Source organism: Oncorhynchus clarkii, chromosome 4, assembly GCF_045791955.1.
Source record: "Oncorhynchus clarkii lewisi isolate Uvic-CL-2024 chromosome 4, UVic_Ocla_1.0, whole genome shotgun sequence".
In the NCBI taxonomy this organism is placed as follows: Eukaryota; Metazoa; Chordata; class Actinopteri; order Salmoniformes; family Salmonidae; genus Oncorhynchus; species Oncorhynchus clarkii.
The window spans coordinates 68,864,636-68,936,470 of NC_092150.1; the positions used below are offsets into that span (position 1 = coordinate 68,864,636).

The 71,835-nt window shown below is 41.7% G+C and overlaps 4 protein-coding genes and 1 non-coding gene across 7 annotated transcripts; 1 reads left to right on the forward strand and 4 right to left on the reverse strand.

The window, feature by feature from the left end:
* Window positions 1-6,536: 6,536 nt before the first annotated feature.
* On the reverse strand, window positions 6,537-9,503 carry LOC139407806 (uncharacterized). 2 transcript variants are annotated; one of them, XM_071151669.1, is made up of 2 exons: window positions 9,056-9,436; window positions 6,537-8,659 (listed from the first exon to the last, which is right to left on the reverse strand). In XM_071151669.1, exons 1-2 carry the CDS (start codon window positions 9,243-9,245, stop codon window positions 8,154-8,156), a joined length of 696 nt encoding a protein of 231 aa, XP_071007770.1. In that variant the 5' UTR covers window positions 9,246-9,436; the 3' UTR covers window positions 6,537-8,153. The 2 variants fall into 2 exon arrangements, 1 of the variants encoding a protein (XP_071007770.1); XR_011634128.1 differs by having other exon boundaries at window positions 8,441-8,659; window positions 8,835-9,503.
* Window positions 9,504-9,711: 208 nt separating this feature from the next.
* On the reverse strand, window positions 9,712-12,119 carry LOC139407807 (protein FAM177A1-like). Of its 2 annotated transcripts, none has more exons than XM_071151670.1 (6): window positions 11,986-12,119; window positions 11,767-11,830; window positions 11,304-11,441; window positions 11,146-11,200; window positions 10,970-11,064; window positions 9,712-10,613 (listed from the first exon to the last, which is right to left on the reverse strand). In XM_071151670.1, exons 2-6 carry the CDS (start codon window positions 11,785-11,787, stop codon window positions 10,428-10,430), a joined length of 495 nt encoding a protein of 164 aa, XP_071007771.1. In that variant the 5' UTR covers window positions 11,788-11,830; window positions 11,986-12,119; the 3' UTR covers window positions 9,712-10,427. The 2 variants fall into 2 exon arrangements, with proteins under 2 accessions (XP_071007771.1, XP_071007772.1); XM_071151671.1 differs by having other exon boundaries at window positions 11,971-12,019.
* Window positions 9,895-9,976, forward strand: trnas-gcu (transfer RNA serine (anticodon GCU)). The gene has a single exon. It is a non-coding gene; the product is annotated as a tRNA-Ser (tRNA).
* Window positions 12,120-15,012: 2,893 nt separating the features above from the next.
* Window positions 15,013-27,982, reverse strand: LOC139407176 (BRO1 domain-containing protein BROX-like). The gene is made up of 13 exons (XM_071150707.1): window positions 27,335-27,982; window positions 27,100-27,230; window positions 20,581-20,687; window positions 20,315-20,411; window positions 17,819-17,914; window positions 17,589-17,661; window positions 17,182-17,287; window positions 16,885-16,974; window positions 16,662-16,747; window positions 16,478-16,559; window positions 16,220-16,370; window positions 15,966-16,125; window positions 15,013-15,782 (listed from the first exon to the last, which is right to left on the reverse strand). The coding sequence occupies exons 2-13, from the start codon at window positions 27,198-27,200 to the stop codon at window positions 15,696-15,698; spliced, it is 1,236 nt and encodes a 411-aa protein (XP_071006808.1). The 5' UTR covers window positions 27,201-27,230; window positions 27,335-27,982; the 3' UTR covers window positions 15,013-15,695.
* A 132-nt stretch (window positions 27,983-28,114) lies between these two features.
* LOC139407177 (alpha-1,6-mannosyl-glycoprotein 2-beta-N-acetylglucosaminyltransferase-like) lies at window positions 28,115-32,492 on the reverse strand. Its single transcript, XM_071150709.1, has 2 exons — window positions 32,378-32,492; window positions 28,115-32,271 (listed from the first exon to the last, which is right to left on the reverse strand). The coding sequence occupies exon 2, from the start codon at window positions 32,008-32,010 to the stop codon at window positions 30,766-30,768; it is 1,245 nt and encodes a 414-aa protein (XP_071006810.1). The 5' UTR covers window positions 32,011-32,271; window positions 32,378-32,492; the 3' UTR covers window positions 28,115-30,765.
* Window positions 32,493-71,835: the final 39,343 nt, after the last annotated feature.

Genomic DNA, 71,835 nt, shown 5'->3' on the forward strand with positions numbered 1-71,835 from the left:
AATGTATCTGACATGTAGCCGTACACATCAACAACCAATGCTTTATAGAATAACACAAAACATTTACCTGGAGTTAACTCTGCAAATGGCACTGCTGGGTGATCTGAAAGTCATAGTCAATCAATCAAAAATATAATAATACTTAGCAAAAATGTTTATCTTTAATTAATATTCTGTAGAAACTATGAGAATAGAAAGGGTCCGAACTTGTGTGAAACATCACAGCGAAGTTAAAAAATATATATTGCAAAAAGAACTGGATGGTTTATGAGATAGATGGGAGGGCTTGAGGGTAGTTGAACGATGGGACTAAAAACAAATAAAAGATAACTATTGTCAACTATACTGTGTCCTGAAAATGTAGATAGTATGTACAGAATAAAATGGAAGTAGAAGCCTTAGTGTTGTTGTCCATTAGTTTACTCCAATTATGGGAAGGGTGGTAGGGTTAGGGGAAAATAAAAAAGTTAAATATATTTAAAATATATATATACTGTCAAAAGTCAAAAGTTTGGACACACCTACTCATTCCAGGGTTTTTCTTTATTTTACATTTTTCTGCATTGTAGAATAATTGTGAAGACATCAAAACTATGAAATTGCACATAGGGAATCATGAAGTGACCAAAAAAGTGTTAAACAAATCAAAATAGATTTTATGTTTGAGATTCCTCACTTGGCATTCAGGCTAAAGACTTCAAACATGGTTTCATCAGACCAGATAATCATGTTTCTCATGGTCTGAGAGTCTTTAGGTGGATTATGGCAAGCTCCAAGTGTGTTGTCATGTTCCTTTTACTGAGGAGTGGCTTCCGTCTGGCCACTCTACCATAAAGGCCTGATTAATGTTGTGCTACAGAGATGGTTGTCCTTCTGGAAGGTTCTCCCATCTCCACAGAGGAACTCTGGAGCTCTGTCAGAGTGACCAGAGTGCTCACCTCCCTGACCAAGGCCCTTCTCCCCCGTTTGCTCAGTTTGGATGGGCGGCCAGCTCTAGGAAGAGTCTAGGTGGTTCCAAACGTCTTCCATTTAAGAATGATGGAGGCCACTGTTCATGGGGATGCTGCATAAATATTTTTGTCCCCTTCCCCAGATCTATGCCTCGACACAATCCCGTCTCGGAGCTCTACAGACAATTAATTTTGACATCATGGCTTGGTTTTTGCTGTGACATGCACTGTCAACTGTGGGACCTTATATAGACAGGTGTGTGCCTTTCCAAATCATATCCAATCAATAGAATTTACAACAGGTGGACGCCAATAAAGTTGTAGAAACATCTCAAGGATGATCAGTGGAAACAGGATGTACCTAAGCTCAATTTCGAGTCTCATAGCAAAGGGTCTGAATACTTCAATAAATAATGTATCTGTTTTTTCTTTGACTAAATTTGCAAAAAACTCTGAAAAACTGTTTTTGCTTTTTCATTATAGGGTATTGTGTGTATACTGATGAGGGGGAAAAAACTATTTAATGCATTTTAGAATAAGTCTAACGTAGCAAAATGTGTAAAAAGTCAAGGGGTCTGAATACTGTAGTTGAGAACTTTGGGACTGAAACTATGTGTACCCAGTCGAACAGCAGCCATGGAGGTCAGCCAATCATGTGTTATTGAGGTTGAAGCACCTGAAAAATGGATCAAAAGGTCTGGTCTACCTAGTACCATAAAGGGTGTACAATCGAATGATGAAGACACGATGAAAGTGTCAGCGCCCAAGAAACCAGTTCCAAATTTGCCACGAGTTCCTCAGATACATCCAGACATGTTGGGGCACGAGGGGAAAAATTCAGACGGGCGAGTATCTGTGTTTTTTCTTTTTCCATGCTGACGTGTGTGTGTGTGGGACTTCTTGTGATCTTCGGGGTAGTGTATTGGACTAAATGTAAGACAGAAGACTTGGTGATTTTCATTCATTAAAGTCCTTGGTCAATTGTGGGACAAAGATGCTATTATGCCCTTAATCAGTGGTAGTGTATGAGGCTATTTGGGGAGCCAAAGGTCTATTGTGACTTTTGATCAAGTTTGTGGGTGGAGAAGAGGGGGGTTTGGTTGGGCATGTTGAAACCTTTTGGTTTTGAGGATAGGGTATGTTTGGGGGCCTGTTGAAAGTGTTTTGAATGGGGTGTGTTTTGGGGGTCTGGGTAGAAATCCAACAATGTAAACAAACTGTGTGGGAATAGAATTAGGTCTCCCAGAGCATTCACTCCTGGCCCAATTGGGAATCAACAAGCAGTTGTCTGTTATTTTTGTATCCCTTTGGTGTAATCTTTAAAAGTATGTGGAACATTTTCACAACTCAAAGCACATAAATAAAATCAGATCATTGAAATGTCTCATGCTTCAAAACTGTACGTACATGTTCAATTGACTGAGTACATCAAACCCAGTGATTAAAACTTTACACTGTACATGACATGAGTTTTATGATATGGAAATGTGAAGTGCACATTTGGAATCACAGGGTACCGTACATCACCCCCAGAAGCCTTTGCAAGTGTTAAACCTGCATAAACATTAGTGATTCTCTTTCACCCTAAAACAAGACGGCCCCTCTCTATAGCCTTTGTAATTGGGGGTGGTGTGTCTGGACTTGTAGACGTAGCCTGGTTTTGATTACTATGAACACATCAGATGTAATTATTACATTTGATTTTTAAGATCAATAAGGATCTCTCTCTCTCACACACACACACACATACACATACTTATATTCACTTATGCTGCAGACATCAGTTTTCTGAAATTAAGGATGACATTTTACATCCCAGATATTAGTGGTGGGACCCAATAATGCTATTTCAATATTTTGATATCAATATGAACCAGGTATATTATTATCTGGAAATTCTCTGATCTCAATACAGCATTGGTAATTTAAACATAGAATGATATTTATCTGCTACAATTCCCCATTCAATACTGTTGTTTGAAAAACAAGCACTCAAGCTAAACACAAAGCTAAACATACAAGCATGTGATGATAAATATAATTACTTCTCAATGTGCACATTTTAGGTGCGGGCACCAGTATAGCTATTTCAATATAATGTTGATATATTTTTATTGATAAGAGCAAGGCGTATTATGATTTCAGTTTATCTATGCTGTTAACCTACAGTATACAGTGCATTCAGAAAGTATTCAGACCACTTTAATTTTTCCACATATTGTTGTATTACAGCCTTATTACCCCCTAATCACTCTACACACAATATTCTATAGTGACCAAGAACCCGATGGTTACTCTGACAGAGCTCCAGAGATCCTCTGTGGAGATAGGAGAACCTTCTAGAAGGACAACCATCTCTGCAGCACTCCACCAATCAGACCTTTATGGTCGAGTAGCCAGACAGATGCCACTTCTCAGTAAAAGGCACATGGCAGCCCACTTGGAGTCTGTCAAAAAGGCACCTAAAGGACTCAGACTATGAGAAACATGATTCTCTGGTCTGATGAAACCAAGATTGAACTTTTTGGCCTGAATGCCAAGTGCCACGTCTGGAGGAAACCTGGCACCATCCCTACGGTGAAGCGTGGTGGTGTCAGCATCATGTTGTGGGCATGTTTTTCAGTGGCAGAGACTGAGAGACTAGTCAGGATCGAGGGAAAGATGAACGGATCAAAGTACAGAGAAATCCTTCATGAAGACCTGCTCCAGAGAGCTAAGCACACAGCCAAGAAAACGCAGGCGGAGCTTCAGGACAAGTCACTGAATGTCCTTGAGTGGCCCAGCCAGAGCCCAGACTTGAACCCGATCTAACATCTTTAGAGAGACCTGACAATAATTGTGCAGCGACGCTCCCCATCCAACCTGACAGAGCTTGAGAGGATCTGCAGAAAAGAATGGGAGAAACTCCCCAAATACAGGTATGCTTAACTTGTAGCGTCATACCCTAGAAGACTTCAGGGTGTAATCGCTGACAAAGGTGCTGAAGTACTGAGTAAATCGTCTGAATACTTGTGTAAATGTAATATTTAAAAAATGTAATGTCTGAACCTGTTTTTCCTTTTCATCATAGGGTATTGTGTGTAGATTGATGAGGGGAAAAACAATTGAATCTATTTTAGAGGCTGTAACTTGGAAAGTGTCTGAATACTTTCCAACTGCACTGTAAATTTGTCTGAATACTTTCCAACTGCACTGTAAATTTGTCTGAATACTTTCCAACTGCACTGTATATTACATGACTGTTCCTGTAGGCAGAAATCTATGTCACAGACCTTCACAAAGGCTCTCAAGTTAGCATACTTAATTGGCTGGTGATGTTTGATGGGATCCTCAGTGTATTCAAACAGGTTAGGGGTCTTGGAAGTCACATTTCTTTTTCAATTATTTTTGTGCAATTTTCACAAGTGTGTGGTACATTTTCATATTTCAAAGCACAAAATCAAGAGATAATAAAAACGGCTCATGTTTCAAAACTCTAAGGATATTTTCAATTGACTGAGTACAACAAACAAATTCAGAACATCATTTGTTCGACGTCACCGGCTTTCTAGCCATCGCTGCTCCATTTTCTCATTGTTTTGTCTTGTTCCCTGCACACCTGGTTTTCATTCCCTGATCACACTGCATGTATTTATTCCTCTGTCCCCCCCCCCCCATTAAGTAATTAATTTGCATTAAAGTGAAGTGTACCTGTGATAAAAATTACAGACATCTACATGCTTTGTAAGTAGGAAACACTGCCGATTTGGCAGGTTATCAAATACTTGTTCTCCCCACTGTATGACAATATATTCCACTCATTATGTGAATTTCATTAATACACTGTAAGCAGAGTGACAGGCACCCCTGTATAAGATGACAAGTCACATAAAAAAGGTGATTGTGTACAATGTTGCAAGGAGCAGAAATCAAATCAATTGAAATTGTATTTGTCACATTGTAGACCTTACCGTGAAATGCTTACAAGCCCCTAACCAACAATGCAGTTTTAAGAAAAATAAGAGTTCAGAAAAATATTTACTTAATAAACTTAAGTGAAAAATAAAAGAGCAACAATAATGAAGCTATATACAGGGGGTACCGGTACCGAGTCAATTTGCAGGGGTACAGGTTAGTCTAGGTAATTGAGGTAATATGTACAGTACATGTAAGTAGGGGTACAGTGACTATACGTAGATAATAAACAGCGAGTAGCACATGCGTAAGGTAAGGGTGGGTCAAAGCAATTAGTCCGGGGAGTCATTTGATTAGCTGTTCAGCAGTCTTATGGCTTGGGGGTAGAAGCTGTTAAGAAGCCTTTTGGACCTAGACTTGGCGCTCCGGTGCCACTAGCAGAGAGAACAGTCTATGACTAGGTTGTCTAGAGTCTTTGTCAATTTTTAGGGCCTTCTTCTGACACCGCCTGGAATAGAGGCCCTGGATCCCACATGCTTCAAGAGGGCCACCATTGTTCCTGTTCCCAAGAAAGCTAAGGTAACTGAGCTAAAAAAGGCTTCACAGGCAAGGATATTGCTGCCAGTAAGATTGCACCTAAATCAACCATTTATCAGACCATCAAGAACTTCAAGGAGAGGGGTTGAATTGTTGTGAAGAAGGCTTCAGGGCGCCCAAGAAAGTCAAGCAAGCGCCAGGACCATCTCCTAAAGTTGATTCAGCTGCGGGATCGGGGCACCACCAGTACAGAGATTGCTCAGGAATGGCAGCAGGCAGGTGTGAGTGCATCTGCATGCACAGTGAGGCGAAGACTTTTGGAGGATGGCCTGGTGTCAAGAAGGGCAGCAAAGAAGCCACTTCTCTCCAGGAAAAACATCAGGGACAGACTGATATTCTGCAAAAGGTACAGGGATTGGACTGCTGAGGACTGGGGTAAAGTCATTTTCTCTGATGAATCCCGTTTCCGATTGTTTGGGGTATCTGGAAAAAAAGCTTGTCCAGAGAAGACAAGGTGAGCGCTACCATCAGTCCTATGTCATGCCAACAGTAAAGCATCCTGAGACCATTCATGTATGGGGTTGCTTCTCAGCCAAGGGAGTGGGCTCACTCACAATTTTGCCTAAGAACACAGCCATGAATAAAGAATGGTACCAACACATCCTTCAAGAGCAACTTCTCCCAACCATCCAGGAACAGTTTGGTGATGAACAATGCCTTTTCCAGCATGATGGAGCACCTTGCCATAAGGCAAAAGTGATAACTAAGTGTCTCGGGGAACAAAATATCGATATTTTGGGTCCATGGCCAGGAAACTCCCCGACCTTAATTCCATTGAGAACTTGTGGTCAATCCTCAAGAGGCGGGTGGGCAAACAAAACCCCACACATTCTGACAAACTCCAAGCATTGATTATGCAAGAATAGGTTGCCATCAGTCAGGATGTGGCCCAGAAGTTAATTGACAGCATGCCAGGGTGGATTGCAGAGGTCTTGAAAAAGAAGGGTCAACACTGCAAATATTAACTCTTTGCATCAACTTCATGTAATTGTCAATAAAAGCCTTTGACACTTATGAAATGCTTGTAATTATACTTCAGTATTCCATAGTAACACATGACAAAAATATCTGAAGACACTGAAGCAGCAAACATTGTGGAAATTAATATTTGTGTAATTCTCAAAACTTTTGGCCACGACTGTACATGTGAGAAGGGAGAGACTCTTCATTAAAAAACAATAGAATGGATTGAGTGGGCTTCCACACTCCATCTCTAGCCCATTATTAGCTGTAGTTGTCTGCAAAAGTGAACCTTTTTCCCCCTTCTCTGTGAGCAAAAACCCCCTCGCCCTGGGATTCAATGAGATTCCTAAACAAGTTAATGAATGCGGTACCTTATGGCAATTCATGGTTAAGTGCCCAATCAGAATGCATTTTTGGATTTTAACTACCATGAAATTATTACATCCCCCTCCCCAGATCATGAGAGCACACTGTCCCGGTCTGTGCTACTTGCAGCACTACACTGGCAAACCCAAACAGGGTAATTCATATACCATTTGTTATGTTTATGGGGAAACAAAACTAAAACTGGGGGGGTAAAAATTCTATCTGGGCGGGTCCATGCCCAGCTTAGCCAACCCGTAGAGCCGGCCCTGGTTGCTAGAATTTTGGAGAGTGAAATGGTCTGTCTGAAAAGTCCACATTCTGATAGTCTACAACTGTCTAAAAATGTGGCCACAATCAAAATACACACTGATTGTGATCAGATCATCCTGCCCACCTCCAGAGGTAGTCAGACACACATTGTCTGAATATCTTACAAGTGCAGACTGATCTGGACAGAGAAGCCATTTAAATCAAAATTATTCCACCCTCATTGACAGGTGGCACCATTGATTGGTTACATCAATATTTGTCTTACATTAAATAAACCATATTTTGAAAGAATAGCTGTGAAATAATTTGCATAAAGAAGGGACCAGGAAATCTGGTCACAATGCAGACAGTGGATGGATAACAGAATGGAGACAATATCAGGACAGAGAACCCATGTTAGCACCAGGTATAAATGGAGCTATAGAGAGGCATTGGGATTGAGCTGGTACATACCGAAGCAGTGCCGTAGATTGGTTTAAGTGTCCAAGTGAACCAGAGAGGCCCTTTAGCACTTGATAGTTTTTCTGCTATGGTGTGGACTACAGTGCTGCTGACACGTGGGATGTTACATAACAGGTTCAGAGTGCCTTCCCATGCAAACCAGTGTTAGTTAACAATAACAGGTTAAGCTCAGTCCAAAAAGGAAACTGATGGTGGACAACACTCCTTGGCTGGAGAAATAACTTCTTTTCTTTGACAGTGACTGCCCCCACCTGGTAAGTATTGAAAAGTACCCCTCTCTGCATTCAAAACAAATACGACTTGTGTTGGCACTTCTTCCCTCACCTCCTGGATTTCCAATGATTCTTATAATGTTTAACCTTGCTCAACTGGTAGCATCACATTTGCTAACGGTTTCCAATCGCATCAGCCCAGGGTGAAGAGTTTCTTTTATTATTTTGAACATGTGGGAGAATTGCTCACAGACAAAGTAAGCAATTCAGGCCCTCAAATGTTGAAAGCGTTTATTTGTTAACAATTGACTTTGCAATAACCATAATCAGGCATAGTATCAAACTGAATATAGAACAATAGTTGATAACAGGACAAAATGAAGGCTTGTGCTTTACAAAACCTTGGAAACAGAATTGAGGGCGGGGGCTGGGCAGTGGGTTATTGGAATGCTGCTTCATGTAGAAGTTGGTGTATTTTCAATTTTACAGCACTCTTCTTTCTATGGGGGAGCTTTCTAAGATACGGGAGCAAACTAAAGAAGAACATCTCATCCTCTATGTCCTCCAGTCCGTCCATCCCATCCATCTGCCACCTCCTCTTCCGGCTGGGCCCATTGGATCCCAACACAGTGTCAGGAGAGGGAGCATCCTCATCGTCTGCCTGGCCCCCCTCGATCTCATGGATAATGTAGGCTGATTTATCGTCCACACCTTCTGTGGCACTTTCCCTGTTCCTCTCCCTTTCCTCCTCCTCCAAGTCATCTGTGGTGTCTCCTTGCAAGCCCTTGGGCTGGATGAAGGGGGTAAGGAAGGACATGCTTCTGCTGTGCATCCAGGTCTTCTTGTGAATGTCCAGCTCCCCAGATGCTCTCCTCTGCTGCTCAGCCCGCTTGAATTTGACAAAAGTGTCCCTCAGGTTCTTCCATTTATTCCGACAGTCATCCACTAAACACCCCAAATGACACGTAACACAAAAAGAAGAGGGGAGTGGGGTCAGGATATCTGCATCGAACACAAATAGAGCAATCTCAATCTGACCTATGGATAGTCTGATCATGATTAAAATACACACATGACATTTCTTGAATGTTATGTAAACATGTATTTATTCCTAATTTACCTTAATGCAGGGATCACATTGTTGTTTTATTTGAGGGATAACAATTTGCAGGTAGCTAGCTAGCTAAGGATGTAGCTAGGTACGTAGCTACATAGGTGAGAGAAAGTTTGGTCAACAACAGTTCAAGTAGCTAGGTAGCGATAGTTAGCTAGTTGGCTAGCTTACTAGCTAACGTTAACTGGGTAGTTAGCAAGCTATTGCTAGCAGCAAGCTGACCTTACCAGGCATTTCCACTTGCAGACTTACAGCCCTCCATGCCCTTGCCTTTCTCTGTGAGTCCCTGTATGAGTTTAAAGTTACGTTATACAACTCAGGGTAATCCGAAACAGCCGAAATGATTCTGCCAGCCATTTGCATGTTAGCTTTCAAAGCACTCGCTGATGCTACTACTCGCTTTGAATTCAAAGACATTGCGCATGCGTATCAAATGTTTTCCAAACGCTGATAGGTTAAACTTGAAACGCTTGCTTGCTGGCTAAAAGCCTTTACATGGTCTGTCTGATCTCTGCATTGGCTGTGCAGGATTTACGAAGATATGGCCTCTGCTGAAGTCAGAGCATTCACACTTCTTGCGTTCCGCTGGGCAGCCGTGAAGGAAGTTGACAAGGAAGTGAATTTGTGTTTATACAGGACCTCCCGCACTCACCTACCGTCAACCAATCATGTCAATGCAGAGCTATACGTAGCCCTCCACATTGTTACAACATTTGAGAGGCGCACAGCGATGCGGTACAGAGCTAAATTTGGCCTCTGCATTCCTCCAGAGGCTCTATAATTGCGTCACACCATCCATACGGTGCCTCCACCACATTTCAGATCAAGCATAAATTGACTAAATTAGCTACCACAATGCTTGAGACAGATGTAACTAACTAGCTAAAACAAATAGATTTTATTTATGAAAATCAAAACAGAACAATTCTAAAATGCAACGTTAAATGTTGCGAAAAATACAAAACAAACAAACAAACACAACAACAAGTAGCATTTGCAGCCGGATAAAAATGATGTAGTTCATGTGGTTCGATAAAGCTAACTGTTTTACGACAGGAAACACTACGACGAGGTGGCCGAGTGGTTAAGGCGATGGACTGCTAATCCATTGTGCTCTGCACGCGTGGGTTCGAATCCCATCCTCGTCGATTATTTTTTATCCCTTGCCAAAGTGTACCGAAGTGTATCAGTAATACACAGCAATTATGTATGTTCTGTGCTATCCAGAATATTTTGTCGATATTTGCACGCATAATGTACAAAACACATTTAGTCAGAAATTCATTTAAATTGAAGGCATGCATGGATAATTAACATTTCAGAATGGTATTAATATAGTCAGATAAAGTGCAATACAATATAAATCACAGAGGAACACCAACAAATACACACAGCAATATAAATATTTGCTCTCTTAGTTTGTTAGCACAACAAGTTCAATGCCTACTATTGTTTTACTATTTTTCCTTTAGTTTATTTAGCTTTTTTCTTTTACTTACAACTCAACAAACAATGCAAAAAAAATGTAAGTAAGCATTTCACGGTAATTCAGTGCATATGGCAAATAACATTTGATTTGTTTATTAGCCTAGTTCTTTTTCAGTGCTCATTATCATCTTGATAACCCATGTTGTGGGATCCTGTCGTTCTGTGCTCAGTGGCTTGAGAACCAGCTGGGACTCCTTGGGAGCATGTGGCACCATATTCACTGCTCATCCTCAAAGAAAGGTGACTTCTCTCCCTTCTTTTCTCATAGGAGCATTCGGTGTCTTTACTGCCTGTGTTCTAGAAGGGAACAAAACCGCTAGCTTAAACATTTTTCAATTCGGTTCAGAAAAATAGTTCTGTTTGAGTGTGACTGCTAAATTATTAAAGTTAGTGTATGTTTAACCAAAAATTTGACTGAAGATTGGAAACAAATGCATATGTGGTCTACATTTCTGACTATGTTGTGCAGGCTTTATGTGTCGGTCCAGAAACTTTTCCTGACCACTTTACCTGACCAGAAAACAACTCCGGGGCTTAGTGCCTATCACCAGGTTGTACCTAGTCAACTCACATGGTTAGGAAAAACTCATGACTCTTATGTGATCAAGAAAGACTCCTGGCCGTATGTGTGTGTAATGTTTTATGTACCTTACCTTGTTATCACGCTGATGTTCATCTACAGCATACTGGTATTTGGCAGTGTTGAGACCAAGTAGACCAGCCAGTTTTTCCCCAAGAAAATCACAAGCTGAAGGAAAAAACATGTTATGTAAGACAATGCTTTCAAAAAAATTGTTTCAAGAGCACACATGAATGGAATGCAACTTACTGCGCAATGACTTCCTGCCCAGAGACCAAGTAAAAGCTCTCCATGGGAGTTTGGGCTAAAACACACACACAGATTAGTGCTGCATTCCAACTGTGCTCATGGACTAAACATTATTTATACTAAGAATCAAAATCTTAACTGTTTGAACACTTCCCTACCATGTCTTCAGGCTCCCTAAACACCTCCTCTTGTAATGTATCCTCCTCCTCACTGTCATCTTCCTCCAGAGTCTCACCGCTGGCGAAATGGATGACCCTCCTCTGCAGGGATAGTGAAAGACCTCCGAACTGTCTCTCCTGAATGTCAGGACCCCGAGAGACACACACTGTTAATAACCCCATATCCTCTCATACCTGTCCTGCATAAACAATTCATAAAACATAAGGTCTGTGGTTGTGCTTGATAATGGTGTGTGTGCGTACTACATTAGCTTATGATAAGCAATTTCTACTGACGCCATCTATTTGCCAAGGGATAGTCTTAAAGGGCTATTAGTATGTTCCATACAGGAAGCAATCATACAAGTAGCTCTGAATTGGGATACTGAAGACGTATTTATAAAGAAATGTCTGTAACCTTATGACAGGTAAGCCCTTTAGCCTACATATGAACAGCACTTACTTCCTTGAAACTGTCCCTCATTCTTCACACTGAATAAATGATTTTCCTTTCCTTGTGCTGCTGCCTGTAGAGCAAAAAAAATGTCTCAGCTCAGAGTACATACATTTCCTCCACTCTGATGGCACTGGAATGGTCAATCAAGGCAACAGAAAAAAAGCAAGATACTCGGTCCTACATTAGTTTGAAACCTGATACTCAACACACCAGAAACATGCTTACTGTGTTCACCAGTCAGAGACTGCGGTCATTGGATGACAGGCTACTAATTTCAGTTTTCTTGTAAGGCTGAGGGTTGGGCTTGTTCCACTGTGTAGAATTTCAAGGTTTATTGTTAACTGCTATATGCAGTGATGTTGTTCCTCTGGCTAATGATACTTGAGTGCAGCACACACACACACCCTGTTCTTACATCAGAAAATAAGTGTTTGATTGCAACATAAAATAGTAACCCAAGGTTTCTTGACATTTTATTTTAAACATTTTCCATGAAGGGCACCATTAGATGAAGAGTAATGACCTTCAGGTTGACTTGTGTAAACATTGTTATGATACAGCAAACTGTTTTCATAAATGTGTTAATTAAAAATAAATCTAATTGGTCCTTAAATGTGAAAATGAATTGTTCCAATAATAAAAAGTTATTGTAGAGAACATACATGTTGTATATGTCTTAATTTCTGTGTGACTATTAAGATTTAAAGTGCAAAGGCAGTATAATGTGCTTTGAGGTTGAACAGAAAGATTGCACAATTTTCTTAATTGATTGGCAAGTTAGTATACCATACTGGAGGTTACGTTTTCCCCTATTGTACCTCCTCAGTAGATGCTAGCTGTCATTAACATATTTTCAAAAACAACTCTTAGGCAATTACAGCAAATCAGAACTCTAAAAACTACAGTAATATGTATATCATTGTCATTTACAGATAAAACAAACATTTGTAATTCATTTGATTAATTTACATACATAGTAGGCTACTTCAACAATTTTCCATATGTAAAATAATGTGCCATAGTACAACATTACTCCCTTCACTGAAATGGTTTAAGCGGGTTATGATTGACATCATATTTGAATGACATCAGATTGTCAAGTCCATTTCTTTCTTCATTAACCATTACTCGTGTTCCTGCACTTGTCGATCACTAATAAATCCAGTCTTAATTAGGGATAGGCCCATTTTTTCTCCACTTCCTGTCTGAATGACATGCCCAAAGTAAACTGCCTGTAGCTTAGGCCCTGAAGCCAGGATATGCATATACTTGGTACCATTGGAAAGAAAACATTTGAAGTCTGTAGAAATGTTAAAATAATGTAGGAGAATATAACAAAAGATATGGTAGGAGAAAATCCAAAGAAAAACCAAACTGATTTTTTTTTTGAGAGAGACCATCTTCGTAGAAATGCAAGAGAAAGGTCATATTGAATATTAGCTCCCTGTATGCAATTCCTATGGCTTCCACAGGGTGTCAGCAGTTTACGTTCAAGGTTTCAGGCTTGTAACTAAAAACAAATGAGAAATATCAGTTTTAGAAGGACACGTCTTGGAAATTTGTGTTTGGGCGCACCATGAAGACATTACACACCTGCTAAAACCGGTTTCCTATTGAACACTTCTTTCCGAAATAAATATTATAGTTTGATTACTGAGGAGTAAATAGAAACGTATTTTGACTCGTTGAAACAAAGTTTAGGGGTAGATTTTCAGATTTTTTTCTCTGCAAGTTGAACGAGTGGATTACTCAAATCGATGGCGCCAACTAAACTGACTTTTTGGGATATAAAGAAGGATATCATCTAACAAAATGACACTACATGTTATAGCTGGGACCCTTTAGATGACAAATCAGAGGATGATTTTCAAAAAGTAAGAGAATATTTAATCGTTATATGTGAACATATGAAACCTGTGCCGGTGGAAAAATATTTTGAATTGCGCGCCCTCCAGTTTCACCGGAAGTTGATCCTTTAGACCAGCAACCATGGCCACTAGTCAGAGTTTTTTTTACAACACATTTCTGAGCGTCAGGAAGACCTACATCACCTTCCATAGGGCACAATGTTATGGAACGTTCAAAGGTTTCGTGTAAAACAGGCCTGCTCCTCTCTCATGTAGAGTCGTCATTATATTTAGAACATCGAGCTTTCCTGAGAACTTCCAAGATGATGTTCCATGTTCCTACTGAACAGCCAGCCTTGTTCAGGTTATTTTGACCCAATACAAGCACCTCAAGTCTCCAATAAAGAGGGGAATATTAAACAATGGTTATTATCATAAATACAGGCCATACCCAGCAATGACTAGCCTTGGGCATGAATAATGTGATCCTGTGTGTACAGTGTCCTTTCAGTTGCAAAAAAACTGTAATTCAATTAGAGAATCTCAGCGATTGAAAAATAAAATTGAAAACATACAAATGATTGGATAATCATCGTGGAGTGTTATAAGTTCTTACTACAGTGCCTTGCGAAAGTATTCGGCCCCTTGAACTTTGCGACCTTTTGCCACATTTCAAGCTTCAAACATAAAGATATAAAACTATTTTTTTGTGAAGAATCAACAACAAGTGGGACACAATCATGAAGTGGAATGACATTTATTGGATATTTCAAACTTTTTTAACAATTCAAAAACTGAAAAATTGAGCGTGCAAAATTATTATCTTCCAGAATGGTCCTGTATTTGGCTCCATCCATCTTCCCATCAATTTTAACCATCTTCCCTGTCCCTGCTGAAGAAAAGCAGGCCCAAACCATGATGCTGCCACCACCATGTTTGACAGTGGGGATGGTGTGTTCATGGTGATGAGCTGTGTTGCTTTTACGCCAAACATAACATTTTGCATTGTTTCTTTTTGCATCTACGTTTTGCATCTTTAAATGACACTTTTTATGGATATCTTTAAGAAATGGCTTTCTTCTTGCCACTCTTCCATAAAGGCCAGATTTGTGCAATATACGACTGATTGTTGTCCTATGGACAGAGTCTCCCACCTCAGCTGTAGATCTCTGCAGTTCATCCAGTGATCATGGGCCTCTTGGCTGCATCTCTGATCAGTCTTCTCCTTGTATGAGCTGAAAGTTTAGAGGGACGGCCAGGTCTTGGTAGATTTGCAGTGGTCTGATACTCCTTCCATTTCAATATTATCGCTTGCACAGTGCTCCTTGGGATGTTTAAAGCTTGGGAAATCTTTTTGTATCCAAATCCGGCTTTAAACTTCTTCACAACAGTATCTCGGACCTGCCTGGTGTGTTCCTTGTTCTTCATGATGCTCTCTGCGCTTTTAACGGACCTCTGAGACTATCACAGTGCAGGTGCATTTATACGGAGACTTGATTACACACAGGTGGATTGTATTTATCATCATTAGTCATTTAGGTCAACATTGGATCATTCAGAGATCCTCACTGAACTTCTGGAGAGAGTTTGCTGCACTGAAAGTAAAGGGGCTGAATAATTTTGCACGCCCAATTTTTCAGTTTTTGTTTTGTTAAAAAAGTTTGAAATATCCAATAAATGTCGTTCCACTTCATGATTGTGTCCCACTTGTTGTTGATTCTTCACAAAAAAAAATACAGTTTTATATCTTTATGTTTGAAGCCTGAAATGTGGCAAAAGGTCGCAAAGTTCAAGGGGGCCGAATACTTTTGCAAGGCACTGTATATTAAATTGTCCGTTTCTTAAAGGGCAGCAAAAAATAAATATCCAAAATCCCCAACAGGACTAGTGAGAGAACATATAAAGTCTGACCCAATAATATTTGATCATGAACATAAAAAAAACAACTATGTATAAAATGAACTACAACAGATGGTCATGCTACTGTAAATCACTGATCATAAAACACTACAGATAAAACAAACCAATGCATCAATAAATCCATGCAGTCATGTTTTTCTTGTCACACCCCCCCCCCCCCCCCCCAGTTTATGATATGACGCAGCCTGTATCTTTCTGAGGCTTCAAATCTGGTTCCTTCATTGGCTTAACCTCTTCTTCCTGCTTGGGTTTGGCCTGCAATCAAAATGGCCAGAGAGAAAAATGTGAAACCATTTGTTCCAGAACCAGACAAGCAAATTAACAAAATCCTTTGTGTTTTTACATGATTATTATCAGTAACATGACAAAATATGTGAAGACAAAGCTATAGTAACCAAATTATATCTGTTGCAGTGCCAAATGTCTGAGCAGCATTACCTTCTCAGCTTTGGCCCCCTTGGTGAGGTCAAAAGTGGTGTAGACTTCAGGGGTGCACTGCTCGCTGACGGCTGGGAACTCAAAGGATATTGGCTCAGCCAGGCCATAGCTAGCCTTCAGCTCTAGCTGGGGCACCTCAGCTGGGACCTTGTGAAAGTATCTGGAGCAATGAAATTTGTGTATAAATGCTACAACTACTTACTGTTATTTACTATACACACATAAATGTTATTCTGGATGTGTGTGTGACTCACATGAATCCATTTTCTCTCTCGCACTTTTGCAATGTATTTTTGATCAGGCCACCCAGCGTGGTGAAGAAGAGCTGCTCAGAGGGCTTGGCTGTGCTACCCGGCCCTTTGGTCTGACGGTACTCTTTGCACAGAGCCTCGGCTCTGGAGTAGCCTAAACACAGCAAGCATGCGGTATAAGTGTTTACAATTGTTAAGATGAAGAGACATCTGTGTAGTGCTTCAAAAATGCAAAACACAATCTAGCACAGAAATACCAACACTTTTCTGCTTCTTGGAGAGATTTTATTGACTCGCCACACTTGTCGCTCGCGAGGAGAGTTTGTCCATGGTAGCAATATGCCTGGAAGTGACAAATAATAGCATCATTAGAATTAGTATCTTAGCATTTACAGAACAATCAAAAACAAACAAACTCAACTGTCTAGACTGCTCAAGGACATACATAGGCCATGTAGAAGTGCTGTTTCAGCTGGAGGTAATTCCTCCACTTACTGCTGCACTCTGGTTCCAGGGTGTTCAGTGTGTGGTCTGTGAAGACCGAGAGGATAACATTATTTTGAGTGATCAGCAGGACAAACAGAGGTTAGATCAAGACATTCCATTATAAGATCATTACAAAAAATGAAACAAAGTCAGGATGTGACAGGAAACCCCTAAATACTTACCAGCTTTCTGGTAGAAGTTTGCGGTCTCGAAGGCCAAGGCTGCAATGAGAGTGGCGTTATGCTTGAGTTCAATCGCTCTGGCAATCGTCACTGCAAACATCAAAAATTAAGTTAACAACTGCTGATATAATTTTACAGCATTATGATATCGTAAGTCCTGTTCTCACTCAGTGTAATCCCACATACACACTGCCATGAGATTGTCATAAGACTCCAGAGTTTTCCCTGCCAAGACACGTTGTCTGCTCCTGACCCTAATAATTATGCAGAGAAGTGGACTGAGTCCAGTGTAGCTACCTTCCTGTGCCTCTGCTTTGCACTGGACCATGTAGGTGTCCATGACTCTGGGGTCTAGGTCCCGGCCCTTCTCCGCTGGGGTGATGAGGCGGGGGATGTGGACCTCCTACAGGAGAGAGACCAGAGAGGAGGACGGGTCTGCTGCCAGACACAACCATGCACCAACAACCAGCAACTTGGGTTCAGGTTGATGATACTGTAATGTATTCACATGTTCACCATGTGTTGAGGTTAATGTAAAGTGGGCAATATGGGAACCATAGTTGATGGGTTTATCAGTGTGTTTTTTTTTTTTAACTTGCTGATTATCTCACTATGCAAAGTGACTTTAGGTGTCTTGAAAAGCATTTAAAATAAAACATTAATATAATTATTGTCATTATACAGAGACAAAATAAGCTAATCACCTTGAGGTGCTTGAAAATCCCAGCAGCAAATTTCAGGCTCCTGTGGACATCTTTTGCTTCTACCTCAGTTATACTGAAAAGGGGTGAAAATTAGAATGTTAATATGTTCCCTTTACAATATTGATGTCAATGGAACAAGTGTGAAATGACATCAAGGTCATAAATTACCTTTCTTGCATAATGAGATATATTGTATGAGAATAAATTAGTAAAGCAGAAAATAAACATACTTTTCCTTTCCTGCAAGTCTTGAGGCAAACTTGGCGTGCCAAATTGCAACATTAAAGGCCATGGAGACCAGTTCAAAAACAGCATCTTGTTGGGCACTAAAGGGACAATGGGACAGGATGTTAATAACAATAATAGTATTGGAGAGAGACCGTGTATTTCAATAATGGACGGAAACATCTGTTTGAGGTGAGAGAACTAAATAAAATATTGAGCCTGAGTAATGAAGTAATAACACATTTATAAAATGTCAGCTGGAAATACAAAAGAACCAAGACAAGGCTATAGGTAGTTCTCAATTAAACGTCACAATACAGTGAAGAGCATTTGATTTAGTTGCTGGGTGGCAAGGACAACCCGAGCATAGTCAGAACTACACATTTACAATTATTCTACATTTAGCTCTATCAGAGCATGCAACTGCCAGCTTTTCATGTTCAGTAAACATGAATTTATCTTGTAAACTTTGATTTGTGAGGATAGCCTATCCATTGCATTCGGAAAGTATTCAGACCCCTTGACTTTTTCCACTTTGTTACGTTAGTCTTATTCTAAAAAATGCTAAATAATTTTTTCCTCAATCTACACACAATACCTATAATGACAAAACAAAACAGGTTCAGACATTTTTGCAAATGTAATAAAAAAGTTACATATCACATTTACATAAGAAGAACTCAGACCATTTACTCAGTACTTTGTTGAAGAACCTTCGGCAGCGATTAAAGCCGAGTCTTCTTGGGTATGACGCTACAAGCTTGACACACCTGTATTTGGGGAGTTTCTCCTACTTTTCTCTGCAGATCCTCTCAAGCTCTGTCAGGTTGGATGGGGAAGGTCGCTGCACAGCTATTTTCAAGTCTCTCCAGAGATGTTAGATCAGGTTCAAATCAAGGCTCTGGCTGGGCCACTCAAGGACAATCAGAAACCCTGCGTTATCTTGGCTGTGTGCTTAGGGTTGTTGTCCTGTTGGAAGGTGAACCTATGCCACAGTCTGAGGTTCTGAGCAGGTTTTAATCAAGGATCTCTCTGTACTTTGCTCTGCTCATCTTTCCCTCGATCCTGACTAGTCTCCCAGTTCCTGCCGCTGAAAAACATCCACACAGCATGATGCCACCACCATGCTACATTTTTTGGTACTCTTCCCCAGATCTGTGTCTCGACACAATCCTGTCTCTGAGCTCTACAGACAATTCTTCAACCTCATCGCTTGGTTTTTGCTCTGACATGCAGCGTCAACTGCGGAACCTTATCTAGACTAGAGGTCGACCGATTAATCGGAATGACCGATTAATTAGGGCCGATTTCAAGTTTTCATAAGAATCGGTAATCAATATTTTTGGACACCGATTTGTAGATTATTAGTAGATTTTTTTTACACCTTTATTTAACTAGGCAAGTCAGTTAAGAACACATTCTTATTTTCAATGACGGCAGAGGAACGTTGGGTTAACTGCCTTGTTCAGGGGCAGAACGACAGATTTTTACCTTGTCAGCTCGGGGATTCGTTTTTGCAACCTTCCGGTTACTAGTCCAACGCTCTAACCACCTGCCTTACATTGCACTCCACGAGGAGCCTGCGTGGCAGGCTAACTATCTGTTACACGAGGGCGGAAAGAAGCCAAGGTAAGTTGCTAGCTAGCATTAAACTTATTTTATAAAAAAACAATCAATCTTAACATAATCACTAGTTAACTATACATGGTTGATGATATTACTAGTTTATCTAGCGTGTCCTGCAAATTGAACACTCTGCACCGTATTGTGGCGTTTTATTGATAACGACCTATTGTACTGTAACTAACACCTTGACTGACATTTACTGTATGTTGTATGTGTAGAGCGTGTAAAACCTGCATATTTAAACCTGCATATTTAGTTAATATTGCCTGCTAACATGAATTTCTTTTAACTAGGGAAATTGTTACTTCTCTTGCGTTCCGTGCAAGCAGTCAGGGTATATGCAGCAGTTTGGGCTGCCTGGCTCATTGCGAACTGTGTGAAGTCCATTTATTCCTAACAAAGGCCGTAATTTTGACTGGTACTGTATATCGTGAGGCTACACTGATGGATCTGAAATTACTTGATCATTTGATGTTTACTGACCATGAAAAGCATGCAGTTACTTGTTGTATAACTCTGATGACAGAGCAAAATTTGCACAGTTGTTTTGCATGGAATAATCGGAAATGTGTAGTTCTGACTATGCTCTTCAAGAGGTAATATTACAACAAAATAGTGAACATTTATTTAACAATCCCTTAAATGACACGCAGTTGTCAATGTTTTTAGCAGAGCTGGGAGTCTCCTTTCCCCGCAGCAGGCAAATTGAACACTCTGCACCGTATTGTGGCGTTTTGTTGATAACGACCTATTGTACTGTAACTAACACCTTGACTGACATTTACTGTATGTTGTATGTGTAGAGCGCTGACTGTGGGGCTGATGGGGGTAACTAACCACCTCTGTGAAACCACCTATGGGCTAGAAGGCTTTACCTTGGGGTGTTTCCTTGCAAAGTGTCAGTCCACTTGAAGTTCTGCATGAACCGAAGCTTGTTCTCTTGTTTGGTGCCATCCAGAGATGCAATGAATCCTATGTCATGTCAAGCAATCAAAAGACCAGAAACAGATTATTAATAGAAAAAAAAGGAATAGTGATGCATGATGAGCAGCGTGTAGAGAGACCATACAAAAACACTATAAAACAGTGAGCACTGTTAAAGACAGAGGAGAAAAGGCATAAACAAACAGCACAAGTTCACCTTGTAAGAGTGAGAAATAAGTATCTGTGGCATTTTTCATGATCTCGGGATCGCAGGTGGTATCTGTGAACATCTCCAAGAGTCTAGCCCTCGATGTCCTCAAGTCACTATTGAGGAGAGAAATATAAACAGTCAAGCAATTATGTGTTCTCAACTGACCCTTCGCTAAGCCCCGCAGCAGAATTTTGGGCAACCAATCACAGTGCTCCAATGGATAGCAACTGTTGTCGAGTCAGACACCTTGGATGCGCTCATGTTTAAATCGCATGAAAGCCAGTATGGCAAAACCGGAGAGTTTTCATTAAAAATAAATGTTTAAATGGCTAAATAGTTGAACAGTGCACCAGGAGTACTTGCTACTCTGATTCCTGAAATGCAGAGCCTGTGGTTGGAGTATTTTTTTTATCCAAAATTATACTTGTTACATTGTTTGCCACCTCAGCTGGTTAGCTAGCTGTCTCATTGACTGCCAAACATTGCTAATGCTAGCTAGAGAGCCACTTACTATAACTTGTTTTCTCAAAATGTATGTTAGCTAGCTAAGTTAAATGTTATGAATACAACTCCCATGTTGTCGACATCATAATACAATTTGAGAGCACTAGTTAGCTCCAAAAGTGGTGTCATGACGTGGCTTTCTTTGGGTATAGCAAGTACCATCCCCCTCTCTCTCACACCACCTCTCTCTTCCCCCTACACCCAGGCTCTGTTATCTCAGGTTGTAAATTCCTGGAGGAGACCCTCTTCCCTCCCGGCCATGCAGTATAGAGAGAGAGGGTTCACAGTAGAACAAAGGAACTTCTTCTACCTCACAGAACTTGAGAACTGAACAAAATCCATGTTTTGGAGAATGTGTAAACGGTCGGTGGAGAATCCAGCTACAACCTGTCCATTTTGTCAAATGTTTGTGACCTCATGATAGACAATACAGCCACAATACCATAACTCTGTTTATACAAGAGTCTCCGTTATGAGATTTGCATCTAATTATTGTATAAAATGAATGAGTAAAGACAGAATAAGAGCAAATCTTCGATACGAATTACTAGTCTGCAGCTAGAATTTTTGTTGACTGAATGCGAAGACCGACAAAACATCTATACTATAAGAACATTTCTGAATGGACTCTGAAGTATCCAAAAGACTTCATGGGAGAGAGAAGTTCAGATTAACTTTCCAACAGAAAGAAGGATGATTCCAACAGAGATCATGAAGACACACTGAGTGTAAATATATAATTTATTGATTGCAATTATTCCCGAATGAGTGAGCGTTCATGTGCAAAGGATTAGCATTTCAATTATAATTATCAACTGTGTAGTGTCTTTTGTCTTTCGCGCCCTTCTCAGCCGCTTTGTCTACCAAGCGTCATATCAGTTTAGCCCACTAGGGCACATCCCCTATCATTTCCTTGTAACCATATCTACTTTGTTTGCTTGTTTATGCATTTCTGTGATTATTTAGTTAGTTAGTAAATAAATGATTAAGACAATTGATGTATGGATGATTCATAGTGAAGGCTGGGTTCGTGCAGATAACCAACAATTTACGACGTTTGGAATGAGACTAACGTGAGGTAAAGAATAATTAATTAATTAGAAGACTAATTGATCAGATATTAAAATATCTAAAAAGTTATATTAGGAAAATTATAACTAATCTGAAGATTTTCCTTGGTGCCCCGACTTCCTAGTTAATTACATTTACATGATTAGTTTAATCACGTAACAATAATTACAGAAAATTGATTTGATAAAAATAACAGTCTTCACTTTAATGATGCCAAAGACACGACAGTGGCTAGCTTTGACTGTATGCTGACAGTGAATTCAGAGTAATGGCTAGCTACTAGAAGGCGACCGATTAATCGGCATGGCCGATTTCAAGTTTTCATAACAATCAGTAATCAGCATTTTTGGAAGCCGATTATGGCCGATTACATTGCAATCCACGAGAAGACGGCGTGGCAGGCTGACCACCTATTACACGAGTGCAGCAAGGAGATAATAATGAAACATGTTCAATTTGGTTTAAATAATACAAAAAAAAAGTGTTGGAGAAGTAAAAGTGCAATATGAGCCATGTAAGAAAGCTAAAGTTTAAGTTCCTTGCTCAGAACATAAGAACATATGAAAGCTGGTGGTTCCTTTTAACATGAGTCTTCAATATTCCCAGGTAAGAAGTTTTAGGTTGTAGTTATTATAGGAATAATATGACTATTTATCTCTATACCATTTGTATTTTATATACCTTTGACTATTGGATGTTCTTATAGGCACTTTAGTATTGCCAGTGTAACAGTATAGCTTCCGTACCTCTCCTCGCTACGACCTGGGCTCGAACCAGGAACACAACGACAACAGCCACCCTCGAAGCAGTGTTACCCATGCAGAGCAAGGGGAACAACTACTCCAAGTCTCAGAGTGAGTGACGTTTGAAACGCTATTAGTGCGCACCCTGCTAACTAGCTAGCCATTTCACATCACATCGTTACACCAGCATAATCTCAGGAGTTGATAGGCTTGAAGTTAAACAGCAGTGCTGCTGGCAAAATGCACCAAAAGTGCTGTTTGAATGAATGCTTACGAGCCTGCTGGTGCCTACCATCACTCAGTCAGACTGCTCTACTAAATCATAGACTTAATTATAACATAATAACACACAGAAATGCGAGCCTTAGGTCATTAATATGGTCGAATCCGGAAACTATCATCTCGAAAACAAGACGTTTATTCTTTCAGTGAAATACGGAACCGTTCCGTATTTTATCTAACAGGTGGCATCCATCAGTCTAAATATTCCTGTTACATTGCACAACCTTCAATGTTATGTCATAATTACGTAAAATTCTGGCAAATTAGTACGCAATGAGCCAGGCGGCCCAAACTGTTGCATATACCCTGACTCTGCGTGCAATGAACGCAATAGAAGTGACACAATTTCACCTGGTTAATATTGCCTGCTAACCTGGATTTATTTTATCTAAATATGCAGGTTTTAAAATATACTTTTGTGTATTGATTTTAAGAAAGGCATTGGTGTTTATGGTTAGGTACACGTTGGAGCAACGACAGTCCTTTTTCGCAAATGCGCACTGCATCGATTATATTCAACGCAGGACACGCTAGATAAACTAGTAATATCATCAACCATGTGTCGTTATAACTAGTGATTATGATTAATTAAGTTTAATGTTAGCTAGCAACTTACCTTGGCTTCTTACTGCATTCGCGTAACAGGCGGGCTCCTCGTGAGGCAGGTGGTTGGAGCGTTGGACTAGTTAACCGTAAGGTTGCAAGATTGAATCCCTGAGCTGACAAGGTAAAAATCTGGCAGTTAACCCACCGTTCCTAGGCCGTCATTGAAAATAAGAATGTGTTCTTAACTGACTTTCCTAGTTAAATAAAGATTAAATAAAAGGTGTAAAAAATATATATATATATATATATTTTTTTAAATTTTTTATTTTTTTTAATCGGCATCCAAAATTACCGATTTCCGATTGTTATGAAAACTTGAAAACGGCCCTAATTAATCGGCCATTCCGATTAAATCGGTCAACCTCTAGTACCTAACCATGAACATCAATGCGTTTCTTAAAATCAATACACAAGTATATTTTTTAAAACCTGCATATTTAGTTAATATTGCCTGCTAACATGAATTTATTTTAACTAGGGAAATTGTGTCACTTCTCTTTCGTTCTGTGCAAGCAGAGTCAGGGTATATGCAGCAGTTTGTGCCACCTGGCTCGTTGTGAACTGTGTGAAGACCATTTCTTTCAATCAAAGACCGTAATTAATTTGCCAGAATTGTACATAATTATGACATTACATTGAAGGTTGTGCAAATTAACAGCAATATTTAGACTTATGGATGCCATCCGTTAGATAAAATATGGAATGGTTCCGTATTTTAATGAAAGAATAAACATTTTGTTTTCGAAATGATAGTTTCCATATATATATATATATAAGAAAATAAAAAAATACATTTTAAAATAAATAAAAACAAAATCTGCTTTTTTTGGTCCTCCAATAATCGGTACTGAAAAATCATAATTGGTCGACCTCTACTAGCTCCACTTAAGTGATAATGCCAGAGAAGACGTTGCTTGGAGGATATATTGGCACGGGTGTTGTTAGGCTCGAGGCGAAGTTAAGGGCCGACAAACCGTGCCAATATATCCTCCAAACACCGGCTTCGAGGGCATTATCACTTTTATTCAAAATAATAATGATTGATATATTTTCTATTAAAAACGTTATTTTTATGAATGTATTCATACTATTTCATCCTTCCACAAGATATACAGTACCAGTCAAAAGTTTGTACACCTACTCAGTCAAGGGTTGTTGTTAATTTTTACTATTTTCTACATTGTAGAATAGGGGCATCTTCTGTATACCACCCCTACCTTATCACAACACAACTGATTGGCTCAAACGCATTAAGGACAGACAACAAGGCACACATGTTAATTGACATGCATTCCAGGTCACTACCTCATGAAGCTGGTTGAGAGAATGCCAAGAGTGTGCAAAGATGTCATCAAGGCAAAGTGTGGCTACTTTGAAGAATCTCAAATATAAAATATATTTTGATTTGTTTAAACACTTTTTTGGTTACTACATGATTCCATGTGTTATTTCATAGTTTTGATGTCTTCACTATTATTCTACAATACAGAAAATAGTACAAATTTAAAAAATAACCTTGAATGAGTAGGTGTGTCCAAACTTTTAACTGGTACTGTAGTCCCGACACAAATCTAGGGATGCTACCCAAGCCGGCTGGTAGTTTGTTCAATCGATTCCATTGCCAGAGACGTGACCCAGGCGTTCAGTCTTTTTGTTCTGTATCTATGGACGTGACCCAGTTGTTCATTATAAATTATCCATTGCCATACTGGCTGCTAACGTTCTTATCCCTTGCTTGCTAGCTAGCCAAATATGGCTAACTTACAGTCACATCAAACAGTGCAGCCAGAACAACAACAAAGTAGCTGCATTTGCATGAGCAGTTTTCAAGTGACATTTATTTGGATACATCCATAACAATGAGCTAATGATGCGCAATTTCCCCGGCATATAAAATGTGCTCTCTCGTCCGGACACTTTTGTTAGAGAGCTAAACTACCAAAAAAAAAAACATGAGCTGGCGCACACCCAGAAAATAGTTTGTGTGGAGGTGGTGACTAACGGCAAATAAACTAGAAACTATCAAAATAAAGAAAGTCGCACACCCCATGTGTAATCTCCCAGCAATTTAATGGGTATTTACCGAGAGCTAGCCTACAACACAGCTAACACAATCACTTCAAACTAAAGCTGGAAAGACTTTAAACTACCTGCACTTCGTTTCATTTTACCTGTTTTCTATTGATAGTTCTTTGTATGTACCCATAAAATTATGATGATTCATGGTTTCGACTGGCTGACTAAAGCTGCCTACCTGTCTGTCGGTCTGTCTTCTCCCGACACGTTCATTACTACGGGACAGCTGGAGATCGAATTTGAATATTGAAACGTGTAAATGTCGGAGAGACAGACAGCAAGGTTTGTACAAACCTCCGCTGTTGAAAACTAAATGTTAGTCTAAAATAAATGTAAGATAATGTCTAGAGGCTTTTTATAATGGAGATCAAGTTTATAAATTGCCTGGCTGGGCTGATGAGACAGTGGATTGCAGTGTCAGATGGAACAGAGTAAATAGGCAATTTAAAGTAAAACATTTAGCCGGTGGTAACTTGTGGAATAGACACCTGCTGGAATGCGTTTTTAACCAAATCAGCATTGAGGATTAGACCCACCTGTTGTATAATACAAACATAATTTTACCAGGTTCCCGTGAACCACTTGTAATACCAGTCCACCACAACATACCCAAATGTTTCCTGATTAGTAAGGGGTAGTCCGAGTTCAATTTCATTGTGTATTAGAAATACAGTTTGAGATCATTGTCAGGGGATTTCGCCAGCGGTTGACTCAGGAATAGAGAGAAATAGTAATGGCATCTTTTTGTGGGCACTAAACTCCGCCATGGCTCGTTGGACAATGTCTATTTGGAAATTAATGCTTTTTGGGGGGGGGGGGGGGGGGGGTTTGGATAAACGCAGAAAATAAGGTCTGTGCTAAACACAGGCTTAGGAGATCTTATACGTGATGTTCTATGAGAAAATCTAAATCAGCTAAGAATTTAAGTAATAAAAAAAAAGCACATAAAGGCTTCATAATTCATAAAGGCCAGGTTAACTGACTGATATTATCTCATAGGACAAAAAGTATAAGATCTCCTAAGCCTGTGTTAACCTCACTTATTTTCTGTATTTATCCCAAAACCCGAGTCCACCTTGGGATAGGCTGAACGAACCTGCGCAAACTAATTTCCTGCAAGCTGGCAAGCTCTATTGGGCTTCCTGGGAAAAATGTTGTAAGAGTAACCGAGGGGGGCAGGGCATAGCGAAGGGTCAATTGTCATAGAATGGATATCAATTGCAAAGTGTACACATGTACATACTTGCATATCTTATTTGCTGATGGGCTACCAGCAACTCCATAGAAGTTGAAGGAAACAGGTGCAGTTGCTTTCAATGGGTTTCGGTGGAACCAATGAGTCATTCTGTGGCTTGGATGGTAAAAGCTGGATGTCTGATAGATGAAGCAAAGGGAAAGGGACATCAATTAACAATATTCAAACATACATAATTGCATATAAATTGGCCTGATTTGATATGATAGTAAACGTATCTTACTTGTTGGCTGTGGCTTGATGACAACAATCAATGACGGTCTTGCCTTGACGTGTACACTGATGGCCTAGCAGCTAGCACAACGGCTTGGCTAAGCTTAGCTAGCTTCTCACTATGTAGGCTAGACGGGTGGGCATATTGCTAGAAGACGTATTGTAAACCTCTTCCACACTACATTGTTCGTATAATGTTACTAGATAGCTACCAACTCAACTAAATAGACGTGAATATTACTAAGGAGCTAGTCTGTAACCTAAACTAAATTATGGGGGGAGAACAGAACGAGACGAGGACAGTCTTTACTGAAAATGTCCCATAGAAACTCTCGTTTTCGTTTAAACGTTCCACGTTTGGAGTAAACGGTTCCGTTTGCAAAGACGTTTTGCAACGGAATACGACTAATGAATACCCACCCAAATGTGACAGCAGCAACTCCCAACTAGCTAGCTAATGTACTGTAGCTAACGTTAGCGACCTAGCTTTCGAATTACCTAATGGACAAATACGAAAATCTATAAACACAAGTCTAGTTTGTACAATATTATGGAAGTGATATTTACGAACCTTGGATCTGAATCTGAAGATGCACTTCCGGAAATAAAGGCACAGAATGGATCTTGACCAGTGGAAAAAGCGTATTGAGTCATGTGACCACTTGCTGCTTCTTGGGACAGGTCTAGTATCCGCTTTTCTGCTTTAACTGTAATGTTAATACATTTTAATTAAAATTGTATAACTGATCACAGACCAGTTAAAACTGTTGACTGTACCAAATAAACCCACTGATTGGAGAGCTTTGGGCATTTAATTTCCTCACATGAACATATCACATTCATAACCAGCCCATTTACAAACCATCACTTCTGAAGATTGGCATCACAGCCTACATTTTGTCTTACAATCTCATACTGTAGTTACATTTCTTTGGAGAATAAAAACCAACACTAGAGCAAATAGACAGATATGCTAGCAGAATGCTTATGTATGACTATTGTAATTTAAAGTAAAACATGGGCAGAAACACTATTTCAAGCCTTTGTCTGAACATAATTTCACAAATCCAATTAACATTTCCCAATAGGAATATTGCCACGTTCACGTGCAAGTCGGAACTAGGAAACTCAGAAATGGCCAACTTGCTACCTGGTTGTAGTTATACGGGTGCCACGTTCAACCAGTTAGCAAGTCGGACATTTCAGAGTTTCCTAGTTCCGACTAGCATGTGAATGCGTAATTTGGATCAGTTAACCAACATGAAACAGTTTTAACAAAAATATCTGCAAAAGATTGTGCTTTAGAATAAAAGGTGGGGGAGTATCAATCTAATTTATTTATGAAGCTATTTTTACATCAGCAGATGTCACACAGTGCTATACAGAACCACAGCCTAAAACCCCAAACAATGCAGATGTAGAAGCACGGTAGCTAGGAAACACTCCCTAGAAAGGCAGGAACCATGTATGAAACCTAGATAGGAACCAGGCTCTGAGGGGTGGCCAGTCCTCTTCTGGCTGTGCCAGGTGGACTATAAGAGTACATGGCAATTGAAAGCCAGATTGGAATAACCATTGGAGTAACCATTCAATGATATTCAGCATTCATTTGTCATATAAATATACAGTGAGTATACAAAACATCAACAACACATGCTCTTTCCATGGACTGACCAGATTAATCCAGGAGAAAGCTATGATCACTTATTGATGTCACTTGTTAAATCCACGTCAATCACTGTAGATGAAGGAGATGAGACCTTAGACAATTGAGACATGGATTGTGTATGTGCCATTCAGAGGGAGAATGGGCAAGACAAGTGATTTAAGTGCCGTTGAAAGGGGTATGGTAGTAGGTGCCTGGTGCACAAGTTGTCAAGAACTGCAACGCTGCTGGGTTTCACACAACAGTTTGCCGGGTGTATCAAGAATGGCCCACCACCCAAAGGACATTCAGCCAACTTGACACATCTGTGGGAAGCATTGGAGTCAACATGGGACAGCCTCCCTGTGGAACACTTTCGACACCTTGTAGAGTCCATGCCCCAACAAATTGAGGGTGTTCTGAGGCCAAGGGGGGTAGAGGGGCAACTCAATATTAAGAAGGTGTTCCTAATGTTTGGTATACCCAGTGTATATTGCATATGAGATCTTAAACTACACATGGTATAACCAGCAGAAAGGGGAATGTCTACAAGGCACTGATTAATAAAAAAATAAATAATTAAAGAAGCAACTGCATCCTATACATTTTCACTACTGAAGGGAAACTCTTCAATGCACCTTAGGTTACATTTATACCTGTATTTTAAAACAGATCCAAGGATGTCAGCTGGTTTAAAAAATACAATCGGTGCATTGTCAAATGCAAAGACATAGGAGAAGGAAATAAACAGATTTCCCTTTTAGGCAAATTGTGTGTGGGGGAGGGAAGAGGAATATCGTGCAAGGCTATGAAAATATTTGCTAAAGCAAAAATAGGTAATCCTTGTAAGGTCATAATGATGAGAAATTAAACACACACCAATATCAGTCAATTCCTGTTGTTCCAATGTAAAAAAAATAATAATAATAATTAAACCACACATTTCAGTCAAACAAATGTCATACTGTAGTTTATGTACAGTAAGTAATTCCCCAGTAAAAACAATTGTCAGCTACAAAGTGATCATTGGTTTAGTGGCATATATATAACAAGACATTTCATGATTGTCACTTTCTATATACAATATAACCTATAGCTGTGTGCATTACATATCAAACAATTACTTTTGCTGTTGTTTTTCTATTTGTACTGTATGCACCACATATCATTTAAAGCACAACTATTATAATTGTGGATGGGTAAGGGATTCTGAAGCTGGACAAGCGTCACCCCATTTGGGCAAACGGCTCAACTCTCTTATCTGTTCTGAAGAATGTATACAAATGGCAACGATCTAACATGTAATAGAAGTCAAGGATGTATAACGCTGATTCAGTTTTATTTTCTATGTAAAGTAATTGATGTGCACCATAATAATTAGCTGCTGGTGCTGAAACATTGCATGTTCTTTTTTTATGAAGTATAACATCGTAATGCTTTACTTTAAATAAAATGTGTCTTCATTTTTAAGAAATAAAAAGAAAACCCAGTTACATAAAAAGAGAAAGCAAAAATAATCAGCTTGTTTATAATCTGTTTTGAAACATAAAGAAATATATTTGGCGATCATGTTACTTTTGGTAATAAGAGTAATAACAACCAAGCTATAAATCACACTGCTGCATACACACCATAACAAACCCCCAAAATGTTTTGTAAACCCCTTGGAAGACCTCATTAAAAAAAACAAAAAATATAACACACTGCAGCCTTTGGAACCCTGAACATTTTAAAATGGCACTTATTTCCTCAACCCTCTCAGTACATCAAAAAGATGAGAATGAGAAGTCCATTGTTCATAGACGTTTGGCATAGTTATTACAAAGGACATGGTCACGGATATCACCCCACCCTCCGTTTTTCATATGAGCCTTGTGCTCCACTGAATCTGCATTTGTTAGGGCCAGGGACTGAGGGAAGAGGGAAGCTTTGGCAAGCTTAAGGGACACCTGTGCTTTCTTTAGGGCCAGCTCAGGGCGACAGGCCTCCTTGTTCTGGTGCAGCCCACAGTTACCAGTATGGAGAACCCTGGACCCCTGGGCCACCAGCACTTTGAGTGGCTTGGAGATGCAAGTCCCTGACAGGTGCTGGAGGGTCCAGTCCCAGTTGTAGTCATCGTAGGAGCAGAAGTCATTGTTGCACCCCATTAGCTTGTAGTACACCTCTCTGGAGATGCCCATGCCAATGTTGTGCTTGGTAGACATCCAGCCGGCAGTCTGCACCTTGTTGCTGAGCTTATCAAATTCTGCCATGCCGTTGTAGTTGCCTAGTGCCAACATGTCACAGTCAGGGCAGCTGCTCTTCCTGTATTTAACCATCTCCTTGAAGAGGTGGTAGAGGTCGGGCAAGATGAAGTTATCCTCCTCGAGGAAGACAACAAAGCCACTGTAACCTTGCAGAGCCTGCACTCGCTCCCACACAAAGTGAAGTTTCCACCACCAGTGGTGTTTGGTCTGTGTGATGGAGGCGTCCCTATAGTGGCCATACGAATCTGGATGCTCAGCGTTGAGGCATCCTGTTTTTAAAGCATCGTCCTTGGATATGTCTCGTGGACAGTCCCGTGAATCCTGCCCAGGAAACTCACTGGGATAGAGCTGTGTGCTGTAGGGGAAGTATATTTGCAAGACCTTGCAGAAAGTTATCCCTTGCACTATGTAATTGATTTCCTCTGAAAAATAGTCGTGGCTGAAAATCAGCAGTAAGTTGTGGACCTCAGCTGCATTTTCCAATGACTTGATGAGTATTTTGAGGTAGTCTGGTCTGTTGTGAACCTGAATAACCAGGACCAATTTAGTCTCCCCAGGATACTTGTTCGCATTCTGAACGTATTGCTTGTAATTGGCATTGTAAATAGACTTGATCAATTCTGGAACAGAACTGTAATGAAACTTTGCCTTGTCATCAGGCAACATGTTTTCCTGAGCGACAACACCCGTGACTTCATCAGAAATGAATACACGTGTTGTGATCATGACAGTGGCAATAATAAAAGAAACACCAAGGATAATGAGCAGGTTCTTTTTGAGAAATCGTAACCTCATTTTCGTAACGTTAAAGGCAGCCGTTGGATACAATAATGATGGTTTGAATCACCTGACTATTGAAAGCGTCCTCATCTTGTTTGTATTTGCCATTTTCGATGGAACCCAAATGCAGCAGTTTCCACAGAACGTTACAAACTGGTACGCGAAGAAATCGTTCGTTGATGATGACTCTTTTTGCTGACACGGATCTGTCAGTTCGGTTGATCGATATCATCTGTTGCGATTGCTGTTTAGAAGTTTAGCGATCGGGTGTATCGCCTGTGAAAAGTAACAAGATTATGAAATAATGTAGTATTCTCTATGTCAGACATTTTAGATTTGTTTCCATTCATGAAGTTAATTTACAGTGGTTGAGTTGACTTACCAAGAGCGAGGTGTCATGTATCACTCACTACAAGGCTATCCGGAAGAGTGTTTTAGGACTTTGGACTGCCATATAATGAACGGGTAACAAAATTGAGTGCTGACGTGTCCTATTCAGCCAACAGGAACAGGCAGAATTCTTGGTGAACGAATCAGTGGCCTATCTATGATTATGTATTACGGGACTTACACTATAGGCTACATCCATGACTTTTGAGAAGATCTGTTGAGAGTAATGGTATAGTTTATGCTATTCGGCGTTATATTAATTCAATTAAGAATGAGTTTCTAGTAATCAGAATATTACATTTTGTATAATTCGGGCATGTTCTTTCTTATGTCCAGGCCAGTGGCGATTTTAGCATGTACATCTTGGTGGGGTCCCCCCCCAAAATATGTGGGATCCATGCCAGCAAAGCCACAACACAACACTAAACAATACATGAATTGCACTATCCCACTGCTACACCTGGCTATCAGTGGAGCCTTGTCTGGCAGCAAAACAGTTCATTCAGCCTCATTTACTGCCTGTAAAAAAAAACATAGCTGATATGGCTGACTTGCTTAAACAAATGTGGTTTCTACTGACAATTGAGATGTACAAACTATGGCATAAGTGGACGACAAGCGGATAAGAGACAATCAATCCGCAATTTTGATTAAATCCTTCATGAGCAAGTTAGGACGGACATAGTCAATATAACTATTTGTTCAGCACTTTTGAAATGTACATCGACAGAATTCAGAACACGGGCTGTTCCTGTAGTGTTCTCACTGTACACCAAGTCAGAACCATAGGATAAATAAAAGGGGCATATAAGCAGACAATGAAAGCTCTTACAATATCCGATGATTACATTTCTCAAAATGTCAGAACATGAAGGGAAATTAAGAGGAGAAAATAGACCAAATGATTAGGGTGAGGCACATGGGCTACTAACAACTTACTACACAATATACACTTAGTATTACTTTCTTAGCTACCATATACATATCTCTCTGGCATATTACATAATTTATGCAGCAGCATACATGTCACGTCCTGACCTTAGTTCCTTTTTTATGTCTCTATTTTAGTTTGGTCAGAGCGTGAGTTGGGTGGGCATTCTATGTTTTGTTCTGTGTGTTAGATTTCTATGTGTTTGGCCTGGTATGGTTCCCAATCAGAGGCAGCTGTCAATCGTTGTCTCTGATTGAGAACCATACTTAGGCAGCCTGTTTTCCCACTATGGGTGATGGGTAGTTGTTTTCTGTTTTGTGTGTCTTCACCTTACAGAACTGTTTCGTTCACTCTCTCGCTGTTGTTTTTTTTTTGGTTATTGCAGTGTTCAGTTTATTTATTAAAATCAACATGGACACTTACCACGCTGCGTTTTGGTCTGATCCTTCCTATTCCTCATCCAAGGAGGACAACGATCGTTACAATACAATACATTTTTGGACATACAAGACCTTGTTGTGCTGTTGCCACTTGAACGGGAAGACAGTCATTTGTGGGTATATTTTGTCATCAAACATTGTCATCGAAGTCTGGCATTCTCTGGATTTATGGTGCTTTCAAGACAATTGGGAACTCGAAAAACAGAAGGTTGAATCATGATGACGTCAGTGATCTTCAGGTCGTAGCTCTAGAAAGAGGCCCGAGTTCCCAATTTACAATTCCGAGTTGGATGAAAGTTCAAAACGTATTTTCCCAGTCATAGCTCACTTTTCCCTAGTTCTCAGTTGTCTTGAACTCACAAAAATTAGATTTTTCAGTTTTGTGTTAACAGTTGTTTTGAGCGCGGCACAAATCATGCTTCATTGACAGCATGGCCAATATTGAATGTGTATAATTTTAAACTAGGAAAAGAGACCCTTAATCTTAGATTTGGGACCACACAGCCACTCCACTGAATAGCAGGCTAATGATTGCTTTGCTAAGCTTGCAGTTAGCCACTGATTCCTTCCAAACCACTCATTGTTGAATTTGCTTTATGTTGAATGGCCGATGAGCACCGATACGGTTTATCTATAATTTCTCTTGATTATTTCTCTTCATATGACAAGGATTAAAAAGGATTTGCCAGTAGATTGTCGACTTGATTCATGATGACTGATAGCTAAGATTTTGAAAGTATGATGTTGACATGATCAGTCCAATCAAAGCGACTGTAGATATAACGTGATTAGATTATTTATCTGTGGCCAATGACCTTGAGCCTTCTTGGATGGACACTTCTACTGTAACTCTATGGCAGCCCCCAAGGCGCTAGAATCTTTTAAAGGTCTACCCTTAGGCGGTGACATAGTGTCCCCATGAGTGACAGAACACTGAGACAATCACAGCGCAATGCTCCGTATTTTCTTCTGGCACCACCAAAGAAAGCACTGAACATGGCTGAAACACCAGCATTGTGGAGCTTACTTACTCAAGAAAACAAATAAGAGACCATGTTTGTATGCAGCTTTATTAACTCAATGATATATATATATTACATTGTTTGAAAACTGATATGTGACACATATTAATGCCAAAACAATATGCAAAATAGGCAACAACAAACCAAAGAGGTGGGGCTCAAAACAGGCTCTTCCCCACCTCTTTTTATATGTGATGCTCTAAATGACAGGTCGCCACTGGTCCAGGCTATGGCTTGTGCAAGGATCTCTTCAATCAGGTTGGACTGGTTAAAGCTGCCTGGCTGGTATGAATGAGACGTGCCACACTCACATGGAATGTATGTGTTAGGGGTTGTTGATTGCAGTAGTTAGGTGCCGAAACATACTTGTTAGGGTTACAAAATGAAAACACAACTGTTTAAGCTCTCACGAAATGTTCCAAAGACAAACGCTTCTCTCGTCAAACTAGAATCGCCTTTAACTATTCAATCCAACATTCAACTATGTCATGGTATATGTATGCTGTTGTGCCCTTGTAGCCTTCCACACTAGTCTATTACATAGTCTATTACATAGGGTCTTCCACCAGGCGGCTGTGAAATTCTCTCCACAGTTTGATGACATTCCAGAAGGAGAAACACCCATATCCATATGATAATAACCACACAAACATTTACATGGAGTTTTGTTTTGGATCCCATAACAGAAAGGGGATCTGGGGTGGATCTGTTAACGCCTAACCCCACCTGGCACCGCTGTCATTTGTCTCTTTCCCCCACCCAGACCAAATCAGCATGGTCACACACCAGAGGTACCAGTCCTCGCCCATATAACCAACTTTCTGGGTCAGACAAAAGCCTAAAACATTTACATGAATCACAAGTTGCTAAGTAAAGTTGTTCATAACTTTCACCTGTAGATGGCAACAGTAAACAACAAATACAGTACCTAGACCCGTTATGCACTGCTGTATCACATTTTGTTATCCACTTCCCCCATTACTCTACTTTTTGTTTCTAACCCGGGATCCAGCTCCTTGTGTTCTGTACTATGACTTATTGTTCTCATTATAAGCATTCATTCATGTGCATGAATCAACTGCATTGGTTATCATAGCCAACAGAAAAAAATGGTTATAACCTAGCTGGTTAAACAGCAGTAAGGTATTGACTCTGCAATTAAAATGTAATGATTTGTAATGATATACAATGCATTCAGAAAGTTTTCAGACCCCTTGACTTTTGTTACGTTTGTTACGTAATCTACACACAATATCCAATAATGACAAAGCGAAGACAGGGTTTTAGACATTTTTGCAAATGTATTAAAAATAAAAAACAGAAATACCTTACTTACATAAGTATTCAGACCTTTTGCTATGAAATTCGAAATTGAGCTCAGTTGCATCCTGTTTCCATTTATCATCCTTGAGATAATTGGAGTCCACCTGTGGTAAATTCAATTGATTGGACATGATTTGGAAAGGCACACACCTGTCTATATAAGGTCCCACAGTTGACAGTGCATGTCAGGGAAAAAACCAAACAATGAGGTCGAAGGAATTGTCCCTAGAGCGCCGAGACAGGATTGTGTCGAAGCACAGATCTAGGGAAGGGTACCAAGAAATGTCTGCAGCATTGAAGGTTGACAAGAACACAGTGGCCTTCATCATTCTTAAATGAAGGAAGTTTGAAACCACCAAGACTTTTCCTACAGCTGGCCACCCGCCAAACTGAGAAATCGGGGGAGAAGGGCCTTGGTCAGGGAGGTGACCAAGAACCTGATGGTCACTCTGAAAGAGCTCCAGAGTTCCTCTGTGGAGATGGGAGAGCCTTCCAGAAGGACAACCATCTCTGCCAATCAGGCCTTTATAGTAGAGTGACCAGACAGAAGCCACTCCTCAGTAAAAGGCACATGGCAGCCCGCTTGGAGTTTGCCAAAAGGCACCTAAAGGACTCAGACCATTAAAAACAAGATTCTCGTGTCTGTTGAGAAACCAAGATTGAAGTCTTTGGCATGAATTCCAAGCGTCACATCTGGGGGAAACCTGGCACCATCCCTACGGTGAAACATTGTGGTGGCAGCATCATGCTGTTGGGATGTTTTTCAACGGCAGGGACTGGGAGACTAGTCAAGATCGAGGGAAAGATCAACAGAGCAAAGTACAGAGTGATCCTTGATGAAGACCTGCTCCAGAGCCCTCAGGACCTCGACAGGGTTAAAGTTTACCTTCCAACATGACAATGACCCTAAGCACACAGCCAAGACAATGCAGAAGTGGCTTCTGGAAAAGTCTCTGAATGTCCGTGAGTGGACCAGCCAGAGCCCAGACCTGAACCCGATCGAACATCTCTGGAGCGACCTGAAAATAGCTGTGCAGCAACGATCCCCCTCCAACCTGACAGAGCTTGAGAGGATCTGCAGAGAAGAATCGGAGAAACTCCCCAAATACAGGTGTGCCAAGCTTGTAGCGTCATACCCAAGAAGACTTAAAGCTGTAATCGCTGCCAAAGTACCCTTTGTCTGAATACTTATGTAAATGTTATATTTCCGGGGGGGTTTTGCAAACATTTCTAAAAACCTGTTTTTGCTTTGTTATCAGGGGTATTGTGTGTACTTCACATGAAACAAGCTCACAATCCCTCTGTGCCTGTAACTTTAACCACATGAGACATGACGCTGGTGTATTTAATCTAAAGGTTGGACCAGTGTTTCAGGCTAATTTGTGGTCTCAGTCACTGAAAAGTTGGATGATCACATACATTCTCTGAGCTACACACAGCATGGGATCAGACACAACATCTCACAATGTTGTAGTTTTATGTTTGTTTTACCAAATATGTGCATCATGTTTCAAGGAACCTACTTATAGTCTTTATTTTAAAAAAACATCCAAGATGGAGTAGCAGTGCAGACGTGGTTTGTTGTCCTCTCGTTTACTTTTTATATTTTTCATCTCTTTTTTGTATATATTCCAATTTAATTTTTAAATTAAATATACCTTCCGGTAACCCGCCTCACTCAACGTGACACGGATCCGCTATTTTTTTAGACCTTATAGCCATAACTTTCATCAGAAGGTAGCCAGCTAATTATCTAAGTTACTAGCCATTTAGTCATTGTTAGCCACTGCTAGCAGCCTTTACCCTCTGCTCAGGCACCAGCCGTTTTTTTAGCCTGGATAATACCTGCCAGCTTCTGACTTTTTTTCTCCACTACAACGTCAGATTCCTGCCGACCATTGATCATCACAGCTAGCTATCTTCAACTGAGTGACCCAGCCCAGAAGCTAGCCCTGAGCCAGGCGCATCTCCCGGCTAGAAAACAAATTCCCACAACTACAATACCTCTTTCGCCATCTGGCCCGGTCCCGTCGTCGACACGGCGCCCCGCTGTACCACCACGACTGGTCCGCAGACATAATTCCACCAGCTGTGCCTTCAACCGGCCTTTGCCGGACGACGGAGCAGACACATCTACTTACCCCGGACTGCTAACTTTAAACGCTGTGTCTCCCGCGTGCTAGCCTAGTAACGACTACCTAGCTGCTTCCCTGTTTCATCTATTGCTTCATCTGCCCATTCATCGCCATTTTACCTTGTTGTTGACTTAGCTGATTAGCTGTTGTTGTCTTACCCGTTGTTGACTTAGCTGGCTCTCCCAATCAACACCTGTGATTGCTTTATGCATCGCTTTATGTCTCTCTCAAATGTCAACATGCCTTGTATACTGTTGTTTAGGATAATAATCATTGTTTTAGTTTACTGCGGAGCCCCCAGTCCCACTGTACATGCCTTAGATACCTCCTTTGTCCCACCTCCCACACATGCGGTGACCTTACCCAGTATAACCAGCATGTCCAGAGATGCAACCTCTCTTATCATCACTCAGTGCCTGGGCTTACCTCCACTGTACCCGCACCCCACCCTGTCTGCACATTATGCCCTGAATCTATTCTACCACGCCCAGAAATCTGCTCCTTTTATTCTCTGTCCCCAACGCACCAGATGACCAGTTTTGCTAGCCTTTAGCCGTACCCTCATCCTACTCCTCCTCTGTTCCTCGGGTGATGTGGAGGCTAACCCAGGCCCTGCGTGTCCCCAGGCACTCTCATTTGTTGACTTCTGTAATTGAAAAAGCCTTGGTTTCATGCATGTTAACATCAGAAGCCTCCTCCCTAAGTTTGTTTTACTCACTGCTTTAGCACACTCTGCAAACCCCGATGTCCTTGCCGTGTCTGAATCCTGGCTTAGGAAGGCCACCAAAAATTCTCAGATTTCCATGCCCAACTACAACATTTTCTGTCAAGATAGAACTGCCAAAGGGGGAGGAGTTGCAATATATTGCAGAGATAGCTTGCAAAGTTATGTCATACTTTCCAGGTCTATGCCCAAACAATTCGAGCTTCTAATTTAAAAAATGAATCTCTCCAGAAATAAGTCTCTTACTGTTGCTGCCTGTTATAGACCCCCTCAGCTCCCTGCTGTGCCCTGGACACCATATGTGAATTGATTGCACCCCATCTATCTTCAGAGTTCGTTCTGTTAGGTGACCTAAACTGGGATATGCTTAATACCCCAGCAGTCCTACAAGCTAAGCTAGATGCCCTCAATCTCACACAAATTATCAAGGAAACCACCAGGTACAACCCTAAATCCGTAAACATGGGCATCCTCGTAGATATTTTCCTGACCAACTTGCCCTTCAAATACACCTCTGCTGTTTTCAATCAGGATCTCAGCGATCACTGCCTCATTGCCTGCATCCGGTATGGGTCCATGGTCAGAAAGACCGCCCCTCATCACTGTCAAACGCTCCTTAAAAGACTTCTGCCCAGCAGGCCTTTCTAATCAACCTGGCCCAGGTATCCGGAAGGATATTGACCTCATCCCGTCAGTCGAGGATGCCTGGTCGTTCTTTAAAAGTAATTTCCTCGCCATCTTAAATAAGCATGCCCCTTTCAAAACATGTAGAACTAAGAACAGATATAGCCCTTGGTTCACTCCAGACCTGACTGCCCTTGACCAGCACAAAAACATCTTGTGGCGGACTACAAAAGCATCGAATAGTCCCCGCGATATGCAACTGTTCAGGGAAGTCAGGAACCAATGTACACAGTCAGCAAAGGCTAGCTTTTTCAAACAGAAATTTGCATCTTGTAGCTCTAACTCCAAAAAGTTTTGGGACACTGTAAAGTCCATGGAGAACAAGAGCACCTCCTCCCAGCTGCCCACTACACTGAGGCTAGGCGACACGGTCACCACCGATAAATCCATGATAATCGAACATTTCAATAAGCATTTCTCTACGGCTGGCCATGCTTTCCTCCTGGCTACCCTAACCCCGGCCAACAGCACCGCACCCCTCGCAGCTACTTGCATCCCCAGCTTCTCCTTCACCCAAATCCAGATCGCAGATGTTCTGAAAGAGCTGCAAAACCTGGACCCGTACAAATCAGTTGGGCTAGACAATCTGGACCCTCTCTTTCTAAAATGATCCACCACTATTGTTGCAACCCCTATTACCAGTCTGTTCAACCTCTCTTTCATTTCGTCCGAGATCCCTAAAGATTGGAAAGGTGCCGCGGTCATCCCCCTCTTCAAATGGGGTGACACTCTAGACCCAAACTGTTACAGACCTATATCCATCCTGCCCTGCCTTTCTAAAGTCTTCGAAAGCCAAGTTAATAAACAGATCACTGACCATTTCGAATCCCACCGTACCTTCTCCGCTGTGAAATCCGGTTTCCGAGCTGGTCACGGGTGCACCTCAGCCACGCTCAAGGTACTAAACGATATGATAACTGTCATTGATAAAAGACAGTACTGTGCAGCCGTCTTCATCGACCTAGCCAAGGCTTTCGACTCTGTCAATCACCGTATTCTTATTGGCAGACTCAATAGCCTTGGTTTCTCAAATGACTGCCTCGCCTGGTTCACCAACTACTTTGCAGACAGAGTTCAGTGTGTTAAATCGGAGGGCCTGTTGTATGGATCTCTGGCAGTCTCTATGGGGGTACCACAGGGTTCAATTATCGGGTTGACTCTTTTCTCTGTATATATCAACGATGTCGCTCTTGCTGCAGGTGATTCATTGGGGATCGACTTCTAGCAGACGACACCATTCTGTATACATCTGGCCCTACTTTGGACACTGTGTTAACTAACCTCCAAATGAGCTTCAATGCCATACAACACTCCTTCCGTGGCCTCCAACTGCTCTTAAACGCTAGCAAAACCAAATGCATGCTTTTCAACCGTTCGCTGCCCGTGCCCGCCTGACTAGCATCACTACTCTGGACGGTTCTGACCTAGAATACGTGGACAACTACAAATACCTAGGTGTCTGGCTAGACTGTAAACTCTCCTTCCAGACTCATATCAAACATCTCCTATCCAAAATCAAATCTAGAATCGGCTTTCTATTTCGCAACAAAGCCTCCTTCACTCACGCCTCCAAACTTACCCTAGTAGTAACTGATTATCCTACCGATCCTCGACTTCTGCGATGTCATCTACAAAATAGCTTCCAATACTCTACTTAGCAAATTGGATGCAGTCTATCACAGTGCCATCCGTTTTGTTACCAAAGCGCCTTATACCACCCACCACTGCGACCTGTATGCTCTAGTCGGCTGGCCCTCGACATATTCGTCGCCAGACCCACTGGCTCCAGGTCATCTACAAGTCTAAGCTCCACCTTATCTCAGCTCATTGGTCACAATAACAACACCCACCCGTAGCACGCGCTCCAGCAGGTATATCTCACTGGTCATCCCCAAAGCCAACATCTCCTTTAGCCACCTTTCCTTCAAGTTCTCTGCTGCCAGTGACCGGAACGAATTGCAAAAATCGCTGAAACTGGAGACTTACATTTCCCTCACTAACTTTAAACATCACCTATCTGAGCAGCTAACCGATCGCTGCAGCTGTACATAGTCCATCTGTAAATAGCCCACCCAATCTACCTACCTCATCCCCATATTGTTTTTATTTACTTTGCTGCTCTTTTGCACACCAGTATTACTACTTTACACACCATCATCTGCTCATCTATCACTCCAGTCCACTCCAAAAATAGTTTGGGTAATCTGTTAATCATGTGCTTGCTTTAAAATACATTCAAACAAATGATGATGGATGGTTTATGGCTTTCCTTCAAGTCAAATTCTGCAAGCACTTGTAGTAAGGGGGTTCAGACAAGTGACTTGCAGTTTGGCTACACATTGTAAATATGAACAAGCTGGAAACTCTCTGTCTCTCCACGTCTCTCTCTCTACCTCTCCATCTCTCTCTCTCTACCTCTCTCTGAGTTTTTGTTTTGGAAACAGCTTAACTGTTTCATTGTTCAAAAGGCAGTTATATCCCGTGGCTTTTTGAGAAAATACATCGAACAATCACCCTAATCATGCACGACTTCCTTCTGCCAAAAAAATGTGATTTCACCTCCTAACTACCAAAGCAAGTAAATGTTTTCAAGAGAAAACATCTATGTCAGATTTTTTTCTCCCAATTATGTAATCCTGTATCTCTATTTACATGGGTATGAAGCAATCATTTCACTGACTCTGGGGCCAAATTGCAAATGCATTTTTTTCCTCTGTCACATCCTGATCTGTTTCACCTGTTATTGTCTCCACCCCCTTCAGGTGTCGCTTGTTTTCCCCAGTGTATTCATCCCTGTGTTTCCTGTCTCTCTGTCCCAGTTCGTTGTGTATGTTCCAAGTCAAGAAACATTTTTTCCCATTCTCCTGCCTTTGCTATTCTCCTTTTTTCTAGTCCTCACGGTTTTGACCCTTGCCTGTTTCTGGACTCTGTACCCTCCTGCCTTGAACTCAAGCCTGTCTGCCACTTTGTACCTCCTGGACTCTGAACTGGTTTTGACCTTTTGCCTGTCCACGACCATTCTCTTGCCTACTCCTTTTTGTATTATTAAACATCTTAGACTCCAACCATCTGCCTCGTGTCTGCATCTGGGTATCGCCTTGTGTCATGATATCCTCAGAGGCACCAGAATTCTTTATGCTAGTCTTTCCAAACCAAATACATCTTAACACTTGTATGCCTATATTAATGCCACATTCTGCTATTGTGCGGACAAGAGATGAAAGAGGTCATACTTAATGACCATTAATCATTTTATTGTGTATAAAGGCTCTTTTGATCATTTTGTTTTTAGTTGAACCAAACCCCAATTTTAAGGTAACAAATGAAGGCCCTTTATCCCAAAATGTTGCTGTCTTTCTTTTGTTTCCAGTTATGCATGGACTGAAACAAGTCAAACAGATTAGCAATATTCATATATATATATGATCTTCTCTCTACTAGTAGTATTTACAGTGGGGAGAACAAGTATTTGATAACCTGCAAAATCGTCAGTGTTTCCTACTTACAAAGCATGTAGAGGTCTGTAATTTTTATCATAGGTACACTTCAACTGTGAGAGACGGAATCTAAAACAAAAATCCAGAAAATCACATTGTATGATTTTTAAGTAATTCATTTGCATTTTATTGCATGACATAAGTATTTGATCACCTACCAACCAGTAAGAATTCCGGCTCTCACAGACCTGTTAGTTTTTCTTTAAGAAGCCCTCCTGTTCTCCACTCATTACCTATATTAACTACACCTGTTTGAACTCGTTCCCTGTAAAAAAAGACACCTGTCCACACACTCAATCAAACAGACTCCAACCTCTCCACAATGGCCAAGACCAAAGAGCTGTGTAAGGACATCAGGGATAAAATTGTAGACCTGCACAAGGCTGGGATGGGCTACAGGACAATAGGCAAGCAGCTTGGTGAGAAGGCAACAACTGTTGGCACAATTATTAGAAAATGGAAGAAGTTCAAGATGATGGTCAATCACCCTCAGTCTGGGGCTCCATGCAAGATCTCACCTCATGGGGCATCAATGATCACGAGGAAGGTGAGGGATCAGCCCAGAACTACACGGCAGGACCTGGTCAATGATCTGAAGAAAGCTGGGACCACAGTCTCAAAGAAAACCATTAGTAACACACTACGCCGTCATGGATTAAAATCCTGCAGCGCACGCAAGGTCCCCCTGCTCAAGCCAGCGCATGTCCAGGCCCGTCTGAAGTTTGCCAATATCATGCGCCTCATCACCCTCCCCACCACCTTACATCCAGCTTTAGCCAGAAACTCAGTCACAAGCAGTATCATCTGCTGATTCAGGTAGTTCTTTAATTGTAACTTGAATTGAGTTCTGATCAGTCATGCATGACTTCAAACTGAACTGATTATTTTCTTTGAACACATTTTCCTCTGACTGTTATTCCTCTGATCATATACAAATTTGGCTTTGATTGACACTTTATATTTTTCAATATTAAGTTGCTCTCATACCTGTGTAGTAACCATGTAATTACTATAGTAACAACAGTGTTATTACATAGTATTTGTAAAATAATCATTCAATTGCAAAAAAGGACAGTTCAGAGATCACCACATTAAATGTAATGTCAACAAGCTCATGGCAAGCTATTTTACTATACATTAATTAAATTACAGTAACCCTGAAAAGAATGAACACCGAAAGAGTGAATGGGAGATTTTAATAGATCCAGAGGCCACAGCGGTGGATCGTCTTTCCAAATAATGAATTTTCCACAGGGCCTTATGGTGATGGAGACGAACTCATCATGCACAATACCACAAACGTATCCTACAGTGTGTGACATTCTCTTTGGACTTAAACAGCTGTTTCTAGTCAGAAATGTCTCTAAGCAAGCCAACCAGAGAGAAAACAGTGGATGTAACTGGGCCACAGAGTAGCACCGAGCCACACGGAAAACGGCAGTGTGGTAGAAAGCTGATCTGAGCAGAAACAGCTGGAGACGTGCCCCTCTGACACTTGCCCTGTTGTGTGTGTGTGTGTGTGTGTGTGTGTGTGCACACGTTCAGTGTTTAGGTGGTGGTATCACTTTAAAGTGAGTTTTCATAGTATTGACATCGCTTTTACAGTAGCCTATCACACAACTAATGTGTAATGCAAATGAATGATAAAAGAGTGAAGGTTTGCCTACGTACTTCTTTTAGTAAGCTCCACACGGCATTGGTCCTACTACTGCAGGTAGAAAATGCATACAAATTTAGGCCTTTCTGAAATTCAGCCATATACACAACAACTTTTCATTTTGCACACAAGAAAGCACACAATGTTGAAGAGAAGCCCCACGAAGACTGGTAGCCCAAGATACGCTCATTAAAACAGCACACACCACACACCGTAACCATCGATTCAGGACCATGGACAGAAGGCTACCGCCAGTCAGATGAAAGGATATGTCACGACTTCCATCGTTGATCCACTTTTCATTTTCCATTTGTTTTGTCTTGTTTTCTTACACACCTGGTTTCCATTTCCATCCTTAATTGTTGTGTATTTAACCCTCTGTTACCCCCATGTCCTTGTGTGGAATTGTTTGTTTGTAAGTGCTTGTACGTTATGTTACTGGTGCGCGTCGGGTTTTGTACCCATGTAGGTTATTTTTGTATTGCCGTGGGTTTTGTATTAAACTGCTCCGGCTATTATGTGCCGAATATGTGGATGTTGATTAAGGCAGCCCCCTGCACCTCTGATTCAGACAAGACACATTTCAGTTGAAGGCATTCAGTGGCACAACTGACTAGGTATCCCCCCTTTCCTTTCCAATTTCAGCACCACCGGAGTGGACATCCAGAACAACAGGAGCACTGCGCCAGGGCTCACCTCAGAGCACAACTAATTAGGCTACATTGGTCATTGTCCCTTAACCCTTCAAATAAAGCAAAGCTGTATATCCATCACTGGCAATTAGACCCGCAAAAACAAGAAGCCTAATGACATTAATAATCACAGATAAATCTATTAAGTAAAAAGCAAAAGCTATACATTACATAAATGTTTTGGGGGCCAAACAACCAGTATGTTGTTACATGAGGGAAAACCAATGACTAAATAATTCTGTAACAACGGCCACAGCCATAAATGTACTATTTAGAAGAGTTGCAACCTCCTCGATGCTATGTTGAACCTCATGAGAAGCTTCTGATTTCATTCTCCTTCCTGGCAAAATGTACTTGTTAGGTCCCTCTCAAATGCAAGATGAACAAGCTTCGCTTTTCATTGATGTAACATGCTCTGTGTTCAGTCTGTGTTCACTGAATACATTCTTCATGGTGGAGAAAGAATTTTCACACATTGCTGTAGGTGCCCCAAAAATGTTAATAATGTTTCAGTGCCAATAGAACAGTTGGCATTGCTGACAAACGCCTGTTGTATCTTTGATGAACACTGAGTGGGGTTCTTTTGTTGTTGTTGGCTGTGGTTGTTGCTGGCTGTGGTTGTTGCTGGCTGTGGTTGTTGCTGGCTGTGGTTGTTGCTGGCTCTGGTTGTTGCTGGCTGTGGTTGTTGCTGGCTGTGGTTGTTGCTGGCTGTGGTTGTTGCTGACTTCACTTCGCAAGAATGTGCGAGCCACAATAAACTCTGCTTCCACTGGTTCAGTTCGTTAGTTGCTAGTTGCTGGGGTAATGGAGGTGCAGGTGGTTGTTGTGATGTTACCCTCATGCTGCTGACGCTAGGCTCTGGCTCTTCTCCATCTTGTTGGTCAGCAGGCAGTGAGGGGGATGGGCGGGTATTACATTTGATGCTAGGCTCCTCAACCTCGGTGGTCAGGCCTGCTGCAGGTAGCTCTTGACATGGTGGTCCTCAGTTTTTTTTTTTATCTTGACAGTGCCCAGCCATTTTCGGATATCCATGCTGATCAAAGTTAGCCAACTAACTATAATTATTCAGCGCATCGCTACCAAAACTTAACGAAGCAAGTAGATACTAGCTAGCCTATTGCTAGCTGTAGCTGTCTGCAAAAGGGAAGAAAAAAAATCCCTCTCTGTGAGGAAAACCGCCTGTAGTTAGGAATCCAAATGAACTTCCTAAACAAGGTATGACATTGCATGGCTAGGTGCCCAATCAAAATATATTTTGGGATTTTAACTACTAAATATTAAATTATTACATCCCCCCTTTCTTCCCTCTCTGTGAGGAAAACCGCCTGTAGTTAGGAATCCAAATGAACTTCCTAAACAAGGTATGACATTGCATGGCTAGGTGCCCAATCAAAATATATTTTGGGATTTTAACTACTAAATATTAAATTATTACATCCCCCCTTTCTCACCCCTCTTCAGATCATGAACACACACCTGGCAAATAGCCTTTGTCCTTGTCTGTGTTACTGGCAGGCCAGGCAGCGTTACATTGGCAAAACGGGGCAGGGTAACTCATATACCATTTGTTATGGTTATCGGGAAACAAAAATGGGGGGCACAAATTCTATCTGGGAGGTGTATGCCCAGCTTTGCCACCCTCTAGAGCCGGCCCAGGGGAAGTCAACCAGCCGATACAGGTTACTCAAAAATTATTCACACATTGTAGTCTTCTGTATTTTAAAATGTGTACCAGTTCAGAGTCCAGGAGGAACCGAAGGGTAGACAGGCATTCAGAGGTGGAAGAAGGATCAGACCAAAGCGCAGCGTGGTAGGTCTTCATGATGTAATATTTGATGAAACGAACTGAACACTGAAATACAAAACAATAAAGTGAACGAACCAAACACTCACACGGAAAACAAACACCCACAAACCAAAAGTGAAACCCAGGCTACCTAAGCATGATTCTCAATCAGAGACAACTAACGACACCTGCCTCTGATTGAGAACTATACTAGGCCGAACACAAAAACCAACATAGAAAAACTGCCCACCCCAACTCACGCCCTGACCATACTAAAACAAATAATAAAATAACAGAACTATGGTCAGAACGTGACAGTACCCCCCACCCAAAGGTGCTAACTCCAGACGCAAAACCTGAACCTATAGGGGAGGGACACTCTGGCGGCTCAGGACAGACGGGAGACTCTGGCGGCTCAGGACAGACGGGAGACTCTGGCGGCTCAGAGCTGGATCCTCACCTTAGCCCGGCAGATGCGGGGTGCCGGGATGTAGCGCACCGAGCTAAGCACGCGTACTGGGGACACCATGTGCTCCACCGCATAACACAGTGCCTGACCAGTATGACGCCCTCTCTCTCCACGGTAAGCACAGGGAGTTGGTGCAGGTCTCCTACCGGACTTCGCCACACTCCCCGTGTTCCCCCCCCCCAAAACATTTTTGGGGCTGCCTCTCGGACTTCCAGCCGCGCTGCATTGCTGCCTCCTCATACCGGCGCCTCTCTGCTTTCGCTGCCTCCAGCTCTGCTTTGGGGCGGCGATATTCCCCTGGCTGTGCCCAGGGTCCTTTGCTATCCAGAATCTCCTCCCAAGTCCAGTTCTCCAAATATTGCCGCCTCTCCTGCTGCTGCTCATTACCACGCAGCTTGGTCCTTTTGTGGTGGGTGTTTCTGTAACTGCATTCAGAGGTGGAAGAAGGATCGGACCAAATTGCAGCGTGGTAAGTGTTCATGCTGTAATATTTAATGAAACGAACTGAACACTGAAATACAAAACAATAAAGTGAAAGAACGAAAACTGAAACAGTACCGTGTGGACCAAACACTCACACGGAAAACAAACACCCACAAACCAAAAGTGAAACCCAGGCTACCTAAGTATGATTCTCAATCAGAGACAACTAACGACACCTGCCTCTGATTGAGAACCATACTAGGCCGAACACAAAAACCAACATAGAAAAACAAACATAGACTGCCCACCCCAACTCATGCCCTGACCATACTAAAACAAATAATAAAATAACAGAACTTTGGTCAGAACGTGACACAGGCTCGAGGTCAGGGCAGGCAGAATGGTCAGGCAGGTGGGAATGGAGTCCAGAAAACAGGCAAGGGTCAAAACCGGGAGGACTAGAAAAAAGAGAATAGAAAAGGAGTACGGGAAAACACGCTGGTTGACTTGAAAACATACAAGATGAACTGGCACAGAGAGACAGGAAACACAGGGATAAATACCAGGGAAATTAAGCGACACCTGGAGTGGGTGGAGACAATCACAAGGACAGGTGAAACAGATCAGGGTGTGACAGCATCTGCATTCATCAACTTTTGTGTGGTTATCCTTAAATACATTTCCAGACTTGCCCAGAGAGAAATGTTAATGTTGTCAATTGTGTATTCTAGATAATGTTTTATTTGAAAAAAATCACCAAAATTGCATTTGACCTACTTCTTTAGTATTTTACAGATAGAAAATTCATCCACAATCTGATCTGGACAAATCCAGTCCTTGCGGGTCTTAGCATAAATATTTTATATTTATAAATATAACACTTCATCCAGTGTTCAGAAAAATGTAGTCAAAACTACTACAGCTGTGAGACAGCAATGTTGAACTGTTACCCAGTCTTATGAGTCACAGAGGGGGAGGAATGTTTAAAAGCCAGCAGATAGGAGCAGTGTGACTAATGTGAAGAAAACAAGAACATTACATTTTGGGGATTAAGAGCAGCAGTTCTTGAGAGAAGAAGATCCACTTACGGATGTCACAGAAGACAAATGTTGACCATGGCGACTCTCCTTGTCACTTTCTGACCTTAGTTCCTTTATTATGTCTTTGTGCTAGTTTGGTCAGGGCGTGAGTTGGGGTGGGTAGTCTATGTTCTTTTTTATATGTTGTGTTTAGGTGTTTGGCTTGGTATGGTTCTCAATCAGAGGCAGGTGTCGTTCGTTGTCTCTGATTGAGAATCATAGTTAGGTAGCCTGTTTTCCCCATTTTAGTTGTGTGTGATTGTTTTCTGTGTCTTCACCATACAGAACTGTTTTGTTTTTGTTTCTGTCTTTCTCCTTGTTATTTTGTTTTTTGTGTTCAATGTTAATAAATTATCAACATGGACACGTACCACGCTGCATATTGGTCCGATCCTTCATACTCCTCGTCAGAGGAAGACGAAAACCGTTACACTCCTTGGTAACAGCTAAACAAAAGTGTAGACTCTAGAGATGGCATAATGAAGGACCAATAAGAACTGTGGAGGTTTTAGACATTTATTAAGTACATTCAATTCAATTAACATGTTGAACATATTGAATATGATGAATACATTAGCATTTTGGTTCAGTAAACCACACGTGATAGGTCACTTTTGTCTGGACCTGGAAACTTTAAGATTTACTTCTGTGTGGGAGTGGGATAACATAGTCTGCTCGCCACAAGACTATCTGTGTTCAAACTTTGTCAGTCTCAAATGCAGCACCTCTGCCATGATCTTCTGGCCAATGTGCGTAAAAAGGGGAGGGAGGCAAATCCAGACTCATTGTGGAGAAGAAACATCAGTTTGGCCAGAGCGATGTGGATGGTGTGGTGGAATTATTGTAATCAAAATGAGAAACTTTTAGATTTCTTCAAAACAATCAAACTTTATTATTTAATTAGTGCAGTAATGGAGCTGGTCGGTAATCACCCCTGGAGGTGATCACTGAGAACTCAACCTGCTGGTTTGAGCCACAGCATTTTATAGCAAAGTCCATCCTCCTTCAGTCTACATGACAAAAAAAACAGATATATAGAATGGGTCACAAGGTTAAGAGTTGTAAGAAATATACTTATAATTCACAGCAGACAGTATCTGCTGTAAAAACTGTCATTGTGTAGACACCAGGGTCTGCCCCCCCAGCTCCATACTGGAGCCATCTCCCCCTGGTACCCCAGTACAGAAACATGAACTCATGCTCTAGAATGCGGTATCACCCAAAGACATCGTAAATCTCCTGTCCATGTTAAATCTCCCAGAGGCCCACATTCAGTTCACACAGACACAATAAAGTTATAAGAACCCTCTATTATGTTGCAGAAAACAACCATTTGATGCAATTACAGCATTGTAATATAATCTTGCAATTTTGCTCTCACAATGGGTAGGAAAGCAAACAGACTTTCCAAAGAGTATAGTAACCTGTCACATTACATAACAGAAAAGTTCAAACTAACCAGATTTAAAACACCTCATAGACCACTTGTCAATTTGTCTCCTTTTGACAGGCTATTGTATGTTTTGGGGGACTTTTTTTCTGTATCCATCTAGCCAATATTTTAGATAAAGAGGGAGGAACTGAGGTAGCTACAATGAATCATGCCATGGTCCTTTAAGATACAGTATGTATGTGGGAGAGCTTCACTACATAGGCCTGGCCGATGTATAGTTAGTTACAGCTTCTACCACTCTGTGCCAGACAGTAAAATCTGGAGACCGGCCACCTTTTAACCCTGAGATAGTGTCCTATTTCCTTATATAGAGAAGTGTCCTTTATGGATACATTATGGATTAAGTGTTTGTGATTTCTCCTTGCAGTTGGCCTGAGGAACCAAATGCACAAACATACAAATTCTCAGTAAATTTGTGAAGTGTCATCACATGGCGCACTTCAACAGAGTTTACTTTGAGTTAATGGGATGCAAAGGTAAACTCATTGCTCTTTCCTAGGATTGATATTTTGCCAAATGTTTCAACAGCAAATCAGGAGACAGATGATGGAGGATTCCTGAAGGAAGCATCTGGCCCTGTTGAGGAAACGCCAGCTTCTACAGAACATGCATGGCTTGTGTGAGAACACAACACTAGCGTGGTAAGCCAGCGACTGCTGTGGAGAGGTTCTAGGAAATCTTTCCAGACCAGCCAAGGTTACCAGACCAGCCAAGGTTACTGAACATCAACAGCTCCACTCTCATAATTCATCATGGTCTGGAGGGGATCCAAAAAACCCTAAGCTCGTTTTGGTTCTGAAAATTAATTGATGGTCAAGTTGATTATAGACTTTAGTAATATGGAAGGAATTATAACTACTGTATGCATAATGACTACCAATACGTCAATCTCAACAAAATCAAATTCCTTTACTCTCATTAGACTGAAACTTTACCAGTTGAAAGTATGCATAAATACAAGATATTATTGTATTACAAGTTCAATTTATTAAAACAATTGAATATGCAAATGTGGCAAACCATCCTTAAATATGTGCTAATTTGCATATTTTGAGAATCTGTTTTTCCAAAACATTTCTTCAAGGCAGAATTATTTTTGTTTTGTTGTGATAAGACACTCAATGGTCAGACTTTACAGATTTGTTTATCAAAATATTGTAATTTCATGGAATTATATATATATTAAAAAAAACACTATTAACCTGTTGAGTGTAGGGGGCAGTATTTTGATGTTTGGATGAAAAACATACCCAAATGAAACTGCCTATTTCTCAGGCCCAGAATCTAGAATATGCATATAATTGTCAGATTAGGATAGAAAACACTCTAAAGTTTCAAAAACGGTCAAAATATTGTCTGTGAGTATAACAGAACTGATATTGCAGGCGAAAACCTGAGGAAAATCCAACCCGGCAGTGCTGTTTTTCCTGAAAGCTCTCTGTTCCATTGCCTGCCTTCTTTTGGGCAAATTCTCATATCACTTTGCTCAATTTGTCACATACAAGGATTTTGTATGGCTGTTGAAATGTGCAAAACATTAAATCAGCTATGCCTGGCCCATATGTAAGGCCCTCTGAGTTGTTGTTGGTGACGCTTTACTTTCTTGACTGTGTCATGAAACCTGCGCCTACGCTTGGCACGCTCTATTGAAGCAGCATCAGCTCTCACAACTCTTCTCTGATTGCACCAGTGTCACCAAAGTGCTGTCAAGACACAATTTGTTCATCAGATTTGTTATAGCAGTGGCTCCCTCACTGAACATAGCTACTGCCATACTGGCTGGTCCGTCAATGCGGCTTTTGCCCACGAAGACAGTTTTGGGGCATCGACATTCATTTTCATTCTGGGTGCTAGATTCTTTTGAGGACATTATCATTTGACATCCTATATACAGGTACCATTTTCTGTGCAACCTCTCTATTAAAAAATATATGGCCTCCAAGGTTTTTGTGACAGGGTGGATCTTTACCATTTTCTATGGCTCCCTGGTACCAGCACCAATGCACAATACTGTATTAATGACTGTATGTTTGTTTATTCCATGTGTAACTCTGTGTTGTTGTATGTGTTGAACTGCTGTGCTTTATCTTGGCCAGGTTGCAGTTCTAAATGAGAACTTGTTCTCAACTAGCCTACTTGGTTAAATAAAAGTGAAAAATAAATACATAAAAAACACACCAATCCCGTGGTTGGAAGTGAATTGTCTCTTGTGCCAAGTGCCGTCAAAGGATACATTAGTCTATGATGGCATCAGTAACTGTTATGTCTGGGTCTATATCTGTATCCTCATCCTCTTTCAGCAACTCTGTTATGTCTGGGTCTATATCTGTATCCTCATCCTCCTTCAGTAACTGTTATGTCTGGGTCTATATCTGCATCCTCATCCTCCATCAGTAACTCTGCTATGTCTGGGTCTATATCTGTATCCTCATCCTCCATCAGTAACTCTGCTATGTCTGGGTCTATATCTGTATCCTCATCCTCCTTCAGTAACTCTGCTATGTCTGGGTCTATATCTGTATCTTCATCCTCCTACAGTAACTCTGCTATGTCTGGGTCTATATCTGTATCTTCATCCTCCTACAGTAACTCTGCTATGTCTGGGTCTATATCTGCATCCTCATCCTCCATCAGCAACTCTGCTATGTCTGGGTCTATATCTGCATCCTCATCCTCCTTCAGTACCTCTGCTAGTAACTCTCATTATGTCTGTCGACATCACAGACATAACTTCAAGACTACATATCAGCATGTTACCCTATGTAAATATTAGCAAATCACTATGTATTAACTTCATGTAAAGCTAATTTCTCACTAATCACATTGTGACCTGTGTTACAGTCTCATTGTATAGATATGTTTTCCTATCACTCTGTTTTGTTAACTTTGAATACATTTGCTGGAGCAACAAAATAAATATAATGCTATTTCCTTGCCTGACGAACCCCCCCCCCCCCCCTCCCCTTCTATCTTGGGACTGCAAGGCATGGCACACTTCAGAATCATTTTTGGTGACCTATCATACCCTCTGATGTGTGCCGCAGGAAGTATTAGACTCTAGTCAACAATAGTTTTCAACAATAGTTTTCAGAGCCCTCTACTGTTCTCTCTACCCATCCCTCAATCCCATTGTGCTTTTCCCTCTTATGGCTTTTCCTACATGTGTAGGTACAGTAGTTATAATAAAATAATAATAACAATAATACATCTAAAATGTGTACTCTGTGCGAAAAAGAAAGTTCAAATGTATAAGTTAACATGAGTGCATATCCATAATCACAGTAAACTGTTATAATAATAGAAAATAAATCATTCAAAAATAAATACATGTATAATAGTATAATAAACAAAACTATGACTGAATGTGCCTCCATGAAGAATCCTCTCTCCAATAGGTCCCTTTGCCCTCAATAGGACACCCCCAGCACCTCCCCCCACCCCTCAACCACAAAACACAATAATGACAATAATAATAGAAAATAAAATAGAAAATATATATACCAAGATATATACACATACACACACATGTATAGTACATATTCATAAACATTTTCACAGGACACTCAACTTATCTCTTAGCTTTTTTATGCAGGTGACATTTCCACCTGGATGACAGCACATAATCAGCCAGACGAAGATGCTCGTCATCCGAGGGAATGCCTTCCCATTCTCAGATGTTAGATAATCCAAGATGATCACGCCATTTACATTGAAGCCCTTGTCAGCTCCAGATTTGACTACTTCAACTCACACCCTGCTGGAATCACTGCATTCTCAGATTCCCCTCCACTGATTTGCACCCTGGACAGGCTCCCTATTGCAGCTGTTATGTTATGTTATGCTGTTATGTTCAGGATTCTAATTCTAGCCTACAGGGCCATTAATACCTCTCAGCCTGGATAAGGTGCTGTATTGTTGTTCTTTCTCTGCGATCTACAATTGCGAAATTCTTGAAGTTGTCTTCTCTTTAAGGTTTCAGTGGGCAACCACCAAGACAAGTACTGTTGCCTAATTGGTTGAATGAGTTGTGCTGCAGGTGTCATAACTGCAAAGTAACTGCTGATTATATAACCACCAAGACAAGTACTTTTGCCTAATTGGTTGAATGAGTTGTGCTGCAGGTGTCATAACTGCAAAGTAACTGCTGATTATATAACCACCAAGACAAGTACTGTTGCCTAATTGGTTGAATGAGTTGTGCTGCAGGTGTCATAACTGCAAAGTAACTGCTGATTATATAACCACCAAGACAAGTACTGTTGCCTAATTGGTTGAATGAGTTGTGCTGCAGGTAACATAACTGCAAAGTAACTGCTGATTATATAACCACCAAGACAAGTACTGTTGCCTAATTGGTTGAATGAGTTGTGCTGCAGGTGTCATAACTGCAAAGTAACTGCTGATTATATAACCACCAAGACAAAAAGCACTTTGACAGTGATTTACTTTTATACTAGGAATACACTTCTACCTGTTGCTCTGTGTTTATATTAAAAACATATGTTGTTTGTGCTTTTACTCTAGCATTGAACAGGTTAGGTAGCAGTTTTCTACTTATCATATTGCATATAATATACTGTATATGTTACATTTTACGCCATCTACCATAACATGTAATACGCCATCTACCATAACATGTTTTTGTGGTTTCAGCATATACTGTACAAATTGATAACTTTTAAATGAATTAGATTTGCCAAAGGTACATTGATTCTCCCCTGATCCTCCTTATTTTCCCCTGTCCTTATTTCTAAATTTAGTTAAGTGCACAATATGTGTACTCCCAAATTGTTTATTTCTTGATGACTTGATTGAAACCCCATTAAAACTTTAAACAATGATGTCCCCCAATGCTCTCGTTATTTTAGCTCTGACTTGAGACTTCCGTTATATTGTGTGTGTGGAGGGAAATGGCCATCTTGGCCTGACAATCACATTTTAATTTCCAATTAATGTCCTTTGGGTGTTGTCTTTGGCAATGACAAGCAAACCCATTGAAATGTTAGAAAAGTAACCCTGTCACCTGCTGCCCAGTGCCAAAGACCTTGAGCCTGTAAGCCTGAGTGATTGTGCCATTTCTGGCAATACAAAAAGTGACAATAGTATTTCAATACTTGTTAGTCAACATGCTCAGGGTCAGAAAGTTAATGAAGTAAGCCACCTCTTTCCTCACTAAGTCTCCAGTCACATTAAAACTTGGCCAGTTGGATGTGATTTATTGATTGATGATAGGAGAGGACATTGTGTTTTGTACATATTACACCACATCCTCAAGCATCCCTATGCCAAGGTATTGTTTGCATGGGCATGGAAACCAACCTGTATTGGGGGTGATAAAGATGAAAATAAAATGCTCAACTCAATAAATGTACGTTTTGTACTCATAATATTTACAGATATTTTCCAGGAGCTGACAGGATGATTGAGTCCCCATTGCTTAAAACGTTGACCATTGTTACTGTGCCCCCCCATCAGAACATGTTTTATGTAATATATCCTGCAACTGCATTGACAGAATGTTAACACACTTACAGTAGGGTGTTCAAATGTAAATGATTTATTAAAAAAATATAATAATAATCACGATCATGAACAGGAGTAGTAAATCACCGAGCAGTCTCCTGCTAGTCTACCGTCTGTTTATTTATACGGGAAAAAAACAACTCTATAAAGAACAGAGGTTAGTGACTGGCTCAAAATTGGCTCAAAATTGTCTCCATATAAAATGTTCAAAATACCAGAGCTTTGGAAATGATTCCATGCAGTCTAGATGCATATCTGAGCTTCATTCATCCCTGTGTTTCATTTTGTGACTAAGAAATCAGTAAGGGGACGGTGGAGACCAATAACAGAATTTGCCCTAATACCGTGTTTGAAGCTAGAACATGGTAGTCTCCGCCAATTTGAGTCTGGAACCTGCTATTTGCTCTCATGAAGTTATTTTTTTAAATTACAGACCTCAGATCAGCAGCCTAACGTTTCTTGTAAGGACTTTTTAACTACAACTTCACTGGAGCGATTATGGATGAATTCCTGTTACCGCTGTTTCTATGCTGCCTCCTTGAGATTGTGAGAATAGCCCATAAATGGATACGTGGATACTGTGGCAGGCAGAATTTGCTCTGTCTTCCATGTAAATGCCAAAAGAGCACTTCATTTATGCCCTCCCCTACCTCCAATTATAAATAATAAATGATGGTCTTTGATGTTAAGGTCATAACAACTCCAACTCACCCTTACTTACTACACTACTCAGTGAGTTTCTGACATATTGTGTGTGTTTCATTGGACATACGGTACACTACACAGTACATTCACATATGAATTCTTACATGTAATGAGGTAATAATAGCATGACATTAGAAACGGCTGCAGACACTCCAAGTCACATACGCACATCATTAGCGTTGACACTATGTTCTTCTAGAGAGAGAGAGAGGGTGTGTGTGTGTGAGAGAGAGACGGTAGAATGAGCTCTTGTAAACATCCATGAGAAGTTACATCCACTATTTATTTGTTTATTTTAATTTTGAAACAGGAAATTCCTTCCTTTGCTTCTCAGGGCCGTTGCCACACTCACAATCAGCCACAGTTAATCTGTCTCTGTTGGCTTCACTGATTTGGTTCAGGGTATCAAAGGCCTAACCATAGAAATAGCAATGAGGAGTCATCTGTTCAGACACCACAGCCAATGACATGGTGAACCTGCATTATAGGGCCAGGAGTTGTTTCCTGACCATGTGACCTGAGCAGACAAAACTCTTGCTCTAGCCCCTATATCTACAACACCAAGCAGTAATTTCATGCTGATCTAATGTTATTATCGTTTTTATATGGAATTACTATGCTCATTAAACACTTAAGTTTCCAGTAAGTGCCTCAATCCCACAATAACACATGGTGGCACTCTTGTAGGGCTTACAATTGGCTCATTCATCAGCCTCCTCTCCTTTGTAACTATTCACCAGCTGTCACGCCCTGACCGTAGATATCCTTTTATTCTCTATGTTTGTTTGGTCAGGGTGTGACTCGGGTGAGAAAGTCTATGCTTTCTGGTTCTTTGTTTTTGGCCGTTTTTTGCTCACGGTAGGGAGCGTGGTACTGGTGAGGCACCGTGTTATGCGGTGAAGCGCATGGTGTCTCCAGTGCTATATTCCAGCTCCCTGCATTGGACGGGCTAGAGTGGGCATCCAGCCAGGACAGATGGTGCCAGCTCAGCGCTCCTGGCCTCCAGTGCGTCTCTTCGGCCCAGGATATCCTGCGCCGGCTCTGCGCACTGTGTCTCCAGTGCATCTGCACAGCCCAGTGCGTCCTGTGCTAGCGCCCCGCATTTGCCAGGCAAAAGTAAACATCCAGCCTGGACGGGTTGTGCCAGCTCTACGCTTGAGACCTCCAGTGCGCCTCCACGGCCCAGTGTATCCGGTGCCTACTCCACGCACCAGGTGAGACCTGTTCCAGTTCCACGTACAAGGTCTCCATTATGTTTCCCCAGCCTGGTAAGCCCTGTGGCAGCTCCACGCACCAGGCTTCCAGTACGTCTTCTCAGACCGGTGAGACCTGTTCCGGCTCCACGTTCGAAGCCTCCAGTGATGATCCATGGCACGAAGCCTCCAGTGATGATCCATAGCAAGAAGCCTCCAGCGAGGATCCCCAGCCCGGGGCCTGCAGCGAGGGTCCCCAGTCTGGGGCCTGCAGCGAGGGTCCCCAGTCCGAGGCCTGCGACGAGCGTCCCCAGTCCGAGGCCTGCGACGAAGGTCCCCAGTCCGGGGTCGGCGGCGAGGGTCCCCACACCAGAGGCGCCACCAAAGTGGGGGGAGCCCGAGGTGGAGTGGAGTCTGCGTTGCCGCCACCACGATGGATGCCCACCCGGACCCTCCCCTATAGTGTCAGGTTTGTGGCCGGAGTCCGCACTTTTTTTTTTGGGGGGGGGGGGGGGGGGGGGGGGGGGGGGTGTACTGTCATGCTCTGACCGTAGAGATCCTTTTATTCTCTATGTTTGTTTGGTCAGGGTGTGACTCGGGTGGGAAAGTCTATGCTTTCTGGTTCTTTGTTTTTGGCCGGGTATGATTCTCAATCAGGGTCAGCTGTCTTTTGTTGTCTCTGATTGGGATTCATACTTAGGCAGCCTTTTTTCCTTTTCTCATTTGTGGGTTGTTGTCTTCATTTAATGCATGTATAGCCTTACGGAGCTTCACGTTCGTTTTTGTTGTTTATTGTTTTGTTGGTGACATTTAGAAATAAATTAAAAGGTACGCTCACCATGCTGCACCTTGTTCCGGTGATTTTCAAGACGACATTCGTGACAACAGCTCGTGTTCTCAGTCAACTTACCTGGTAAAATAAAAATGAAAGGGCAATATCATATTCCCACATTCTACTCAAAATGTGAACATTCACAATCCCAAATGTGTGTATTGTAAAATTACCTATCTGGCTACTATTAATGTGTATTGTAAAATGATCTGTCATGCTACTGTTATTTTCCAAGTCTAAAGGGCAATTGAGGCTTTGCTAAAATATCTGCTAAAATCCAGATGCATCTGTGTAAGTAGGCCAGATTGTAACGGCTCTCGTTGGTGGTAGGAAGAGTAGACCAAAGCGCAGCATGGAAAGTGTTCATTATTCTTTTATTCAAAAAACACTCAAACAAAATAACTAAAGCTAAAACGAAAGTGCACAGTTCTGTCAGGCTAAGAAAATAAGATCCCACAACCTAATGGTGGGAAAAAGGGCTGCCTAAGTATGATCCCCAATCAGAGACAACGATAGCTGCTTCTAATTGGGAACCACACTCGGCCAAAAACAAAGAAACAGAAAACATAGAATTTCCCACCCGAGTCACACCATGACCTAATAAGGATCTCTAAGGTCAGGGAGTGACACAGATATATTTGATACAATTTTAATAAGTAGTTTAGAAAACAAATGATTGCCAGGCACCACAGGCTAAGATTTTGATTTTGCTTCCATCTGTCAATTTTCAGATTTTGGGATATTTTGCAACTATAACTTCCATACTTTCATAAAATGTACAAATAAATCGGCAATAATGTATATAAATACGCTTTACCCAACTTTGTCAACTACACCTACCATAAATGTCGTTCTTGACAGCATGTTTCATGTAGAACTTCAACCGCTATTTTTAAAACTCTCCATGTTGAGTCATATGCTCCGGAAAACAGTTTTGAATGATATATCGTTAGCTAGCCCATACATGGCTCTATTCTTTGTAGACGTAGTGGTTCGTGCTGAAAGATAAGTAATTCCCTGACATCTGATAGGTTACTGGCATTTAAAGGCCCTTTCCGGTGCCAGAAAGCTCCGCCCTGCCAGAATCCCCCCCCCCCCCCAATTGCGTGAACGCGTACGCACTCAATTCTTCATCGCTGTGACATGCTTGAACGTGCACGCACTCATTTCTTCATTGCTACGACTTGCTTGTTAGTTGAGATTTCTGTTCACGTTAGGCTGCACTACATTTTACTCCCTCCTCTGTTTTAATATAACACACATACATTAAATATTCATTTTGGTTGCCTATCCTGATGTGAAGTTTGTTCTATAGAAGGTATTTGACTCTAACTACAAAATGAAGGAAATTAGAAGGGGGGGGGGGGGGATTTCGGCGAGGCTATTTTCTTGCCTGCCAAAATTCCCCTCCCCCATTCTATCTTGGGACTGCAACGCCTGGCACACTTCTGAATCATTTTGGTAGCTCATGTTGACCAGAAGTGTGTGCTACAGAAAGCAAAATTAGAGTATAAAGCAATTATTTTAGAAACATTTTGTAATTTTTACGAAAATAATGATAATATACTAATATTATCACACAATAACACAAAAACATCACAGAAAGTTAAGTTTGTTAACTTCTTTGGGCTAGGGGCCAGCATTTTCACTTTCGGATGAATAGCGTGCCCAGAGTAAACTGCCTCCTACTCAGTCCCAGATGCTAATATATGCATATTAGAAGTAGTATTGGATAGAAACACTCTGAAGTTTCTAAAACTATTTGAATGATGTCTGTAAGTATAACAGAACTCATATGGCAGGCAAAAACCTGAGAAAAAATCCAAACAGGAAGTGGGAAATCTGAGGTTTGTAGTTTTTGAACTCAGCCCCTATCGAATACACAGTGGGATATGGATCATTTTGCACTTCCTAAGGCTTCCACTAGATGTCAACCGTTGTTTCAGGCTTCTACTGTGAAGGGGGAGCGAATGAGAGCTGTTTGACTAAGGGGTCTGGCAGCAGCCTCATTTTCAGTCATGCGCATTTCACATGAGAGGTATCTCTCGTTCCATTGCTTTTCTACAGACAATGGAATTCTCCAGTTGGAATATTATTGAACATTTATGATAAAAACATCCTAAAGATTGATTCTATACTTAGTTTGAAAGGTTTCAACGACCTGTAATATAACTTTTGGAACTTTTCGTCCAACGTTCGGCTGGACCTGAACACGCATTTGGATTTGTTTACAAAACGCGCTAACAAAAGAGGCTATTTGGACATAAATGATGGACATTATCGAACAAAACAAACATTTATTGTGGAACTGCGATTCCTGGGAGTGCATTCTGATGAAGATCATCAAAAGTAAGTGAATATTTATAATGCTATTTCTGACTAATGTTGACTGCGCAACATGGCGGATATTTATTTTGGCTGGTTTGGACTCTGAGTGCCGTACTCAGATTATGCTTTTCGTAAAGTTTTTTTGAAATCTGACACAGCGGTTGCATTAAGAAGAAGTGCATCTAAAATTCCATGCATAACACTAGAATTTTCATCAACATTTATAATGAGTATTTCTGTGAATTGATGTAGCTCACTGCAAAATCACAGCATGTTTATGAACTACTGAACATAACACACCAATGTAAAAGTAGATTTTTTTATATAAATATGCACTTTATCGAACAAAACATACATGTATTGTGTAACATGAAGTCCTATGAGTGTCATCTGATGAAGATCATCAAAGGTTAGTGATTAATTGTATCTCTATTTGTGCTTTTTATGACTCCTCTCTTTGGTTGGAAAAATGGCTGGGTTTTTCTGTGACTTGGTGGTGACCTAACATAATCGTTTGTGGAGCTTTCGCTGTAAAGCATTTTTTAAATCAAACACTGGCTGGATTAACAATAATTTTATCTTTAAAATGGTGCCTAATACTTGTATGTTTGAACCCCAGTCCTAGACAAGCTAACCTAGTCCTAACAGTCAGCGTAGACATAATCCTCCAATGATGGGATAGTTTTCATACAGGACTGGTGGAACCATCGTGGGCAGCGGTCACAATCAATCTGAAATTTATGATGAAAATGTTTAATATATTTAAAACATTAAATACATTTTCTTGAATTACAATTATTTCATTATCAGACAAAGTGGATAATACTACCTCTAGAAATATTACTGCTTATACAAATTCGTACTTGTAAAAATGTGCCTTTAGAAGTGAACAAGCAATTGCCCAGTTAGTGTCTTCCTCATTATTGTCCACCTTCCCACAGAAGTGCCACAGTTGGCTCATGTCATCTAGCAAAACATAATGTCAAGCAGTAAGTACATATTTACATGTATTTTTCAGAGCAAACAGGGAACAGATTATTTAAATACATGTGTTTTAGTGGCCATCTAGTCAGAAGTTGGATCAAAGATGAAAGATCTATATAAATGTTTTTTTTTTAAATCTACAATTAAATTAGAAATGTAACATACCAGTGTTTTGGAGGAGAGTGACTGCTATTTCTTCTCTCATGAAGTTAACGTCTTTGTCCGTATTTGAAAAGACAATCGACTCCTCCTTCAGAACACATTCAGCAAACTGGGGATTTGCTGGGCATTTCAGTTTTCCCCAACAAAATTATGTTACACTTAAGATTCTAATTCGCAAGTATATAACGACACAGCTATAATATAATTTGACAGTTCTGTTTAGCCCTTTAGTCAGTATACTTTTAGTAGGTTAATTGTGCATTACTTATACTCTCATACTTACTTTCAAGGCAAAGACCCCAAAATAAGTAACATCTTGTTGGCATGGGTGAGGAAGGGTACCACATACCCATCTGGAGATATTACACCCCTTCTCTCTCAGGAATGATCTGAACATATATGTTAAGAAATGTACAGCATTTTGAAACACTTTATTGATTACAATGTAGAGATTAATAACAGTATAGCATTTCAAATACTTTATTGATTCCATTGTAAAATTAATATTAAAAGCAGTTTTTACCTTGTTCACCCCCTGGCATCTTTTTTATCTTTCTGGCACTTTATCCCATTGGTTTGAGGAACAGAGCCCTCTTCTGGGATGGAAGGATAACCTCTCAAGTTTAGTTAGTTAGTTAGTTAGTTAGTTAGTTAGAGACAGACAGACAGACAGACAGACAGACAGACAGACAGACAGACAGACAGACAGACAGACACATATTACACACACATAAATACACACATATGGCACACACACATTTTACACACGTATGTGTTCACATGTATATTCTGTATCATGTATATAGTTCTTAGTACTGCCTTAGCGGCTCTTACCGTCACAGTCCAGTGGTTGTGTTCATTGATGATGCCAATAATGTACTTGTACATCATTGGATCAATCTGAAATTTCAAAGAGCAGGGATAGTTGCTTGAGTTCAAAATCTCTATTAAATATAAGATATAATATTATGAGAATAATCCAACCAACCTTAAGTTTGGATTTCTTGCTCCCCAAATGCCAGTAATTTTAAAGGTGTCATTGTAGAAAGCTTGCTCGGTTGACTGCCTTTACAAATTTCGCACCAGATGGAACATGTAGGCATTGATTGTCTGACAGTAAAAAAGACAATGAAGTTAAATCTTTAAATGGAAAAACAACAATTTAGGTTTTCCTTATAAATTCACAGAAAAATCACACACATGCAGTGTTTACATATACTGTATATGCAACACAGTCTAACCTCACTTTCCAGCTCCCTATTTGGACCAGTTCTGTGGAGATCACGATAAAATATTTTAAATGGGCCGATTCTAGACAACAGCACATACAGTTGAAGTCAGAAGTTTACATACACTTAGGTTGGAGTCATTAAAACTTGTTTTTCAACCACTCCACAAATTTTTGGTTAACAAACTATAGTTTTGGCAAATCGGTTAGGATATATACTTTGTGCATGACACAAGTAATCCTTACAAACTGTGTTTACAGACAGATTATTTCACTTATAATTGATTGTATCACAATTCCAGTGGGTCAGATGTTTACATACACTAAGTTGACTGTGCCTTTAAACAGCTTGGAATATTCCAGAAAATGATGTCATGGCTTTTCGAAGCTTCTGATAGGCTAATTGACATCATTTCAGTCAATTGGAGATGTGCCTGTGGATGTATTTCAAGGCCTACCTTTCAACTCAGTGCCTCTTTGCTTGACATCATGGGAAAATCAAAAGAAATTAGCCAAGACCTCCTTGGGAGCAATTTCCAAACGCCTGAAGGTACCATGTTCATCTGTACAAACAATAGTTTGCAAGTATAAACCCCATGGGACCACGCAACCGTCATACCGCTCAGGAAGGAAGCGTGTTCTGTCTCCTAGAGATGAACGTATTTTGGTGCGAGAAGTGCAAATCAATCCCAGAACAACAGCAAAGGACCTTGACCTATATCCACAGTAAAACGAGTCCTATATTGACATAACCTGAAAGGCTGCTCAGCAAGGAAGAAGCCACCACTCCAAAACTAACATAAAATAGCCAGACTAGGGTTTGCAACTGCACATGGGGACAAAGATCGTCCTTTTTGGAGAAATGTCCTCTGGTCTGATGAAACAAAAATAGAACTGTTTGGCCATAATGACCATTGTTATGTTTGGAGGAAAAAGGGGGAGGCTTGCAAACTGAAGAGCACAATCCCAACCGTGAAGCACGGGGTTGGCAGCATCATGTTGTGGGGGTGCTTTGCTGCAGGAGGGACTGGTGCACTTCACACAATAGATGGCATCATGAGGAAGTAAAATTATGTGGATATATTGAAGCAACATCTCAAGATATCAGTCAGGAAGTTAAAGCTTGGTCGCAAATGAGTTTTCCAAATGGACAATTGACGCTAAGCATACTTCCAAAGTTGTGGCAAAATGGCTTACGGACAACAAAGTCAAGGTATTGGAGTGGCCATCACAAAGCCCTGACCTCAATCCTATAGAAAATTTGTGGGCAGAATTGAAAAAGCATGTGCGAGCAAGGAGGCCTACAAACCTGACTCAGTTACACCAGCTCTGTCAGGAAGAATGGGCCAACATTCACCCAACTTATTGTGGGAAGGCTACCTGAAACGTTTGACCCAAGTTAAACAATTTAAAGGCAATACTACCAAATACTAATTGTGTGTATGTAAACTTCTGACCCAATGGGAATGTGATGAAAGAAATAAAAGCTGAAATAAATCATTCTCTCTAATATTATTCTGACATTTCACATTCTTAAAATAAAGTGGTGATACTAACTGACCCAAGACAGCTATTTTTTTACTAGGATTAAAAGTCAGGAATTGTGAAAAACTGAGTTTAAATGTATTTGGCTAAGTTGTATGTAAACTTCCGACTTCAACTGTATACATATGTTCCTCCTCAAGCCTCTGTAACACCTGGAAAATGTACCTGTAGGTGTACTGAGATATATAAATGGATCAACCTGATAAGATTACATACATGCATTTGTTTATATCAGTAGCTGCTGCTGCTGCTGGTGTGGTGGCTGAGGAGGTGGAGGCTGCTGGTGTGGTGGCTGTGGAGGCCGCACCTGCTGGTGTGGTGGTTGTGGAGGCTGCATCTGCTGGTGTGGTGGTTCTGGAGGCTGCTGCCTTTATTTTATGAGGGATCTGAGGAGTCTCCTCTACATGAGGCCTCAGGTGATCCATGCTTATTTCAGGGAAGATAAACCCCTTGTCATCTTCCACATCCACACTTTTGCCTTTGAGACCTCGAATCGTACATTGGCCGAGATATTAAACCAAACATTACGCCATCAAGGTGCCTGTCCCACTATTTTGGTGTTTGGCCCACTAATTTAGAGATGGCTCTGAAAATATGATTGAATTGAAAATTATATGACACAAGTTATTCTTAGAATGTCAACGTTTTTAGAACATTACAATTGATGAACTCAAAACCACCACGACGGCCTGTTAAATAATATTATAACATCAGTCTACAGATGTTGCTTATACCTCTGTTTTGACCCGTTCATCCTTTCTACCAATCCATTCATCTGGGGATGGTACGTTGAGCAGAGACATCTTCAGATCGCCAGAGCCTTGCAGACATTTTAGTTGATATTTTTTTATAAAAGGGGAATTTTATTTAGAAAGCTGAAGACATTTAAACTAATATTTAAGTTGAGTAACACAGTTACTATTTACAGTGCCTTGCGAAAGTATTCGGCCCCCTTGAACTTTGCGACCTTTTGCCACATTTCAGGCTTCAAACATAAAGATATAAAACTGTATTTTTTTGTGAAGAATCAACAACAAGTGGGACACAATCATGAAGTGGAACGACATTTATTGGATATTTCAAACTTTTTTAACAAATCAAACACTGAAAAATTGGGCGTGCAAAATTATTCAGCCCCCTTAAGTTAATACTTTGTTCATTTTCCATTAAAGAACATGAGTAACCACCACGCTGCTTTTTGGTCCGTTTCTCCTTCTACAGACGAACGTCGTTACAGAATCACCCACCACAACAGGACCAAGCGGCGTGGTAACGGGCAACAGCAACAGCAGCAGGAGAAGGAACAGAGGCAGCAGCAGCAGGAACAGCAATAGCGAGATCAGGATTTTGGGACATGGGAGCAGAATCTGGACTACACAACTTTGGAGGAGATAGACAGGTGGGCGGTCGACCCAGGGAGAGTGCCGGAGCCCGCCTGGGATTCGATGGAACAGTGCGCGGAAGGTTACAGGAGAATGAGGTTGGCGAAGCAAGCACGGCGGCGCGGACGGAAGCCCGAGAGTCAGCCCCAAAAATTTCTTGGGGGGGGGCACAGGGGGAGTGTGGCAGAGTCAGGAGTCAGACCTGAGCCAACTCCCCCCGTTTATCGTGAGGAGCCAAGGAGGAGCTCAGAACCAGATGTGGTGTTGGAGGTGAGCGAAGCAGAGACTGTGAAGGAGTTAATGGGGAAATTGGAGGAGAGAGATATGAGGGAGTTGCTGGTTTGGTGCATGAGGCACGACATTCGCCCGACGGAGCGTGTCAGGGATTTAATGGCACCGGGGTCAGCTCTCCATACTCATCCTGAGGTGCGTGCGAGGGGTCTGGTGAAGACTGTGCCAGCCTCACACACCAGGCCTCCTGTGCATCTCCCTAGCCTTGCACGTCCTGTGCCATCTCAGCACTACAGTGCTCCTAGCAGTGCTAACTGTGGCGGGCGTGGTGCTGGTCAGGCACCGTGTTATGCAGTTGTTCGCACGGTGTCCCCAGTACGCGTGCTTAGCCCGGTGCGCTACATCCCAGCTCCCCACATCTGCCGGGTGAGGGTGAAGATCCAGCCAGGGCGGTTGGTGCCAGCCCTGTGCTCAAGAGCTCCAGTGCGCCTGCACGGCCCGGTCTATCCGTCACCACCTCCACGCACCAGCCCTCCGGTGGCAGCCCCCCGTACCAGGCTGTCTCTCCGGCCCATCCTTACAGGGGCTTCCTCCTCTCCAGCGCTGCCGGAGCCTCCCGCCTGTCCGGCGCCGCTGCCGGAGCCTCCCGCCTGTCCGGCGCCGCTGCCGGAGCCTCCCGCCTGTCCGGCGCCTCTGCCGGAGCCTCCCGCCTGTCCGGCGCCTCTGCCGGAGCCTCCCGCCTGTCCGGCGCCGCTGCCGGAGCCTCCCGCCTGTCCGGCGCCGCTGCCGGAGCCTCCCGCCTGTCCGGCGCCGCTGCCGGAGCCTCCCGCCTGTCCGGCGCCGCTGCCGGAGTCTCCCGCCTCTCCGCCGCTGCCGGAGCCTTCCTCCTCTCCGGCGCTGTCGGAGTCTCCCGCCTCTCCGGCGCTACCGGGGCCTTCCTCTTCTCCAGCGTTGCCGGAGCTTCCCGTCTGCCCAGCGCCATCTGAGCTTCCCGTCTGCCCAGCGCCATCTGAGCTTCCCGTCTGCCCAGCGCCATCTGAGCTTCCCGTCTGCCCAGCGCCATCTGAGCCTCCCGTCTGCCCAGCGCCACCAGTGCCGTCCGTCTGCCCAGCGCCGCCAGTGCCGCCCGTCTGCCAGGAGCCGCCAGTGCCGCCCGTCTGCCAGGAGCCGCCAGTGCCGCCCGTCAGCCAGGGGCCGCCAGTGCCGCCAGTCAGCCATGGGCCGCCAGTGCCGCCAGTCAGCCAGGGGCCGCCAGTGCCGCCAGTCAGCCAGGGGCCGCCAGTCAGCCAGGGGCCGCCAGTGCCGCCAGTCAGCCAGGGGCCGCCAGTGCCGCCAGGCAACCAGGGGCCGCCAGTGCCGCCAGTAAGTCAGGGGCCGCCAGTGCCGCCAGTAAGCCAGGGGCCGCCAGTGCCGCCAGTCAGCCAGGGGCCGGCAGTAAGCCAGGGGCCGCCAGTGCCGCCAGTCAGCCAGGGGCCGCCAGTAAGCCAGGGGCCGCCCGAGCAGCTGCCCCTCTGTCCCGAGCAGCTGCCCCTCTGTCCAGAGCAGCTGCCGCCCCTCTGTCCCGAGCTGCTGCCGCCCCTCTGTCCCGAGCTGCTGCCGCCCCTCTGTCCAGAGCAGCTGCCCCTCTGTCCCGAGCAGTTGTCCCTCTGTCCCGAGCAGCTGCTTCACCTCTGTCCCGAGCTGCCCCTCTGTCCCAAGCAGTCCCTCTGTCCAGTGGGGTCATTGAGAGGGGTGGCCATGGTGAGTAAGCCACGGAGGCGGACAATAAGGCGGACTAAGACAATGGTGAAGTGGGGTCCGCGTCCCACGCCAGAGCCGCCACCGCGGACAGACGCCCACCCAGACCCTCCCCTATAGGTCAAGGTTTTGCGGCCGGAGTCCGCACCTTTGGGGGGGGGTACTGTCACGTTCTGACCTCTATTTCCGTTGTTTTGTATTTATTTAGTATGGTCAGGGCGTGAGTTGGGTGGGCAGTCTATGTTTGTTTTTCTATGTTTTGGGGCATTTCTATGTTTTCGGCCTAGTATGGTTCTCAATCAGAGGCAGGTGTCATTAGTTGTCTCTGATTGAGAATCATACTTAGGTAGCCTGGGTTTCACTGTGTGTTTGTGGGTGATTGTTCCTGTCCCTGTGTTTGTTGTCACAGGATAGGCTGTATAGGTTTTTCACGGTCCGTTTGTTGTTTTGTAGAGTTAAGTTATTTCATGTATCGTTCATTTTCCATTAAAGAACATGAGTAACCACCACGCTGCTTTTTGGTCCGTTTCTCCTTCTACAGACGAACGTCGTTACACTTCCCTTGGTCTGTGAGTATACGTTTTGGAGCCTCAAACTGATAGAGGTCTGGGACCTCCTTAACAGACTTTGTGCAGAGGGGGTATGCCTGTGGCCGTTTAGTGAGGTGGTCAATCATAACACAGATGCACTGGTGTCCGCTGTCTGTCTGTGTCAGTTTGCCGATAAAGTCCATCCCAAGTAGTTCAAATGGCTGAGTGACCTTGAGGAAACACTGAACACACTTTACATTAGGTGTGTATTAGCTATGCTATAAGTATATATCAACACCTGTAGTAACAACACTGTAGATGGAATTGCTATGTAATTAACCTATCTGTTAGGTTAGGGTCACCTACATCACATGTGCTAAGACACGCACAAACTTACACACACAGAAAAACAACTGGCTTTAGTGGCTCTCCAGGCAACCAGGGCAATAAATCAGAAGAGTGACAGGGGGAGAGGTCTCCACACACACACAATCCCTCACAGTTCTAATGTGAAACCTGACACCTTCACACTAGTGTTTGAGTCAATTTCTCAAGAAAGTACACAGGATTGCTAGCCCCCAGGTCCAGACATTACCACCTGGAAAACTATCCATGTCCAATTTGAATAAATGTGAGGCACAGCAGAGGCACCAATCAGATTTTACTCAGTCCTATACCGTGTATCCACCTATAACCTATACTGCTAAACTGCAATTATATAGCTGTTCCTGAGTAACTGCAATGTTGTTTTGACAGGTAAGCTAAAGTTATGTAATGACATAGTAACAAATGTACACTAAATGTAAAATGTTAACATTATGACTTTATATTCTCAAAATAAATATATGACATTTTGTAAATGCACATACCACTATTGGAGTGTACTCGACCTCCTGTTTTATAGATGTCATGCTGGCCAGGCAAGGTACACATTGTGACACCTGATTGAAGGAGGAAAAATATTAGGACTGATAGAGCTATAGTTTTCAAACGTGTTTCAATAGTTCTCAATAGCAATTGCCAACTATTAAAACAAACGCAAAAACATCTGCATATTTTTTCACAAGAAGTGTCAGAATAGAATAGCCAGTTTCATTTAGATAAGAGGAAGTTAGACAAACAGGTAATTATAAATCTATGTCAGCGGACATCCCTGGCAAATAAAATATTTTTGAGATTGCATCCCTTGTTTTTTTTGTCCACAAGGAGTCCCAATGCTGGTGCATGGAACTCAACAAAGATGTTGGCCTCCTCAGCACACCAGACTACCTTTGTCCGAAAGGCACGGGAGGTGTCTTTGTACCTGCTGTGGTATAGCTCTCCAGCTGTGAGGTAAACACAAAAGTATTCAGTGGATACATTATTAAACATGATAAAAGTGTTCATTAAGAATACCTGGAACAATTGAGCAAAATGTAATTTGTTCCACTCATTAATTGTATTAAAAGTTTGATATAGTAAGACTACAATATTCAACAAGTTGGCCTACTTACTTCAAACCTCTACTGTTGATTCTAAGACAAAACGGCCAAGTTTTCAGCCACCGTCTGAAAACCTGAGCCATACTACTATATTTGTCACGCCCTGACCGTAGAGATCCTTTTATTCTCTATGTTTGTTTGGTATGGGTGTGACTCGGTGGGAAAGTCTATGCTTTCTGGTTCTTTGTTTTTTGCCGGGTATGATTCTCAATCAGGGTCAGCTGTCTATCGTTGTCTCTTATTGGGAATCATACTTAGGCAGCCTTTTTTCATTTTCTCATTTGTGGGTTGTTGTCTTCGTTTAATGCATGTATAGCCTTACGGAGCTTCACGTTCATTTTTGTTGTTTATTGTTGTTACGGATACAGGTATCCTGTGTCTGTGTGTATCCTGTGCGTGTTTCTTTTCTCTCCTGCTCCCCTCACAGGTGAAAATCATTACTCCCCAATCAGTCAACAATCAACCCATCAATCAGAAGACACACCTCCTCCTGTTTCCTACCCTATCACAGTTCCTTCCCCATGGTTTAAAAACCCCATCATTTGTTTGTTCAAGAGCTCAATCTCTTTGTAATGCCAAGTTGGTAGAACTCTGTTCTTGTAGATTTCAGAAGCTCAATCTTTGTAATGCTATGTTGGTAGATCGCTGTTCTTGTAGATTTCAGGAGAGCTCAATCTTTGTAATGCCATGTTGGTAGATAGCTGTTCTTGTAGATTTCAGGAGAGCTCAATCTTTGTAAATGCCATGTTTGTAGACCTCTGTTTTGCACGCGCTCTCTGTGTATTAATTAACCTCTCTTTTGTTTGAGCACCTCCATAGCACTTTGTCATCACCTGTGAGTATTGTTTTGCTTATGGTGTTTGCTGGTGGGAAAAGGGGGAAACCAAGACAAGTCGCCCAAGGGCATACACTACCCGTAGGTGAACTTTTGTTAAATACACTAGTTAGAACTGGGCGGACCACCCACTGTATTTTGGTTAGTTAGTTAGCTGTTGTTGAAATAGGCTAGTCTAGCTTAGGGGTGTTTTTGCATATTTGTTTCTTTCCTTGGGTCCAGCTCAGCCCTTTTTCCTGCCCCCCCCCATTACCGTGTGTTTATAAATAAACCCTGAGTTTGACGGTATTATTTCGGTTGTCGTGGTTATTTCGTTCACTTTTACTTTGTCACTATTAAAATTTACATGAGTTATGTTACGGGTCTCACTACCATCCCCCCTAGACTGTTGGGCCAAAAGGGATTCGTAACATAAGTGGGGGCTCATCCGGGATCTGTC

Bases quoted from the DNA above. Each gene is read 5' to 3' on its own strand.
- LOC139407806 (XM_071151669.1), bottom strand. From the start codon at position 9,245: ATGTCTTTGAATTCAAAGCGAGTAGTAGCATCAGCGAGTGCTTTGAAA. The intron at 8,660-9,055 runs GTAAGGTCAGCT...TGGGGTGTTTAG, and splicing joins TCTGCAAGTGGAAATGCCTG to TGGATGACTGTCGGAATAAA.
- LOC139407807 (XM_071151670.1), bottom strand. From the start codon at position 11,787: ATGAGGGACAGTTTCAAGGAA. The intron at 11,442-11,766 runs GTAAGTGCTGTT...CCTGACATTCAG, and splicing joins TGAGGGACAGTTTCAAGGAA to GAGAGACAGTTCGGAGGTCT. The intron at 11,201-11,303 runs GTAGGGAAGTGT...TGTGTGTTTTAG, and splicing joins TTAGGGAGCCTGAAGACATG to CCCAAACTCCCATGGAGAGC.
- LOC139407176 (XM_071150707.1), bottom strand. From the start codon at position 27,200: ATGACTCATTGGTTCCACCGAAACCCATTGAAAGCAACTGCACCTGTT. The intron at 17,662-17,818 runs GTATGTTTATTT...ACCCCTTTTCAG, and splicing joins AGACTTGCAGGAAAGGAAAA to TATAACTGAGGTAGAAGCAA. The intron at 16,371-16,477 runs GTTGGTATTTCT...TGCTGTGTTTAG, and splicing joins TCTCCAAGAAGCAGAAAAGT to GCTACTCCAGAGCCGAGGCT.
- LOC139407177 (XM_071150709.1), bottom strand. From the start codon at position 32,010: ATGAGGTTACGATTTCTCAAAAAGAACCTGCTCATTATCCTTGGTGTT.